Source organism: Elephas maximus, chromosome 13, assembly GCF_024166365.1.
Source record: "Elephas maximus indicus isolate mEleMax1 chromosome 13, mEleMax1 primary haplotype, whole genome shotgun sequence".
Taxonomy (NCBI): Eukaryota; Metazoa; Chordata; class Mammalia; order Proboscidea; family Elephantidae; genus Elephas; species Elephas maximus.
In genome coordinates, this window is record NC_064831.1 from 57,926,336 (window position 1) to 57,997,277 (window position 70,942).

At 50.0% G+C, this 70,942-nt stretch overlaps 1 protein-coding gene and 1 non-coding gene across 2 annotated transcripts; one reads left to right on the plus strand and one right to left on the minus strand.

Moving 5' to 3' along the window:
- Nucleotides 1–14,095: 14,095 nt before the first annotated feature.
- SKOR1 (SKI family transcriptional corepressor 1) lies at nt 14,096–22,428 on the plus strand. Its single transcript, XM_049852555.1, has 9 exons — nt 14,096–14,202; nt 14,439–16,644; nt 17,767–17,857; nt 18,767–18,874; nt 19,410–19,481; nt 20,887–20,961; nt 21,149–21,223; nt 21,772–21,837; nt 22,334–22,428. The coding sequence occupies exons 1-9, from the start codon at nt 14,096–14,098 to the stop codon at nt 22,426–22,428; spliced, it is 2,895 nt and encodes a 964-aa protein (XP_049708512.1).
- A 7,155-nt stretch (nt 22,429–29,583) lies between these two features.
- On the minus strand, nt 29,584–29,690 carry LOC126057429 (U6 spliceosomal RNA). The gene has a single exon (XR_007512518.1). It is a non-coding gene; the product is annotated as a U6 spliceosomal RNA (small nuclear RNA).
- Between the last annotated feature and the right edge of the window lie 41,252 nt (nt 29,691–70,942).

Genomic DNA, 70,942 nt, shown 5'->3' on the forward strand with positions numbered 1-70,942 from the left:
AGCTCTTGCCATTTCCCTGGGGCTGGGAGGGCCCAGAGATGGGTGAGCCCCAGGCCGTGAGGGCTGTGCACCCTTGATCAGTGCTCAGAGTGGGAGAGAGCTGAGAGGGACAGGGTTTTGGGGCTTCTGGGGGTGTGCTCGGTGAGTGGGCAAAGCTCCAGGGCTCTCCAGGTGGTCCTGACGACCCCATAACAAGAACCTTGCTACCAACCAGACTTAAAAACGTATCCTTATATTGAGACGATACGCACAGCAAGCCTGTCACCCCCAAACCCTGAGTCAGGGAGATAGGGAAAATGGAACAGGTCCCCCATGCCAGCCACTGTGCCCAGGGCTTACTTCATTAGCTTGTATAATCTTCCCAACAGTCCCATGAAGTAGTAGTAGTAGTATTCTGCCCATTTTACACACGGAGAAACTGAAGCACAGCGAGGCAGGTATCTTGCCCAAGGTCACCCAGCAAACAGTAGCAAAGCACCATTTGGAACTCAGAGCCCCAGTCCGAGCCCAGCTTCAGAAGCTGCCTGCAGAGCACCTCCCACGTGGCGCACACATGCTCGCGCAGGCACACGCACACACATACATTTGCACGCATGCACGTACGTCATCCTCAGCACCGAGGCTCCGTGCGGGTGTGCAGATGCCGTATCAGCACCTTTGGGGGTGGGGCCCAGACCTGCACCTCCACCGGCTCCCTGGGGCTGTGGATCCCGAGTGCCTGGCAGTCACGCAGAAACACTGCTGTAGAGGAAGCAGCGGAGCTGGGCCTGGGAACATACGGAGTGTGTCTCTGTGAGCCTTGGTTCCCTCATCTGCAAGAGGCAGGAGCTGACCTCTCAGCCCCGGTGTTCCCGAGCAGGGCTTCTCACTGCTGGGGCCGTGGACCCCTGTGAGCATCGCACAAAAGTGAGACCCTCACCTCAGGATAATGTGCAGCCACGTATACCCACACGCAGTTTTATCACAACTTTAGGGTTTATGGAGCCCACCCATTCAGGGACCTTTGGTCAAGAGCCCCTGCTTTGGGGCAGCCCCCAAGGTCCAAGTTTCCCCCTGGCTCTCAGTCTTTGGAAGATGGGAGCTGGTCCCTGAAAGCTCTCCTTCTAAGACCTCTTTGGCCTGTTTAGGTTCAGCCATCCCTCGGTCATCCTCACTGTCCCCGAGGCCAAGCTGCCCTTGCCCTCAGAGGTCATGGGAGGGCTGAGTCCTTGTGAACACAGTGTGGTGGGAATAAGCCCCTCCCTCTGCCCAAGCGCCACCCCCACGCACCCTCACCCTGTCCATGTGGCCAACTCCTATTCCCCACTTCAGGCCCCACTCGGCACCTCCTCCGGTACAGACCTCTGGAAGCCTAGGCAATGGCCCTGACCAGTCTGTGAGCCTCTGGCAGGCAGGGATGAGTCTGATTCATCTCTGTCCTCACTACTAGGCACAGAGCCAGCACGTGGAAGGAACTCCAAGGTGTGGGAGTGATGGAGGGGTGGTGCCTCAGGCCAAGGCTCTCTGGGCAGTCCCTTCGCCCAGGGCTCCTCACTGTCCTATTCATCTCCCTCCAACCTGCAGTGACATCCACTTTCCTTCTAACCAGAGCCTCCTGGGGACAAGACCCCCATAGGATGCATCCTCAGGCCTCTCGGACCTTCAGGGAAGTCTGGAGGGGAGAGTTGCTGGGGCAGGAGGGTCCTCACAGGCCCCCAGGTCACACTGGGAGGCAGGTGCCTCGTCTGCAGACACATAGGTGTGAGGACCCCACGTCTAGGGCCCTGGCAAGGAAGCTGCCTCAGCACTCAGCCCACCACCTGGACAGTGCGGGTTACAGAGTCCCCAGGCTTTGGCAATCCTCCCAGAAGGCAATGCAGGCAGAGGGAGGAAGGGGGAGACTCGTTCCCCTGTGTGGTTACACACAAGGCTGCTTGGTCTGAAGCAGCGCCACCCAGACCAGCTTGCAAGTGGTCAGGCCAATGCAGCGTGGGCCTGGAGCTGACAAGACCTGTATCTTTGTGGGGGAGGAGCACCTGCAGACCTCTGCACACTCGGGGCTGAAGGCCAGAACATAACCTCTAAGTGAGGCCAGAAATGGTGCTGGGCCTGCAGGCTGGCAGCTCCCCCAGCCCCCACCCCATGGGGCTGGCCAGAAGGGGGTGGGCAGCTGCCTCCACAATGGCACCAGGAAGGCTGCAGAGGGCCATGATGCTGCCTCTCCCCCATTGCTGCTTCACGTTGCTCACTAGAGCTTCATCCCTCTAGCTAAGTCTGGTCCCAGTTAGATCAGAGAGCCTGTTCCCCGCGTCACAGATGGCAGTGTGAAAGAAGGGCACCAAGTAGCTATGCAGGGAGTGATGACAGGGGGCCCTGAGCCCCAGGTGGCAGTGCCTGGGTGAGCCAGCAGAGGGCACAGGGCAACAGGAGCAGAAGGGCAAGAGGGGGCCAGCACTGACCACTCCCAGGGCCCCAGGCAACCAGCAGCATCCTGACTCCATTCTTGGGGCCAGGTGGACCCCCAGCACTGTACCTGGACCAGGTCCCAGTTTCGACGTTGAGGGGATCAGGTGTTTCATGGAAACAGCTCAATCCACGACAGGTGGGAGGCGTGGAGGAGGATGGAGGCTGAGGCTGGCACTAGCTCTGAGGCGCAGGTGCCAACCAGCGCAGAGATGTGGGACCAGGAGCCTGGAGGTGAGAAGGGGAGCCCAGGCAGGTGGAAGCAGTAAATGGTTCAGGACCGACTCCTGAGCCTGGTCCTTTGTGATGCTGTCTGCTGGCACGGTTTCATCGGTCCTCAGTGTCAGGACTTGCTGTCAGTGGCGCTTCCTGCCTTAGTCCTGATTCCTTTGTGCCTTGGTGGGCAGGCAGGACCGGGTGGGGCTGGAAGTGGGCGGGGCGCTCAGGATGAGGCCAGGTGGAGCCCAGAGACCAGCCGGGCTGCCCCAGCTGCTGAAATGGGCTAGAACCTGGGGTGGAGCAGCCAGCAGAGCCCAGGCCTCATAATGACAAATTTTCTGCTGAACAACTACAAATATTCATTGTGACTTTGGACAGAGTCTGAAAAAGACTTCTTTCCCTCCCTTGGTGGTATCATTTGTCTTGTTTTGAAGCCAAGAGATTGCAGGCAGGAACTTGCAGACTAAAGTTTGTTTTAATTGCTGTGGCATCACGACCTCTCTGGCAGACAACAGCACAATGAACTTGTCGATGGGGCTGTGCCCCCCAGGCCCTTCTTCTAAAGTAAGACAGATTTCCCTCCTTTTGAGCTCAACAGTCCATCGGCAGCCCTGTCATTTATTTATCTTCCCAACAGTTTGCGTTAACTTGCAAGGGATAAAAAGTCTCTTCTGCCCGCAGACTTAGTTAAAAGCATCCAGTCGGGGAAAGTCAGGCTGTGCTGCTGGTGCTTCCTAGGAATTTGCTTCTTCTCTTTTTCCCCTTTGGGAGGGGTTAGAGGTATAGGGAGAGGCGATGGGCGAGGTGGGCTGGAGAAAGAGTGTAGGGGGTACCCAGCACACCAGTGTATCATTTCAATTCTGAGAAATGGAAGAAATGCTATTTGTCTTGCAACAGGAGCGGGGCATGATGGCCTGCCCTCACACACACCTCAGTAGATCCTACCAGCACCCCCGCGAGGGCGAGGTATGGTGATACCCACCCGTCTCCCCCTCGATGCTCCCATCACAGGGAGCAGTGCTCCTCCCTGAGTGTGCCAGGCCCTCAGCCCCCAGGCTTCTGCAGTGTTATTGGCTAAACTGTGTCCCCCTCAAAATATGTGTTGTAAATCCTGAACCCCATACCTGTGGGTGGGAACAGGACTTTATTATGTTAATGAATCCATATCAGTGTAGAGTGTATTTTAAGCCAATCACCATTGAGATACATAAAGAGCTGATGAGGCACAGAGAAAGAAGCAGTAACAGAGGGGAAGATACAAGCCATGTGAAGAGAAGCTGAAAAGAGACAAGGACCTTCCCCCCAGAGCCATCAGAGAGAGAAAGCTTTCCCCTGGAGCCAACACACTGAATAGCCTCTTAACTGTGAGAAAATTAATTTGTTTGTGAAAGCCACCCTCTTGTGGCATTTCTGTTACAGCAGCAGCAGGTGACTAAGACATACGTTTCCCTGCCCCTTTGTCTCTTCACCAATTCCTGCTCACCCTCCAAGGCTCTATGAAACAGTTTCTCCCAGGAGGCCTTTTCTGACACCCGACCTGGCCCACCCGTGAGCTTAGGAGGCCAGTCTGGGGCTCCCGTCACCCTGGGACCCCCTCACTGCATGGCCTTGCCACATTGTCCTTGTCTGTTTCTAGTCTGTCTGCCTCGTTCCAGGGAGAGCCCAGGAAGTCAGGCTCTGGAGCAGTGCCTGGCATTAAGGAGTGGTCCAAAATATCTGTTAAGTAAGCCAACGAGAGGGAGTGGGCAGCCAGGCAGACCTTCAGTGACATGCCCTCAATGCCCCGCCGTGGGAACAAGGCACTTACAAAGGCATGCACACTCCCTGGGCTAATGGGCTGATGGGTGCTCCTTAATTCCCTCTCTCCTGCTATGCATTTTCAGATATAACACAATGAACGCATAGCATTTTCCTAATAAAAATAATTTGTTTTAGAAATATTTTCAATCCCTTGATCAGAGTCACTCAGCAAGGCAGTGGAAGAAGCAGGATTCAGTGGTGAGTCTTCTGAAACCCAAACTGAGCCCTTCCCCTCCGCCCTTTGGGGCATCCTGTGGGGGAGGCAGTGGAATGCAGTGATGAAAGCTTGGGCTTGGAGTCACACATACCCGGGTTTGAGTCCTGGCTCTTCCGTTGACTCACTGTGTGACCCTGGACAAGATGCTTAACCTCTCTGGGCCTCATTTTCCTCACTGGCAGAATAGGGTGCCAGTGCCCACCTCATGGGTTGTTGTGACGTTGTTGGTATCATTATTAGGTCATCCCCGCTGCTGGCTGTGACATGCACAAAGCACTTCTGAAGAGCCAGGCCTGTCCGCCTGCTGAGCACACCTCCCCTGCATACTCACAGACCCACATAGTCACTCCTCATTCCCTGTGACTCCCCACTTTTTCATCCACCTCCTGCCCTCCAGACTTGGGGGACAAAAGGTAAGGACATCCTATGCGTCGTAGCCAATAAAAGCCGAGCCACACTGCTCTGTGTCTGTCTTGAGGGTCCATAGGGGTGCCGTGGGCTCTCACAGCAGTGCCCATGGCCGACCATGCTGCATCCCCACAGCATGGGTCCACCCCACACCCAGGCCTGCCTCATTTCCCTGGAAGGCCTGTGCAGCTCAGTCCAATAGCTACAGGCTCTGCCAGGACCACACCCAATAGGAGCCAAGCTCTGGATTGCAGAGAGTGCCTCAGGAGGCCAGGGGTAGGAACAGGTACACACACACACACACACTCATCTGTGCACTGTTAATCGTCATGTCCTCAACATACACCCCACCTTCCAAGTTCCCCACATACCACCTTAGCCTTTTTTGAGCAATGCCTGTGGTGGACAGAATACTGCCCCCACAAAGATATCCATGTCCTAAACCCCAGAACCTGTGACTACATTATGTTACATGACGAGGGAATTCAGGTTGCTAATCAGAGAACCTTGAGATGGGGAGATGATCCTGAATTATCTGGATGGGCATAATGTGATCGCAAGGGGCCTTACTAGTAGGAGAGGGAGGCAGTGGAGAGTCAGTGTCAAAGAGAGATTCTGTGTGGCTGGCTTTGAAGATGGAAGAAGGGGCCATGAGCCAAGGAATGCATGAAGCCTCTAGAAGCTGGAAAAGGCAAGGAAACAGATTCTCCCCTGGAGTCTCCGGAAAGGAATGCAGCCTTGCTGGACCCTGATTTTAGCCCAGTGGGACCCATTTCAGATTTCTGACCTCCAGATCTGTAAGGTGATAAATTTAGGTTGTTTTAAGCCACAGAGTTTGCGGTAATCTGTTACAGCAGTAAGAAGAAGCCAAAACAATGTCTCTCCTTCATTTCCTAGCCCAGACTGTTCCAAATGCCTTTGGTAACAAACCCTGGCATGTGAACACCCTTTCACAGTTTATAAAGTCCATGTTACAAGTTCAGAGAAGTTTCATAACTCCCCCAGGGCCACAGCCAGTAAGACCCAGTTAGTATGAGAACTGGGGTCTCCTGGCTTTATTACTCTAATGTCAATATGGCACCCCGTGGGTGGGTGGGGGTGCTGCCCAGGGAGACCTGCTATGCCCTCATCCCTCATGGGGAGCTCACCATGGGCCCCTCTCCTGGCAGGTCCAGAAAGACCAAACAGTTCAACCAACCAGTAGCTGTCAAGTTGACCCTGACTCATGGCAACCCCATGTGTGTCAGAGTAGAACTGTGCTCCACTGGGTTTTCAACAGCTGATTTTTCAGAAGTAGATTGCCAGGCTTTTCTTCCGAAGAGCCTCTGGGTGGACTTGAACTACCAACCTTTTGGTCTGCAGCTGAGAGTATTAACTGTCACACCACCTAGGGAATAACACACACACACACATATATATGTGTGTGTGAGTGTGTATATATATATATATACTTTTTTTTTAAACCAGCACCTTTGGGTTCCTGGAACCAGTCCTTTGAAGTCAGGAGCCTGTGGGGAACTGAAGGCCCTAGAATCCCAGCCCTTCCACCAGTCAATATGACATTCCACAGTTTGCCCAGCACCCCAAAACCTGGCCCAGAGCTGCCTCAACTAGACCAGCCAGCCACTGACTTCAGCAGCTGTGAGCTGCTGTGAGCCTGTCAGGACAGGCCGTCTACTGAGTGCCATGTGCCAAGTGCAGGGCCATACAGCAGGACCCTGAGTGAGTGCCTCCTTACATTTTGCACCCTAGGCATCTCCCTCAGGGCACACTAGTCCCCACCCTGGCTATGTGCCTTACATGCAGCACCTTAATTAATCCTATGACATCCCTGTAAGGCCCGTGTGACAACTTTTCAGATGCAGGTTTGGAGGCTTAAAGAGGGTAAGTTACTAGCAGAGCTAGGATTTGGACCCAGGTCTTGCTGGCTCGAGTCTGTTCTCTTTTCAGCCCCTCCCTTCACCATGCTGAACGGACAAGACACGGGGGGAAGAGCCTCTCGTAGCCAAAGCTCAGCAGCCTAAGCTGCTCCCCACCTGTCTGTCAGGACCTCCTAAGAGAACAAGCCTGTTCTGTCCTACAGGGCTGCTTCAGGAGCTCTGCTGGAGCTGCCTCCCCAAGCCTGTGTGGAAGGTGGGAAGCCCAACACATTCTAGACATCATTCGGGAGCAGAGAACTTTCTACTCTCAAAGGACTAGATTGCCAACTAGGCCTCAAGGGCATCAGTCACTGTGGCCAGCAAGTCAGCAGGGACCTGGGCTAGGCTCACAGCCTCAGACCCAAATGCTGTCCATCCATTCATTCAACAAGTGTATTGAGCACCTACTATGTGCCAGGCTCTGTTCTAGGTGCTGGGAACACAGTTCCAGTGGGAGAGAGAGACACCACCCACCAACAAAAAACGGACGAAGAAATATTAACCGGTGAACAAGCCAATTATGAAAATACACAGCAACCAAACAGAGTGGGATGAGGGGCCCAGGCAAGCAGGGAGGGTTAAAGAGGCGCTGTGTAGTGTCAAGGAGAAGCCTACGGGCTGGGAGCAAGGAGTCCAGGCAGTCTCTGGGCACCACTGAAATTTCTTGGTGCATTTTCTTGGGTTTGGAGGAAATTTCTGAGGGCTCACAGGGTCTCCCTGTGCTAAGAGGATCTGAGAAAAGCGACTTGTGGTCAAGATGAGGCTGGCAAGAGAGGAGCCTCTCATCCCAGGGCCAGCTGGGATGCACACAGAGATTTGGAGGAAGAGGGTCCTCCAGAGCTGCTCCCCCATCCTCTTTCTCAGATACTCTACTCAGGCCTTGGGCCCTCTACACCTGGTTGGGCAAAGAAGGCCCATGGGAGCTTCCTCCTCAGTCTCTCCCCACCCAACCTGCATCCCCAAGTGCAGGGAGAGCCTCAGGGGGAAAAGCCAGGCCCCAAGACCCTCAAAGTATTCTCAAGGCCTCCCAGCCCTGCCCTCTAAGCATGGCCCTCTGACACCTCTCTACCCCCAGGGCTCCAGAAGAAAGAAGTTCATGGCCCTGGGCAGGGGTGGGCGCCTAGGCCTTCTCAACAATCCTTGGCTCCGGCAAAGTGCAAGTCAGTGCTCCCATCCTACAGATGCAGAAACTGAGGCCAAGTCAAGGTCCAATGGCACTCCAACTGTCAGTAGAAAAGCTGGATCTGGGCAGGACACAGCCCTGTAACTCTCTTCCTCCTTTTCATGTCCCGGGCAGCAGGGAGTCCCTCTCTGGAAAGGGTGCTGGTCCACCTCTGACCTCAAAGAGCCGGGTCTGGCCCAGGGCCTGCGACTTCCGGCAAGTCCCCCGCCCTCCCCTGGCCTCCGCACTGAGTGGGAAGGGCCGTGAGCTAGGAGTACCTTCGCAGGACTCCCAGGCGACCTCAGACCTCACTGTCTCTCTCTGGTTGCAGCCCAGCCAGCCCCACCCAGCAGTCTTCACTTGATTGGGCCCCGGCGGCTGCTCAGCGCTCTGGTCTATCTGGCCGTCGGATTAATATCTAGATATTAAGTAAACAATAAATTAGCAAAACTACAAGAAAATTTTACAGCCCTTTGCATTTGGCAATCATTGAGTGTTAATTAGAAATTCATTACAATTAAAACCCTGCCTAAACAGGGCCTGCGCGCCTTAATTACATCTGATTTTTAATTCAGAATACGTGTTTACACAGTAAGCGCTACGTACCCCGTGATTATCCCCAATCCTCTTTATACTGTACTAATTATGTAAATTAAACCTAATTAACTGACGAAAACTGCCGTTAATTCAACTGGTAAAAGATATGTGCTTGCAGGGGAGGCGCGGCCGCCCAGCCCCAGCCCCAGCCCCAGCCCCAGCCCCAGCCCCAGCCCCAACGTCGGCCTGGCTGCGTGGACCGGACGCCCAGGATGCGAGGCCGCGCAAGCCGGCCGGGGCTAGGGGGCGCGCTGGAAGCCTGTCCTGGACCGGAGATCCGGAGTCCCGCCACCAAGCAGAGAGGGAAGAGGCGTTATTGGGGGTCAGGGAGGCCGAGGGCACCGGCTCCCCGGCTCTGGGCAGGGCTACAGGACTGAGAGTTCCCACCGAGGAGAGGGTCCCTACCCTTCCGCCTCTGACCCTGGGTTCAGGTCCCAGCTCTGTCAATCGCCGGTGGCCTGAGCCTGAGCAGGTGACCTGGCTTTGCTAGGCCTGGATGTCCTCGGTGCCAAGCGCTGTGAGGGCTGGAAAGGATGCTCCTGGTGAGCTGCGCTGCGCCGCGAGCTCCTCGCCCTCCAGTCGCCGAGCCAGGCCCTCCCGGCAGACAGCGTACGTTCCGGGTCTGAAAGACCGGGCCGCTGCTTTTATTGACCAAGGACCCTGGGTGGGTTGGCTTCCGCTGCCTGACCCTCAAGTTTTCTGCCTATAAAGTGGGGATAAATGATCCCTACCTATTCCCAGGGCTGTCGTGAAAACCTACTCTGCAAACTGTAAAACGCGGTCCGTGGTGGTTGTAACCGACTGGACGCTGGTCCCGAGCAGACCCCCGACCCCTAACCCAAGACTGCTCCCCCGAGACCAACACCCCGCGAGCGAGCAGCAGCGCTCCCCGCCTCTCCCCAAGCTCCTGCAATCTTTCTCCAGCTCAGGCTCGGGACGGAGAGGGGTGGGTCTCCTGGCTCCGGGACGGGGCGCGGGGAGCTGTCCGCCACTTGGTGCTGAACGGGCTGCAGAGGCGACTCCGCACGCCCTCCTGGTGCGGTTACCCGGAGTCCCGCGGTCCGGCTGGCGGGCACACCCTAGACGTCGGCCGCCAAGGAAATGTTGGCCCCCGGAAGTTCACTAGCTGCAGGACGGCAGGCCAGGCTCAGGGGGACCCTGCCCCTTTGCTTTCCACTCCCACCCCCCACCCTGAAGGCATCCTGCCTCCGCGATCGTTGTCACCACACCGAATTCTGAGATGCCTTTGAAAATCATTAGGAGGCGAAGAATAATTACCGAACGGATTGTAATTACGGGGTGGGGGAGCCTGGGCCGAGAGAAGGGCGGGGGCTTGGGGCCGCTCTCGGACTGGGCCGGAGGGGAGGAGGAACGACAGCGGCAGAGTTAGAGCGGGACAGAGACAGAGCCTGGGAAAGGAGCGCTAATGGAGGGCCAGAGGCCGAGAGAGGAAGGGGGTCTGAGCAAGCTCCAGGACTTATCCGGGAGAGAAGAGGGAAAGGCAGGGAAGAGAGAGAGAGAAATGAGGGAAGTGAGAGCAAGAATCCATCTAGAAGAGACCCCGCCGAGGAGACAGCCTCCAAACTCCGGGGTAGTTTTCCAGGCCTCGGGGAACACACCAATCAGGGTGGGGAAAAGAGGAAAAGGAGTCCCCAGGCCGGGCCTAGCCACCCTACTCTAGAGGGCTAGGCCTGGGCGATCCTTTCGCGTCTCCGGATCCTTCCCCGGGGTCCCTGCAAGTCAGGGGCGAAGGGAAAGGAGAAGGGGGAGAAGGGGAGACAGATAAGGCGAGCCCCAGAGGAACCGGAACGCAGGAGGGGAGAGAGCCAGTAACCCCGAGCTAGAGGGGGCGGGGGCGAGGGTGACCCGGCGCCACTGCCCGCGGAAGATTTATGGCGCCGCCAGGGTCCCAAGGACGCCCTGCGCTCGCCGCTGTTGCCACCGCCGGTAGTCGCTGAAGCCGCTGCGCCCCTGCCCGGGCGGCCGCCGCGCCCCGGGCCATCCTTGCCATTATTAACTTCTGCTTGATTAGGGTAATTGTTCAAACTTGGGCTGGACAGTATGATTAATTACAGTTTAATTAACGTGTCCGTTAAGGACACTTACGGCACGGGAGGGGGGAGCGGCCAAGGGGCACCCGGGTGCGAGCAAGGAAGGGGGGCGCGACTGGTAACTGAATGAAGCAGAGACTGAGATTGAAAGACAGAAGAAGATGGGGACCCGAGGGGTGGTGGGGGGAGAGAATGGTGAAGGCAGAGAGAGAGGAGACGAGGGGAGGAGAGAGATGGAGCTTCAGGGGAAGAGAAAGTGCCAAGGGCCGTCTGCAGGGTCAAGGGACTGGACCTCCATGGAGGGGGTGGGAACTGAGTTAACAGCAGTGAGAGAGTAGGCGTTGACCCTAGGTCTCTTGCAGCGAAGACTGGGGCCCTGGAGGAGGGGATGGCGGGGGAGGTCTCCAAGGCCGGGGCCCTGGAACCCAGAACCCTCTCCCCAGACCAGAAATGTCCTGGCGCCACCCACCCAAGTCAGGAGCAGTGAGGCAGGCCGTTCTGCCCGCTTCCAGCTATCATCCCTGGTGCCCCCCATCCTGGACACTACTCTGGCTGCTGGTGATCCTACCGGCTCCCCAGGGCCACTCTCTACTCCCCCGCCCTGGCCCAAGCCTGCTGCTCGAAAACTTGGTACCTGTCTCTCCGCCTGCCCCCTCCTCTTGCCGGCCCCTCAGCCCCATCACCGGGCCCTGGCCCAGCCCTCGTTCCCAGCTCTTTACCGAGGAGCGCAGAGCCTTCTCCACTTCGTTCCTAGGGGCAAACTTTGCGGCCCTGGGCCTTTCCCCCTCCTGGCCCCTCCGGCGGGATCGGGCCGCAGGTGCGGGGCGCGGGGCGCAGGTGTGCGGCCACTTACCTGGGGCGCGCAGGCCTGGGGGCTGCGGGGATGCGGCGGGTGCAGCGCGTGGCCCGCGGGCGGGCAGACGGGGGAGGGCGCGAGTGACTGTTCCGGCGGTGGGTGTGGCGCCCCGGCTCGCAGCTGTCAGGCGCGCCCGCCCTGCTCCGGCATCGCCACTCTGGCGTTGACCGCGCGGTGCCCGCCGCCGCGCCATGCGCTCCAGGCTCCGGCCGCCGCTCCCGGCCCTTCCCGGGCCTCAGGGGCAGCGGCGCAGGACACACGTCCCGGAGACCGGGACCCCGGCACCCTGCGCCTGCTGAGAGGGGGCACCGCGCAGGAGGGGCCGGCGGGGCCGCTGTGAGTGCGCGGGGAGCCAGGGAGCGCGGCTGTGCGCGCGCGCGGGGAGGGGCCGCGCCGTCACCCGGAGAGCCCGGCGGATCCCCGACTCCCGCCCGCAGCTCCGCCCGCCGCGCTTCTCCGCTCGCCCGGCTCCAGCCGCCACCGCAAGGTGAGTACCCGCGTGCGGCCGCCCGCCACCCCCACAGCCGGGCCCTGGCCGCTGTTTTCCGTTTAGTTCCAATTTGGGTTGTTGTGGCTGTTGTGTTTATTATTCTACCTAAGGAGTCTACAGCCTCGCTTCCGCCGCTGCCGGCTGCCCGCCTTGTCGCCCACCCCCAGCTCACCCCTTAAGCCCCCGAGCAGAGCAGGGTTCTCTGAGCCGCCCCGGGCTGCTGCTCTTTATTGGGGCGTACGGCCCCTCTCCCAGGCTTTCCGCTCTAGCCCCTGAAATTCTGTTCCTTTCCCAGGGCCCCTCTTCTCCTGACATCAGGGCCCAGAGCCCCTCGTCCCAGTCAGGAAGCCCATGTGAGGACTCGGGGCCCTCAGCTTGGGGAGGACGCGGTTCGGCTTGGGGCGCCCTCTTCACTGCATGCGGGCCGGACACACTCGCCAATTTCGGGAAACCGGGAAGCCATCGTCATTTCCCAGAACCGGGAGCTCCAGGCCACCTCCTGAGCCCGCTTGAGCCCTCCAGAGCGTCGCAGGGCTTCATTCTTGCCCACCCTTCAGCCAGGGAGTTAGGCCAGTGGCTTTGCCTTCTAAACTCTTACAGGGGACTTCAGCGAGAAGACAGGGTCAACTTGTTTCAGTTCAGTCCGCAGAGATAAAAAGGAAACAGACAGATAACAAATAAATAGCTTGATACTTGAAGAAGGTATGAAGACAGATGGGAGAAAGAGGAGCGAGCTGGGAGAGACAGTTCAGGGACAGATAAGATCGACAGATGACAGACACCTAGACAAATAGGGAGGGAGGCAGACAGAAGACCCACTTTTCTCGCTGAAGGCTTTTGAAGGAGCATCCGCTGTCTGGCTGGGGCTGCCCTCTGAAAATGGCTTTGTCTTTCTGGCCGAGTTTAGGTGATGGGGCCCCCAGAGTTGGGTTGCCCGGGCTGCAGAAGCACCTGAAGCCGAAGGCCAAGTCAGAGCCTGCCGTGTTTGAGAACATGTGGCTTGGCCGCCAGACCTAGGGGGCCCCAAGCTTCAGTCTCTAGTCCCCTCCCCACCCCCTTTCGGGTGCCGCTGCCTCCCTTCCTCAGCCCAGAGCAAAGTGACTGCGGAACCGGCAGCAACTTTTGTGCCTGGAGCTTTGCAGTGGCTTCGGAGACCAGCCGGGATTCCTCAGCCCATACGAGCCAGGACAGCGGGGCATGGAGTGGAGACATCCCCAAAAGAGGAAGCCCGGAGCCCCAGGAGCCTACACTTGGCCTGAGCGGGAAAGGCATATGTGAAGGAGAAAACTCAGGACTGGATCAGTGGAAGTGATGGAGAGCGGCTCCGAGGAACTTCCTTGAGAACCTCTTTGTCCCACGCGCTGACCCCGGTGGAAATCAGCTTTGATCTGGAACGTGGCTAAAAATGTAGAAAATGTGGCTAGGAACTGCGTGACTCTGGTCCCACAGATGGTTAGGGGGGAAAACGGCTTATATTCCCAGCCGGAGTCTTTCTGCTCAACGAACGAGGGGCTCTGGCCGTGGGAAGAGAAGCTCGGGTTTGTAGAAACCGGAGCTGCTGTCCCGGAGAGTGGATTCAGCACCGGGCTGGATGCGGTGGGGTAGGCTCTGGGGCTGGGCGCGCACAGCTTGGTTTGGAAGGCTCGGGTTCAGCACCTCGAACAGCAGTCGCCTCCGACTCCCCCCTCCCCCACAGCCTCGGGTCCCTCCCCTCATCCCACTTCCCCATCTCTGTCTGGAGATGGGCAGTGACCGCCCCTCCCCCGCCTCCCAACCCCTCCCCGCGCTGCCCCAGCCCGCCCGCGTGCATGCGCGACTGAGCAGAGGGGCGGCAGGTCCCCGAAGTCCGGGCATCAGGACCCTAGCCGGTAGGGCGGGCTGCGAGGGTGACCGAAGGCGCAAGGATCTGGGCGCTGGGAAGCCTGGATTCGGCAATGGCTTTGCTGTGTGGCCTTGGGCAAGTCACTCTCCATCTCTGGGCCCCACATCCTCCCCAATCTGTAAACGAGATAGGCTTCCTAACAGCTTGGGCATTCCTGGAGTCTCCATTACGCCTGCTCCTTCCCCAAACCTCGGGGGCTTTTGTTCCGGCCCCAGCACGTCTGAATAACAAAAGGCGCCGGTTCAGGGGGGCGAATGAGCGTGGACTCCCCACTGCCAAGTTTCCCTGCGCGCCTGACTCTGCGCGCCCCGCTGGGCGGGCCGGAGCGGCAACGGCGACAGCGGCGGCGGCGCTGAAAATGGCTCATCTGCTCTCTACTTTCTCTGTTTCCGCAGGAGCGGCGGCATGGAGGGTCTCACCACTCAGCTGGGGCCGGGGCGCGAGGGCACCTCCTCGCCCAACTCCAAGCAGGAGCTGCAGCCCTACTCAGGTTCCAGCGCTCTCAAACCCAACCAAGTGGGCGAGACGTCGCTGTACGGGGTGCCTATCGTGTCGCTAGTCATCGACGGCCAGGAGCGCCTGTGCCTGGCGCAGATCTCCAACACCCTCCTCAAGAACTACAGCTACAATGAAATCCACAACCGCCGCGTGGCCCTGGGCATCACATGCGTGCAGTGCACGCCAGTGCAGCTGGAGATTCTGCGCCGGGCCGGGGCCATGCCCATCTCGTCCCGCCGCTGCGGCATGATCACCAAGCGAGAGGCCGAACGCCTATGCAAGTCGTTCCTGGGCGAGCACAAGCCACCCAAGCTGCCCGAGAACTTCGCCTTCGATGTGGTGCACGAGTGCGCGTGGGGCTCGCGTGGCAGCTTTATCCCCGCGCGTTACAACAGCTCTCGTGCCAAGTGCATCAAGTGCGGCTACTGCAGCATGTACTTCTCACCCAACAAGTTCATCTTCCACTCGCATCGCACACCCGACGCCAAGTATACGCAGCCCGACGCTGCCAACTTCAACTCTTGGCGCCGTCACCTCAAACTCAGTGACAAGTCGGCCACGGACGAGCTGAGCCACGCGTGGGAGGACGTCAAGGCCATGTTCAATGGCGGCACGCGCAAGCGGACCTTCTCGTTGCAAGGAGGCGGCGGGGCCGGCGGTGCTAACGGCGGGTCGAGTGGGCAGGCGAAGGGTGGTGCTGGCAGTGGCGGCGCGGGTGGCCCTGGGTGCGGCGCCGAGATGGCCCCAGGCCCGCCACCCCATAAAAGCCTGCGCTGTGGCGAAGATGAGGCGGCTGGGCCTGCGGGGCCGCCTCCTCCCCATCCTCAGCGCGGCCTTGGCCTAGCGGCTGGAGCCGGCGGCCCCGGGGGCCCTGGAGGGCCTGGTGCTGGCGCCGGCGTTCGTAGCTACCCGGTGATCCCAGTACCGAGCAAAGGCTTTGGCCTCCTGCAGAAACTGCCCCCGCCGCTTTTTCCTCATCCCTACGGCTTCCCCACGGCCTTCGGCCTCTGCCCCAAGAAGGACGACCCGGTGCTGGGCGCGGGCGAGCCTAAGGGTGGCCCAGGCACCGGGAGCGGGGGGGGCGCTGGCACTGGCGGGGGCGCGGGCGGCCCGGGAGCTGGCCATTTGCCCCCGGGGGCCGGGGCAGGCCCGGGTGGCGGCGCCATGTTCTGGGGGCACCAGCCCCCTGGGGCAGCCAAGGACGCAGCGGCCGTGGCCGCCGCAGCGGCCGCCGCCACTGTGTACCCGACGTTTCCCATGTTCTGGCCGGCGGCAGGCAGCCTCCCGGTGCCGCCCTACCCTGCAGCGCAGAGCCAGGCTAAGGCGGTGGCGGCCGCCGTAGCGGCTGCAGCGGCGGCGGCTGCCGCGGCTGCGGGCGGCGGTGGCCCGGAACCCCTGGACGGTACTGAGCCAGCCAAGGAGGGCGGCCTGGGCGCGGAGGAGCGCTGCCCTAGCGCACTGTCCCGCGGGCCGCTGGACGAGGACGGCGCGGACGAGGCGCTGCCACCTCCACTGGCCCCGCTGGCCCCGCCGCCGCCGCCACCCGCGCGCAAAGGCTCCTACGTGTCCGCCTTCCGGCCGGTGGTCAAGGACGCCGAGAGCATCGCCAAGCTCTATGGCAGCGCCCGCGACGCGTACGGTGCGGGGCCGGCCCGCGGGCCGGGGCCGGGAGCTGGGGCCAGCGGCGGCTACGTGAGCCCGGACTTTCTGAGCGAGGGCAGCTCCAGCTACCACTCAGCCTCGCCCGACGTGGACACGGCCGATGAACCGGAGGTGGACGTGGAGTCCAACCGCTTCCCGGACGATGAGGGCGCCCAAGACGAGGCTGAGCCCGGCGCGCCCAGCGCGGGAGGCGGCACCGAGGGCGACTCGCCCACTGGGCCCCCGTCAGCCACCTCCTCTGGCGCCGACGGCTCCGCAGACTCTCCCGATGGCGGCAGCCCCAGGCCCCGGCGCCTCCCGGGGCCACCACCCGCCGGCCGGTCCGCATTCGGGGACCCGGCGGCAGACGACGTGGTGCGGAGACCTGAGAGGAGCCCGCCAAGCGGCGGCTACGAGCTTCGAGAGCCGTGCGTGCAGCTGGGGGGCCCCGCGCCGGCCAAGGTGAGCCCCCCGCCCGCCCCGCCGGGGGCGCCTCCCTGCTCCGCCTCTGCATCGCGGGGATGCGGGCCAGGCCCGGGCCGGGTGGGGAGTTTTGTTCTGCTCGGGAGTTCAAGCCGCAGGCCTTGGCTGCTCCCGGCAGGCCCGGCCTTGGGCGCACTGTGGAGCTGGGCTCGCTGGGACCCCCAGCTGAGGGTTTCGGATGACCCGGGGGAGCTGCCTGAGGAACGCATGTGGGACCCTCATGCTGATGGGATGCAGAGGAGACAGGCGGAGGCCCCCAGACATACAGAGACGGAAAGAGAGAAGTCAGAGGGTCTGGAAGAAGAAAGACCGAGAGAGAAAGGGGCCCACAGCGAGAGAAAGGCGCTGTGAGCCCGGGCCAGAGAGCACGCGCCCAGAGGATGTCAGAGGCGGGGGGCGGGGGGGAACCAGTGGGTAAGGAGAGGAGAGGGCGGCCTTTCCCCAAGCCGGGCCCCAGCAGTACCGGGTCCCCAGAGTTCCCCTCACCGCCAACTCGCAGCTCTCCCAGGGTCATCCGACTCCTGTCTTGGGAACAGCAGGGCTCGTTTCTGGGAAGCTGTGGAGACCGCGTGCGGGGCGGGTGGGCTGACAGGCATGATGGTGGGGAGGCGTGGCGGAAGGGTGTCTCAGGTCGGCAGGACCGGGTCTTGGGGAGGGGGGTGCAGCTAGGCCGGAATCGTTGGCCATCTTGAAAGTGGATGCGCACACCTGTATATTTCCATTCGGTCCATTAAAAGGCGAATCATTAACCGGATGTGAAAGGCGTCATTTATGCCGGGGACGGGAGCCGGCGCAAGCAGGGAAGAAAATGAGGAAAGGGAGGCGGGCGCAGAGGGTGCGGGCGCCTTGGAACGGCTCTTAGGAGCTGCTCTGTGTTGCGGATTATTTTCTAGAGAGCTCTAGTAATTACCCCGAATCTACAACGCCGAGGCCGGTCCGAGCGCGCAATGCTGCGGCGCGTGGGGCACCGCCGCCTCGGACGCTCGGGTCTCCAGGCGCGCCACCCTCTCGGCGTCCCTCCAGGCCGTGGCGCTGGGCTGGGCGTCCTCGGGCCGCAGCCATGCGCCCCCCTAACCGCCTGTCATTTCTCGGCCGCTGCAGGTGTACGCGCCCGAGCGGGAAGAGCACGTGAAGAGCACGGCGGCGGCACTGGGGCCCGTGGCCTCCTACCTCTGCACCCCTGAGGCCCACGGTAACGCCTCCAGCCCCCTACCCAGGCCGCCAGCCAGTGTCTGGGGGGACCGCAGCCAGAGGGCTGGAGCCGGGGGAGGCCTCCGAGGGAAGATAAGGGGAGGGAGAGAGATGCAGAGATAGGGAAAAGGAAAGAAAAAGAAAGCTAAGCGAAAACTCCCAACTACTTCCATCATTTGGTTACTTAAAAAAAAAAAAAATCACCCTTTCTCCACACAGGCGCACACATACACACCCGTACACTGGGTTACAGCCGTTTTAAAAGCACGCCTGGTAACCCCTTTCAAGTCCTGCCATTTGTTCAGCAAGTGGTTTCGGCCGCAGAGTCCTCAGTGGCCAGGCCAGGAGGGGCGGAGGGTGGGGGGCGCTTGGCCGCTCTCCTGGTTGTGGTCTCCAGAACCACCGGAGTAGCTGCGGCCCAACGCCAGTGGAGCCCCGCCGGTGCGCGCGGGACCCGGCGACGCGCAGAGGAGGGTCTGGAGGCTTCGGAAATCCCAGCGGGCCGAGGCAGCCCAGGCCAGGAGGGTGCCCCCCACCCCCCACACCCCTCAGGGAGCTGTCTGGCCGTGTCCTCGGCAGGAGCCGCCAGGCAGAGCCACCGCGAGCTTGCGGTGCCCCAGTATCTGCGCACGATGTAGGTCGCTCTTCCCTGGTGAGCTCGGCTTCTCATCTTGCTCTTTTCGGAGGAGCTGGGGGAGGGGGCGCGGAGCCCCGACTCGAGCAGATCGCGGGATGGGGGCATGGCTGCCCGGCCCAAAGCCTGACGGTGCCCGCCCGGGCACACAGCCTGGGACAAGCGGCGGCCACAATGCTTTTAATTAGGGCTTGGGCGCCGGGACCGCGACAGCTCTGGCCGTATTGGGGTCACGGTTCTTTGCCTCTCCTTGAAACTCGGTTTATTGCCTTTAAGAGCCGGATAAGGAAGACAATCACTCGACCGCCGACGATTTGGAGACGAGGAAATCCTATCCAGACCAAAGGAGTATCTCCCAGCCAAGTCCCGCAAATACCGAGCGAGGTGAGCCCCAGGATCCCTCGCACCCTATGCCCACCCGGGAGCTGGGGCCCTGGCCGCCCAGGTTTCCAACTGCTTGCGTGGAAGGCTTTCAATCCAGCTGAAGCGGCTGCCTGTCCCCTTCTGTAGCTGGCAGACAAATACTTAAAATTGCCGTCGAGGTGGAGGTGCAGACCAGGTTTCTGGAGTTGCTACCCTCTTGGTGGGTTCGGGGCTCTTCCCGGTAGGGGAAGGCGGGTATTACAAGGAAATGAGGCATACCCTCACCTTTATAAAACAGGTCCGAGGGCACTTCCTGCCCTAAGGTAGCCCAGAGTCATCTTCCCTGGGCCCGGAACACTAGGCGAAAAGGTTGCTTACCTATGCCACCAAAATGATGGTTTGGCAGGTGGGTGGTGCTGGATGGGATAATTGTCTCCCCTAAGGACAGCGGGGTCTGGAGTGGGTCCCTGATTTAGCACAGTTCTGGGAAGCTCACTCTCCTCCTCCCAAGGCCTCTCCCAGGAGGGATGCCCTCTTACCTACCCTTGTGTCCCAGGCGAAGAGAGCCTCACGCTGGATGTCACAGGAACTCAGCTAGTGGAGAAGGATATTGAGAACCTGGCCAGAGGTGAGGTGAAGTCTGTGAGAGGCGGCTTACACTGGGCTTGAGGCGGGGAGACAGGCCTCCCTGCAGAGGGGGTGTTATTCCTGTAGGGGGTGAGTGTGGGAAAGATCTGCATTTGGGGGAACCAGCTCTCACTGAGTGGAAAGGATACTCCTCTGACCACATTATCCTGGGGCAGAGGTGTGAGTGTCTGGCTAGGGGGTGGGGGGAAGGGGGAGAGCCGAACCCCTGAGCTTGATTGAAAATTGGGGTTCCCCAAGACCCCAGCCTATCTGAATGGCCCAGTGAGAAAGAAATGAGCAATGATTCTCAGAACTGATGCACGTGGACAGGAGAATCTGGGTCCCCCAAATTCCCTGGAAAACATGACTTTTCCTTAACAGCAAGTTCGCAGGAGGTGTTTATTTAAGGAATGAGTGAGATTGTATTTTTTTTCCTAGAGTTAATGCATAATCCTCTCCTCCCCCCACCCTCACCCTAAATAGGGCGGGGATGGAGGCTTGTTTGCTTAATGGGATCACGGGGTTGCTGCGCATCCTGCAATGGTGAGAGTGTGGCTTAAGGTACAGGGGACGGCAGCCAGTAACCCCACAGTGCCCCATTATCTTCCATTCCTGTATTTTTCTCAGAGGAGCCTCCCCACGGGGAGGTTCCAGGTACCAGTGATCTCATGGTCAAGGCAGCCCCCTCCCAGCCCTCCAGCACTGGTTTCTGAGGGCACAAAGGGGCCTTTCCCACCCAGCAGCTCTCCCCACCCTCAGCCCAGGGTTGGATTTGGGAATTGGTGGCAGAAGGAGAGGAGCATTGGCCATCTCATCTCCCACTCTCTCCTGTTATAAAATTTGTCCATATGCCGTTACCTCCAAAATCATTGGTGCTTTATTTGGGGGTTCTTAACATGAATTTAGGGTCCTGGGACTTCCTGAAATTGTAGGCAAGCTCTTGTAAGTATGTGTATTTTTCCAGAGAGGGAGTCTGAAGCTTTGACCAGATTCTCAAAGACAGGGGGTACTCCCCTCTTTGTGTTATTGAAGGCAGGGGTTAGGTCTGTCTTTTGAAGGGGGAAATAGAGTCGTGAGGCACGAGCCTCTAAGGTTAGGGAGTTAGGAAGAACTTAAAGTGGATGCCACATGGGGAAGAAACAGGGCCTGGAAACAGGGCCTAGAAGTTCAGTGTGTGCTCCCTGAGCCTGGATTTGATTCTCCTGAGCAACCTACTCCCCCGCCCCTTTCCTTCACAAATCCTTTGGATGTATGCCAGAAAGCCAGAGCGCCGAGGGTCTCTGCCCAGGGCTTCCAACTCTTGGCGGCTGGAGATGGCTCAGGCTGGGCCTGGGCACCTCCTAAGTCCCCCGAGGCCCTCGGCCCCATCTCCCCTCCCCGCTAACTCCCACTCTCACCCTTCACAGAAGAATTGCAGAAACTCCTCCTGGAGCAAATGGAGCTCCGTAAGAAGCTGGAGCGGGACTTTCAGAGTCTCAAAGGTACCTTCGGTCCAGCCGCGCCCCGCCGCGCCCCGCCCCGCCCCGCCCCATCTCTGCGCGCTGGCCTTCCTGCCTCCCCGCGACGCGGAGTTTCCAGGGAGGCCAACCGGGAGGGGCAGGGTAGCTGGGAAGTGGGGCCGGGGGAGGGGGCTGTGCATAACAGCTCCCACTTAATCAATTTGCACAGATAATTTTCAGGATCAAATGAAGAGGGAATTGGCTTATCGAGAAGAAATGGTGCAACAGCTGCAAATTGTCAGAGGTAAGACGGCAGTCAGGTGAGCGCGTGCACGGGCCGTAACTGCCTCTCGTCTGGCAGGAGCCGCAATGTTGGCTCAGTCATTTGGATTTAAATTGAAGGTAATTTAACAATTATTTTTTTTTTTATTTAATATCCTTTGTATACTCTGATTAGCCTCAGAATGGCAAGTGAGCCCAGCAAACGGCTTGCAGGCATCATTACATGGAGTGATTGAACTTCCTATCGCGGCAATTTCCATGGTTTCTAAATTAAAAATCGAGGCGTAAAATTACCTGGGAAGTAATGCCTAAGTTTGCTTTAATTTTGGTTAGATCCGTCTGCCTTTAAGCGCCATCTCAGGCCATTTGCTCCCTTCGCCAGGCTGCAGTTTGGAGCGTCGGTGTCTCCCCACCCCCCACCTCCCTGCACACCCGCCCATTCCCTCCCCCCGCCCCACCTCCAGTTGTTTCTGTGCGCGGCTGAGCACTGGGAAAGGGTGAGCCCCGGGCTGTGACTCTGAACGGAGGGCGGCCTGTGTTTCGTCACCGGCCTCTCCTCCGGTCTTCCAGACACCCTGTGTAACGAACTTGATCAGGAGCGGAAGGCGCGCTACGCCATTCAGCAGAAATTAAAAGGTGCGGAGTCCTGGAAACAAAGATAGGAGGGGTGATAAGTGTTGACTGTAGGTGAATGAATGAATGAATAAGTGAATGAATAGGGGGACTAGTGAGGAAGAGCAGGGTCTACAGGGATCACAAGCTGAGAAGAGGTAAGTGGGGCTTGATTTGAATGGGGAAATAATTCTAGAACGGTGGGGTGAGGAGAAGGAGCCCCTTGAGCTCCGGGCATTGGGAAATCTGCATTTTGGTCCCATCCCTGGCCTTGGGCAGGTCGAGCCCTCTCACTGTGCCTCAGTTTCCTCTTCTGTAAATTGGGGCTATTGAAAGAGAGCGGTGGTTCTATACAAGGGGAGAAGCAGAATCTCCAGGGTGTCTCCCCCCTACCCTGCTACCTCGGTTAAGAACGCTGAGCCCCAGGGTAGTGTGCGAGGAGGCAGGGGAAGAGGGCGGGTGGACACGGCGGGCGAGGCGGGCGATGAGCCCAACGTGGTCCGTGCGGCTGTCTTCCCAGAAGCCCACGACGCCCTGCACCACTTCTCCTGCAAGATGCTGACGCCCCGCCACTGCACCGGCAACTGCTCCTTCAAGCCCCCGCTGTTGCCCTAGGGCCGGCCCGGCCGCGCCCACGCGCCCTCGAACCATGCTGCTCCTTTCCTGTAAATACCCGTGGCCGCGGAGGCCCAGAGCGAGGAACAAGCCATTTGGATCGGACCGCTGTAAATACGGCCTCTCGCCGGCCCCTTTCCCGAGCGCCCTAGCCTAGGGCCCCGGCTTCATTTCCGAGTGTAAATACCGCCTTACCCCAAGGTTGAACTCCAGGACGTCGGACCTCAAGGGTTAACTGGACCGAGGAGGGGAGGAAAGGGGAGAGGGAGTCTCTCCGCTTGGCTGTACAGCCTTGGACCCCTGGATTGTGAATACAATGTAGCAATTTTACTGGCGCCTGCCCCTCGCTCCCCGTCCTGTCCACTTCTGCAACTTGTTCCTAATGACAAAGTGGCTATGTGCAATGGATATAAACGTACTGTGAGTCCCTCGGTTCAGTACTGGATTCCCTTTCATTTATTTATGCTGTAAATTATTTTGCTTCCCCGTCCGGACCTACTTCCAGTCCCGTTTGGCATTCCCGTTTGGGTTTTGCTTTGTCAATTTTTTGTTGTAACTTCTTGATGTAACAGCACTTTAAAAGGGCGACAACCGACTCACGAGATGGCGACCACCTTGAGCCTATTTGGGGAGACCATCCTGTTTCCTTGACTTTGGTTTTTAATAAAAAACGAAAATAAAAAAAAACTGTCAGTTCCTTGAGTGTAGAGGTGGAAGTGCGCGGAGGCCGGGCCCTCCCCGAAGCGGGCTGAGGGCTGCGCAACAGGTGGGCGTGGGGACCGCAGCGTGGGTTCTGGGGCGCCCTGGGTGAGGCCCCGGCCAGGGCAGGGAATTGCGCCGGGTCTTTTGGGGCCACAGAGGAGTCCGGGTGCAGGCCGGGGATCAGGACTGGGGTCTACCCCCAACTCCAGCGGCTGGCCCCACTCGCTCTTCTCCCAACCTCTCCACCAGCCCCTCCAGACACTCCCAGTTTGCCCCCACAGGCAGCCCCCTTCCGCCTTCAGCATAAGCACCCTCCCTTGGACCTTTTCCTTGGGGCCTATTCCCTTAGTCTTCAATAAAGCCCTTATTAGGGCCAAGAGTTCATTTGTGCCGGTTTCCACGCCTGACCCACCGGGAAGTCACCACCAGAGCGCTCAAATATGGGGCGCTGTTTTCTGATAGCCCGGAATCCTGGCGGTTCAACTCCAAGTTGCCCCTCAAAGAAGCGCGGGCACCGCAAGCTCGCAGGATGAGAGGTGGCCTGTACCCGAGGGAGAACCCCGAGCTCATGCGCAGCTGTCCGAAGGGAGGGAGCCCTGGTGGATTTTAATGTTTCGCCGATTTTAGTCGGAGAGGGTTCAAGGACACGAAGGAATCCAGGGAGGAGCTGAAGCTCGCCTGCTGGCCCCAGGTGACCGGCAGCCGCGCGGGACCAGGCCTGGGGCAGGGTGCGGGCCCCGGGCTAGCTAGCCTCAGCGGGAAGCGTCCCGCACCCAGTCCGCGGGGTGTGAGGCCTCACGGTTCCACAGGCCTCCCATCGGCCTCAGTTTCCACAGCGAACCTGCTGGCTACAGAAAACCGACGTAAACCGCAAAGCACTTTGCGGGGTGGGCAGGCTAGTGTGGGTGGATTGGGGAAACGCACAGTACTGGGATCATTCAGCCTTGGCTTCCAATTTCGCCCCCTCCGCAGACTGGCAGAGGAGCTGTGTCACCCCCTTTAATCTCGGGGCCTCCCTTTCAGCCTCTGGGTTGCGCTGGGCCGCTCTCTGGAAGGCGAGCAGAGCGCGGGGCCGCAGTCCGCGTCCAGGACCCGCGCGCCCCGACGGCCTGCCCTTCGCACAGCCCGGGTGTCCTTGCGCTTAGCTCTGGGCGGCGGCGGGGCGTCCGGCGGAGACCTGGAGGCGGCTGTCGCAGAGCTGGAGCCTGGGGCAGCGCCGGGCGGGAAGTTTCCTGGAGGGTGGTCTGGAGGGCCGGGGAGGTGCCGTCCGCTCCGAGCAAGGGACGCACAGCAAAGGCAGGGAGCCAAGCCAGCGCCTCCGATGCTGGGCCTCTGAGCCCTCAAGTCCCAGGATATTCTGAGGGCTTGACTAAAAGAGACAAGAAGGGACAGGATGGCGGTGCGGGCGCCACGTAAACCGTGAGGACTCACGCGACAGATGGAGTCGCCACAGGATGCGCGATCACCCGTGAGGGCCCTTCCAAGGATCGGGGACGTTTCATCTGGTTGAGACTAAGCAGACAGTTCTCCACTGTGCCAACAGGGAAACTGAGGCCCAGCGAGGAAGTGACTTTAGTCCTAAGGGCGTGCCAGGGGCCGGCGGGGCTGGAAGCAGGCTGGCAGCGTGGGTTCTGGAGATGGCACGCGCCTTTTCCCCACCGCGTCACCTCACTTTGGGGAGCGGCACTCTCCTTCTCAGTAAAATGGGATAACAGTTACCACCCAGGCAGGAGGTTCGCGGCTGCGGCCTACACAGAGGAGCCTAGCAAATGTTCCCTTCCACCCTTACTTCCTGAATTCCCCAAAGTGCAGAAAAACGCCGCAGGCAGTCGGGGCCTGCCCCGAGGGGCGCCCCATCTGGGCCGGGTTCTCTGCAGGTTGGGGAGTGGGTGGGCAGATCCGACCCAGAAAGCAAAAACCCTCTTGTGCTCCGCGTCCCTTCAGAAGTGGTTTGTTCTCCCCCAAATGTTAATAACCAAACGATTGGTATGGATGTAATTATCAATAATTATACGAATTATGGCTGATTGCGGGGCTCGTAGCTACTTTAATTAGTTTACCAGATTCTAATTAAGTTAAATGAAACATTAATAGGGAAAATATGCTTTGGAAAAAAACCCAGGATTTTTAAAGTTTATTTCTCGCCACAACGTTGCCACCTTGCGACGGCTTTTAGGCATTGCAGCCAGTGTCCGAAGGCCCCAGACTAGGGGGTCCTGGCTCTCAGAGAGAAGTAGGATTTGGGGAATTGGGAGGGGTCTACGGGGCACAGAATGTCCCCTGGGCTATTCTCTCAGGGTCTCTTGGTGGGCACCCCTGGCCTGTGGCGATACTGACAGGAGGTCTGGCCCTGATCCAGAGCCCAACCCGAGGTCCTGGGGTAGGAAACCAAGTCAACACGCCACTTCGACTTCCGACTGCTTTTTCACAGAGTAACCCCGGGCCCCACAAAGCGAGATGCGGAGGACGAAATGGACTGGTCGCTATCCTCCCCTCTTCCAGCAAATCCAGGGTGAGGGAGTGAGCGAAGTTAGAGATGCTGGTGGAGCCAGCATCAGGTTGCTTTATTTTTCACTCTCCTGGTAGAAACCAGTAAGCTGTTCCCTGCCTCCATTCCCTCTGCAAATCGAGGTGACCTGTCAGCAAAAGACGTCTTAAAGCACCCACCCCACTCCGGCTCCCTGGACAGAGGTAACCTTCCCTCCTCCTGCGTTCGCAGGGTACTCAGTTCATGAGGCTAGCAGGGCGCTCACCTCCCTGAGTTATCCTTGGTTGTGTGTCTGTTTCCCCCAGAAGCATAAGTACCTCCACGACAGGACACATCTTGCTCTTCCTGTGGCCTCCCACACAGGGCCCAGCACATTACAGGCGCTCAACAAACGTCTAGATGAATGGGTTTCAGTGTTGCGGTGCACCGGGTGCTGGAAATGTCTGAGGGAAGTAATTCCTAGGTGCTTCTGGATAACAGCCACTAAGAAACAAGTAATCTCATTTGCATAAGGGTGATTAAGCACAGGCTTGCTGTTCAGAAGATCCTTCCCCAGTAGGATTAGTTTTAGGGGGCAACCCACCCAAACCCCAGTTAGGTGGCAGGTGGCAGGTAAATTATCTTCATCCTGGAACAAGAAAACTTTTTGTTTCTTCATGTTCCACCTTCCTCCCAAAGAGGGCGCTCTCTCACTCTCTCACATTTTGCAAGGTCACCCTGCACATACCTGTGTACCTATTCCCTGGTATGCTGCTCTGAAATATAAGGACTGTCTTAGTTATCTAGTGCTGCTACAACAGAAATATCACAAGTGGATGGCTTTAACAAAGGGAAATTTATTCTCTCACAGTCTAGGAGGCTAGAAGTCTGAATTCAGGGTGCAGGCTCCAGGGGAAGGCTTTCTGTCTGTGTCAGCTGTGGGGGAAGGTCCTTGTCATCAATCTTCCCCCATCAAGGAGCTTCTCAGCACAGGGACCCTGGGTCGAAAGGACATGCTTTTCTCCTGGCTGATGTTTCTTGGTGATATGAGGTCCCCAACTTTCTGCTCGCTTCCCTTTATCTTTTGTAAGATAAAAGGTGATACAGGCCACACCCCAGCGAAACTCCCTTTACATTGGATCAGGGATATGACCTGAGTAAGAGTGTTATATCCCACCCTAATCCTCTTTGGAAACCCTGGTGGCATAGTGGTTAAGTGCTATGGCTGCTAACCAAAATGTCAGCAGTTTTAATCCACAAGGTGCTCCTTGGAAACTCTATGGGGCAGTTCTACTCTGTCCTATAGGGTCATTACGAGTCGGAATCGACTCGACGGCAGTGGGTTTTGGGTTTTGGGTTTTGGTAATCCTCTTTAACATAACCTAATCTTGCCTCATTAACCAGAGGCAGAGATTAGGGTTTACAACACACAGGAAAATTACATCAATCACAAAATGGAGGACAACTACACAATACTGGGAATCATGGCCTAACCAAGCTGACACGTATTTTTGGAGGACACAATTCAATCTGTGACAAGGACCTTTGCAAAAATGCTATTCTTGCCTTTGAATTCAGAACACCCTCAAAAGCAGAACTGGACTCGCATACTCTTTTCAGAAATCCCAAACAGCCTCATCTTCCTCTCCGTACCCCTAGCCAAGTTTGGTTAGGAGCATAAATTCTACAGGCAGTTCGCCTGGGTCTTAATCACTGCTCTGCCATTGACTAGCTGTGTGACACTAGGCAAGATGCTGAATCTCTGTGCCTCAGTGTCCGTATCTATGATACGAGGAAGACAACAGCACCCTCTTCACAGGACTGTTTTGTGTATGTAATGACTTAATATATGTAAAGTACTTAGGGTTTCTGGCTATAAAAACTGCTAACATATTGATGTTTGCTAAGATTACAACTCTCTTTGGGTTCATTTTTCCACCCCTGAGATTCCAGACTCGAATGCTTTAAAAAAGTCCCTTCATGGGCTCCAGTCTGTGGCCCTCTGCTGCTCCAGGGGCCCAGGAAAGGGGGCAAACCGGTGCTTTTCAAGGCTTGGACATTTGAACTCCAAAGAATTTTCCAAAGTCTGGGGTGGAAAGCCATCTTGCAGTACCAACAGTCCCCATGACTGTGTGCCCAAGGGGCAAGGGGACCTGTCCAAGTTCTCTCTCTCTCAGCAAGCTAATGCAGAGCCAGGGAAGTCAGCCAGGTCTCTGGATTTTTCCAGGACTAGAAATTGCCTGTTTCTTTCCTAATTTCTGCTCTGAGACAATGGTCATGCCAAGGAGAACAAAATGCTTCTTAAGAACATTCTGAGCAGTTCTCCTAGCACCCCTCCCACTCCCCTCCACACACAGGCTAATAACATTCCTGCTTTATGGGTTGTCCTTGGCTGAAGGAGCTAGAGCCACTCGGACATTGGTCTTTCCCTGCATGGCACCCTAGGAGACATTTAAAACTACCCACCCAGTTGCCCAAGTGGCCTCCAAAGAACCAGGAACCTCTGGGAGAAGAAGGGAAACCAACCACCAAAGATTATTCCTCTAACTCCATGCATCGGAGGCCAGGAGCTGACAAACAGGCACAATGAGAAGGGCCACAGACGCCTATTCTTGGCTGTTACCTGGAAAGGATCACTTCACCTTCAGCGAGGAGAACCAAAATGGGTCCCCGTTGGAACGTTTCTCGCCAGTTCTGAGTCTGTGCCGCTGCCCTAGGGCGGGTCAGGGGCTCTGCATCTCACCTCCTGCTCTGACTTCATGAACACCGAGCCTGGGAGTCTTGTGGCTGCTGAAGTCAGGCAGACTGGGGTCCAAGCAGCTCCAAAACCTGCCAGTAAAGCAGAGGCATCAAGATTTTTCTTTTGGAAATAAATTCAGTATTCCGAAAAGCATTGACAAAGTCATCACAGGAAATCTGAACTTTGTTGTGCTTCTTTTTGCTCATTTTACTAATTAAAACAAACAAAAAACCAAACCCACTGCTATGGAGTAGACTCGGACACATAGTGACCCTACAGGACAGAGCAGAACTGCCTTATGGGTTTCCCAGGAAAACTGCCGACCTTTTGGTTAGCGGCCGCGGCTCTTAACGGCTGTACCGCCAGGGCTCCATTTTTGCCATCCAGTCGATTCTGACTCACAGTGACCCTATAGGACAGGATAGAACTGCCCCATAGGGTTTCGAAGGAGTGCCTGGCAGATTCCAGCTGCCAACCTTTTTGGTTAGCAGCTGTAGCTCTTAACCACTACACGACCAGGGTTTCCTTTTACTAATTAGGACTGTGCCTTTTGTAACCAAATTACAATCAGAGGCCCAATCTTTTCTGGTTGGTGCCTCTAAAGGCCTTATCGGGCCCTGCCTCGGCCATTTATTAGTTATTATTGGTCTCGCCCAAGTTGTTTTACCTCTCAGTGTCTCCTGTAAAGTGGTGACAGGAATACTGACAGGGCAGGGCTGTCAGGAATATTCAAATGGGCTGATATTGGTGAAGCCCTGGCATATGGTAGATGATCCATACGTGGTGGGCAGGTTGGAGAGCCCAGTCCACCCAGAGACCCCTCGGAAGAAAAGCCTGGTGATCTGCTTCTGAAAAATCAGCCATTGAATACCCTGCCGCAGATTCAGAGACAGCATGTTCTTGTTGCAAGTCTCTGTTTACCGCCATGTTTATATATGTGTCATAATAGCACTAAGGTCCTGTTATGTTTTGGGCCTGAAATGGATCGACTTTGACAAGACTATTTCCTTAAGTGGAAGGTAACAGAGTACTCAGGATATTGCAAAGGGAAACTGAGGAAAGACGGCAAAGGTCACAATCTGGGGACCTGAGGACCAAATGTAAAAAGCACAGCGAAGAGCTTAATCTGACCTTTCATTCCGTCTCCCAAGACTACTTAACAGTTTCCTTTGTGTCAAAAGGTAAAACCTGTAGGTTAAATGCTTGCATGTGGGCACAACCTTTACACCATCATAATACCAAGGGCAAAAATATGGAACGCTTCACGAATTTGCGTGTCATCCTTGCGCAGGGGCCATGCTAATCTTCTCTGTATCGTTCCAATTTTAGTATATGTGCTGCCGAAGCAAGCACGATAGTACGGTTTGCCCACAACGTATATAAGGTAGAGAAATACTTACTCTTTCCAGTTATGGTGGCAATACTGTAGCCTTTTGTAGGATCGTAAAATACTTTAAAACTTCTTACTATTTTTTTTCTCACCATACGTTACTTGTAGCTCTGTGATCACGGCCAAATTAAATCTAATTGTCTCTGTATCCCTCTGATAGCGTATATGCAAATTTGACGGGACCATGGGAAATCGGGCTCGTTCCCGCCCGGCCTGGGCGCGCGCCTTCCGGACGCCGCCGGGAGACACGCTCTGTCACGTGGTGCGCGCTGTTTGCACGTCTCTTCCGCGCCGGCCCGGGAGGGCGCGGAGGGATCAGGGTCGGGAACTTCCCCTTGCTGTGCTGCAGCATTGTGGTTCCGCGTGTGCAGTTTTTGGGGCGAGGGGCATGGTGTCCACGGGGTCGCCCCAGGGGTCCGATCTGGGCCCCCGAAAAGATTGCGAGTCTTTGAACCCGTGCCACGCCAGAACCCGGGACCCGGCGAGGGCACAGGCCACCGACCGTGGACCGGAAGAGGGTGGGCGGGGCCCAAGGGTTCCGACTGGGGCCTCGGGGAGGGTGGGCCCTACCTCGGGTTGGGACGGGGCGCGCAGTCGGCTTCCTTTGGGGTTTTCAGGGCCAGAGCCCCGCACTTGGGGAACAAGCGGAATAGGGAGGGTGTCCAATTTGTGGTCAGGCTTTCAAGAGTGTGACCCAGGGGTGGTGGCGGTCAGGGAAAGGTCACCACCCTTATGATCCAGCACTTAATAAAGACCAGGCGCTTACCTAGTCGGTGTCGTTTCCCCTTATCTGCAGGTTAGAAAGAAAACAGGCTCTGGGAGGTTAAACAGCTCAGAATTATCCTGCCGGTGGTGAAAGTAGTTGGGATTTGGATGCAAGAGTGATTTAAAAGACTGTGATCGTTGCCTCTTCACAGGTGAACTCAGAAAAGAGTCATCTTCCCTCTTAGAAAATACTTCCAGAGCCCTTATAACCAGCTCAGGCTTTTTTCCTTCTTGCCTTCATTCCTTCACTCATTCTATAGTTGTTACTGAGCATCTATGATATCTGCAGCGCAGTGGTTAAGAGCTAAGGCTGCTAACCAAAAAGGTCGGCAGTTCCAACCTACCAGTCTGTCCTTGGAAACCCTATGAGGCAGTCCACCCTGTCTTACAGGGTCTCTGAGTCGGAATCGACTCCACGGTAATGGGTTGTTGGTTTTGTTGTATGATATCAGCACTGGGGCTGCAGGGGTGAACAAGTGCCTTGATAATGGAGCTTCCATTCCAGCAAGGGAGCCAGGCAAACATGGAAGAGCACCCTTAAGTGCTGAGGGAAAGCACAGGGGATAGAGAGTGCCCTGGGGAAGTGGGTCAATTAAATAGGTGGGCCTGGAAGGCTTGTTCTAGGAGGGGAGGCGACATTGATTGGGAGATTGAGCTGTCAGTTGATACAGAGACAGCCCTGAGAGGATGGGGACAGTGAGTTCCAGCCAGAAAAAGACCTTGGAGCCTCCTGAGGTCAGTTTTACCCATGGGGCCTGTCCTTCAGGGGAGACTGCCCTAGAGGTAGTCGGTGCTGCAAGCAGTTCTCTGGCTCAGCACTGTGAGAGGGGAGGGACCAGCCACCCCCAGGGAGGGGCTGTGGCGTTCTCCTCCCGCCCCCCACCCCACCCCCGCCCCCACCTGTCTTCCATGAAATGGAAATCTGGTGCAGGCTCCCCAACTTCCCGTCTGACCTCTCTCTAAATAAGCAGTAAGCAAACACAAACCTCACAGTGCTAATGTGGCCTTTATTGAGCGAAAAGACCTAATTTGGGCAATGATGTCTCTTCAGGTTTGCAAAAGGGAGTTGCAAATAACCAAAAAGCGTATTAACATTGATGGGAGATGGTCCTCTTCAATTAGCCTCCACGTTTTTATTTGTTTGTTCAGAAGCAGAGTCTTTTCGACACAGTTGATGCGCACACGTGTCGCGGTGACTGGCACATTCCCTGGGTTCGTAACCGCCTGGTTGTGGAAACCGCAGGAGACACACCTGGTTATGGTCCACCATTTCTGGCTATCCAGTGCATGCATTATTTTGAGCCAGCGGTGGGTTTTTTGTTTGTCTGTTTTTTCTTTGTCAGTAATTGTGGTGCAGAGGAGAAAGACCCACGTTCTGGTTTCCATTCCTCTCCTCACGGTCTTTGTGACCTGGGCCAAGTCCCTGGATGCCTATGGTTCTGATTCATCCTCTGCAGATGAGGAAACTGCCCTAGAGATAAACTTTAACATCTATTTGAGCTTTGACACATTGTGATTATTCTAGGTGGGTAATTTAAGGGCTTTTTTGTTTTGGGTTTTGAGACAATAATTAGCAAGATGTGAAAATTCAACAATATTTTTGTTTCTTATTTTAGAAGAGTGAAGCATGCTGGTGTTTCTCGGGGTGTGGAATACCCCAGGAACAGACCACAGGGGCTCTGGTGGACCTAAAGTTTGGGAACACTTGGTCCTGAGCCCTGAAAGCCCAGTGTGGGAGAAGGAGAGGAGGGAAGGAGACAGGTGGGATGTGGAATGAAGCTTGAGGTACTCAGGTCAGGGAAGGATCAAGGGGGTTGTGACTTCCTGCGGAATCCTAAGCTCCAACAGACCCCAAGGGGACAGGTGCTAAAGGGGTGGAGGAGTGCACGATGCCAGAGGACGGGCTGGTTGGAAGTCTTGGAGCTACAGTGGAAGCCCAGTTCCCCTCTGGCCCTCAGAGCTGTTGGCCTCTCTTCACTCCATAGGCTCAGGATAGCCTGAGTCCAGACAGTGTTCCCCACATGTCCGGGGCTGCAGAACCCCGAGAGATGAGTGGTTCCAGGATCCTGTCTGAGGTGGCACTTCCTACCATCCTGGGTGGGAGAGGGCAGTGCCACCTTTAATTTGGTTTAGAACAATGAAGAAATGGGCTGTAGTATGTCCCCTACAGCCAGAAAGCACCATGCATTCTTACAAGTCACTGTATGTGAACCAGGAAGGGCCGGGACTCCTATGAGCCTCACTAGAGGGAGGAAGGAGCAGGAATGTGGACAGAGCAGTGTGGCTTTCTCCGGAGTGTGGAACGCCGGGAGCAGTGGCATTGTGGGTGGCGGGAAGTGTAGGACAGGAGGTGCTGAACTTACAGGCTGGACCCAGAAACTCCAAAGTCCCCAGACACAGGGGCCAGCCTTGGAGGGGGCGAGTGCTGTGGCCAGAGGAGGCGTGGATACAGGAAGCACTCACTACCCCACACTGCCAGAAATGCCTTTGAGCAGCTTATGCTGTGAGTTAAGCCTTGTTCTTTTGACGGGCACTCTCCCTCCTGATTCACCACTGTAAATGAGTTTTTCTCAAGTTTCCCTCTTGTCTCCCAGGAAAGGAGGCTGGGAGGGAAGTGGGGCAGGCAAAAGAGGATCTGTGGTGTGGGACAGCTCAGTTGTAGACAGTCAACAGCTCAGAGGGTGGCTTGAGGGAAGAAGGCTCTGAAATCAGAAGGCTCAATCAGAAGGCCAGCTGACCTCTTGGAGGGGATTTCTCCTCCCAAGCCGCCTTGCCCCATGTCTGGGGTTCTTGCTCTTCTGGCTTGACCCCTAGCATGGTTAGAGCAGCTCTTCTAATCCATGCCAAGGAGTCCTGGTGGCACAACGATTAAGTGCTTGGCTGCCAACTGAAAGGTTGGTGGTTCAAACCCACCCAGACAATCCTAGGGAGAAAGACCTGATGATCTGCTCCCCAAAAGATTGCAGCCTAGAAAACCCTATGGGATAGTTCTGCTCTGTCACATGGGGTCACTATTAGTCAAAATAGACTCAAGGGCACCCAACAACAACAGCAATCTGTGTCAGATGCAGGTGTTAGGAATTGAATTGTGTCCCTCGCCAAAAAAAAAAAAAAAAGTGTTGGAATCCTAACCTCTATACTTGTGGGTGTAATCTTGCTTGGGAATAGGACTTTCTTTGTTGTGAGGCCAGATCAGTGTAGGGTGTGTCCTAAACCTAATCACTTCTGAGTTATAAAAAGATACAAGCACTAACAGGCGTGGCAGTGGGTACAGATGCCATGTGATGATTGCCAAGGAACTGAGGAACCCTGGAGTTACAGAAACTGAAAGAGACAAGGCTCCTCCCCAGAGACAGAGCCTTCACCTATAGCTGGTGCCCTGAATTTGGACTTATAGCCTCCTAAACTGTGAGAAAATGAATTTCTGTTCTTTAAAGCCACACATTTGTGGTATTTCTGTTATAGCAGCAGTAGGTAACTAAGACACTAGGCCTCAATAACGTCCTCTAATCCTGCTCCTTCCACAGCTTGGACCGTGCTCACTTTCAACCTACTCTCCCCCGATCTCATATTTATGCCTGGATTTTCCTAAGTGTCTGGCTGTTCCCCACCTGTAGAATGGTGATTTTGCTGCCTGCTTTGCAGGATTGTTTGAAGATTAGATGCAGGATTGGATGTGAAAGACCCTAGCACATTAAATGAGCTAATTCATGCAGTGTCTAGAACAGTGCCTGGGCATATGAGTTGGAATCGACTTGACAGTGGGTTTTTTTGGTTGGTTCTGGGCATATGGGAAGCACACATGGTAGGTATACAATATCCCTTTCACTTCCTTACTCTCCTTTCTTTTCCCTTCCTTAAGTTTGCAACTATGTAGAGGAAACAAACTTAAACAAAAAAAAGAAAATCTGGGGGGGTGTCCCCAATTTTTGTTCCTTTTCTTAGCTACTATTGGGACTGTTTTTCCCCAGCTATTTTTAAATCTTTGGGCTGCATTACTGAGGGCCCTAGTTAAAATGCAGTTATGTTTCTGGGAAGGAACACCCCATAGACACACTAATACCAAACCAAACCCTTTGCCATCGAGTCAGTTCCAACTCAGCGACCTCATGTGTTATGCAGTAGAGCTGCTCCATAGGGTTTTCTTGGCTGCAGTCTTAAAGGATGCAGATCACCAGGACTTTCTTCCACAGTCCCTCTGAGAGGGTTTGAACTGTCAACCTTTAGGTCAGCAGTCAACCTAAAGGTTATGCCACCCAGGGACCTCATAGACATACTAACACCTGTTAGCTCAGTATGAACCCTTGCCCTCTAAGATCAGCACCTGGTCTTTTGATGTTCTATTTCCTTTGAATGTGTACAAGAGCTAAGCACCACGGGGAGAGGTGTGGATTGGGGGGAGCACCTAGGCTTAGAGAGGTTAGGAGACCTGCCTAAGGACACAGCTAGTCACTGGTGATGCCAGAATTGGCTCTCTCTAACAATTCTGTCTTGGAAGAAGTATAGCCAGAATGCTCCTTAGAAGTGAGGATGGCAAGATTTTGTCACACTTACTTTGGGCATGTCATCAGGAGGGACCAGTCCTTAGAGAAGGACATCATGCTTGGTAGAGGGTCTGCAAAAAAAGAGGAAGACCCTCAATGCGATGGACTGACACAGTGGCTGCAACAATGGGCTCAAATATAGCAATGATTGTGAAGATGGTGAAGCACGGGGCAGTGTTTCATTCTGTTATACTTAGGATTGTATTGAGTTAGAACCCACTCGACAGCACCTAACAACAATACAACAACTCCAAGGACTAAATTGGAGGGGTTCGGGAAAGTTTTCTCCAAAATCTCTCTTCTGTTGTCTTAAATCTCACCATTGATGCTCCATTATCATGAGTTGCTGCTCTATGAAGGGTTCAACATGATTAAGTTCATCATGACCTGTTTCTCTGGCAACCCCAAGGTGGCCTAAGAGCACCAGTTGTATAGGTTTGGGTATGGAGAGGATGCTCTGAAAGAGAGTGTAGAAAGAGGAATTGCTGAGTTCGAGCACAAAGTCAGCCAGCTTCTCTGTGGCTCTGTCAGTTTCTCTCTGTGGGGCTGTGGTTGTGAGGGAAAGGGTGACACCTCCAAGTCCTCACTACCCTGGAGTCCACACATGGCTCACCGCTGAGGTTACATGACAGCTGTGGGACGGACAAACTGCAGTGGCTTTGTGCCAGGAAGGTCTGTACTCCCGCCCCAGCACCTCCACTGACTGGCTGGGTCATCCGAGGCAAGTCTCCACCAGTTGCTGTGCCTCAGCTTCCTCATCTCTAAAGGAAAGTGATGATTTCCCTACTTGCTTCCCAGGCCCAGTGAGAAATCCCACTGTAAAGCGCTGGGCAACAAAAGGTAGGAATGCTGGCGCTGTCAGACACCCATTGGCGTCTCAGGCAGTGTTGCCCTCCCCTACCTGGTAAGCGAGGCTTCATGAACAGATCTACAAAATATGAGCACCAAGATGAGCCATCTTATTGTATTAATATTTTCACACCACTTAACTCTCATTAAAATGTACTTTGCTGAATTTAATATGTGATTTCAAATGACACAACATATTAAGTGCTTAATATACTAGAAATTATGAAACTATTATAGTCAATGCCATATGAAATAATTAGACTGAATTAAACTTTAGCAGCCAAGTGAAGGAAAGACTTCAACTTATATCGTCTTAAAGTAGCTTAAGCCACTTCTGTAATCCCCCAAATAAACATCTAGAAATTAGGATCATTAAATAAAAATTGGAACTTCCCTCTGTATTTACATCTGGAAGCTCTTCTGGGCATTGGTGATGTGGAGCACTGTTGCCTTGGGGAGGCGAGGGGCCCTGGTACCCACCTTGGGGCAGGGTGTCAGGGTTAAGTCCCCAGGGCCCGGCTGGGGAATAATCAAATGGCTTTATGATTTATCTCATTATGTTGGAATAAGGCCTTCTGCTGAAGTGACAGGTTAGTCTTCTTTGCCTCAAATTAGCCAACTGACAAGTTAAAAACAATATGAAAAATTATGAGCCCAAGAGACAGATAGGGCCACATAAACCAGAGACTACATAAGTCTGAGACCAGAAGAACTATATGGTGCCTGGCTACAACCGATGACTGCCCTGACAGGGAACACAGCAGAGAACCCCTGAAGGAGCAGGAGAGCAGTGGGATGCAGACCTCAAATTCTCGTAAAAAGACCAGACTTAATGGTCTGACTGACACTAGAGGGACCCCAGAGGTCATGGTCCCCAGACCTTCTGTTAGCCTAAGACTGGAACCATTCCCAAAGCCAACTCTTCAGACAGGGATTGGACTGGACTATGGGATAGAAAATGAAACTGGTGAAGAGTGAGCTTCTTGGATCAAGTAGACACATGAGACTATGTGGGCAGCTCCTGTCTGGAGGAGAGATGAGAGGGCAGAGGGGGTCAGAAGCTGGCCAAATGGACACGAAAACAGAGAGAGGAGAGAAGGAGCGTGCTGTCTCATTAGGTGGAGAGCAACTAGGAGTATATAGCAAGGTGTATATAAATTTTTATATGAGAGACTGACTTGATTCGTAAATTTTCACTTGAAGCACACAAAAAAAATTAAAAAAACAATATGAAATATCTAGAATAGACGAGTGTATAGAGATCAAAGTTTATTAGCGGTTACCAGAGGCAGGCAGGAGGCAGAGGAAAGGGAGATACAACACGTAGGGGACACTAAGCCTCTGTTAAGGGTGATGGGAAAATTCGGAAACAGTTAATGTTGATGACTGAACAACATGATGCGTGTATTTAATGTCACTGAACTGTACATGTGAAGATTTTTAAGATGGCAAATATTTGGTTACCTATGTATTTACCACACACATACAAAAGGTAAAAAAACAAAGTCACTGTATTTAACATTTATTGAGTGCTTCCTTTATGCCAGGCATTTTACATGCATTTTCTCATGGGATAGGTGTTATCAGCCAGCATTTGCAGATGAGGAAACCGAGACTCAGAAAAATGTAGCGAACCATCCAAGGCCACTACCAACAGATGGTGGAGTCAGGACCGGGACCCCTGACTCCAGAATACAGAGTGTTCACCCCTTGTGTTAGTTACCTGGTGCTGCTGTGGGTGGCTTTAACAAGCAGAAGTTTATTTTCTCACAGTGTGGAAGTCTAGAAGTCCGAATTCAGGGCACTGGCTCTAGGGGAAGGCTTTCTCTTCTGTCGGCTCTGGGGGAAGGTCCTTATCACTTTTCAGCCTCTGTGCCTTGGTTCCCTGGCAATCGTCATGTAGTGTGACGTCTGTCTTCCACCATCTGTGCTTGCTTGCTTCTGCACCTAATCTGCTCTTTTTATATCTCAAAGGTGACTGGTTTAAGACACACCCTACACTGATATGGTCTCATTAACATAACAAAGAAAGCCCTATTCCCAAGTGGGATTATATCCATATATATAAAAAACAAAAATAAAACAAAACCCATTGCCATCAAGTCAATTCTGACTCACAGCGACCCTATAGGACAGAGTAGAACCGCCGCATAGGATTTTCAAGGCTGTAATCTGTTGTTTTTTTTTTAATCTTTATGGAAGCAGACTGCCACATCTTTCTCCTGGGGAACAGCTGCTGAGTTCAAACCACTGGCCTTTCAGTTAGCAGCTGAGAGCTTAACTACTGTGCCACTAGGGCTCCTATCCACACGTATAGGGGTTAGGATTTACAACACATATTTTTGGGGACACAGTTCAATCTATAACACCCGTGTATCATGCTGCCTCCCTTCCAACCCTTCAGCCTGGCTGTTTCTCTCTCTCTCTCTCTCTGTGTAGGCACCACTTCCTGTTTTAATAATGGCTCGGTGACCAGACACATTTACCTGCTATCTGACAGTGACTTATGATCTTTACCACATTCTTGTCATCGAAGGTAGGGGCCATGTCCTTGAGAGTTTCGCTTTGAACAGGACGCAGCCTGGCTAACTGACACAGGAAATGTTCCTTGACTCTTTGCTGCTAATTCAGTCAGAATGAATGAATTGATCACCTTCTCAGTATCCTATGTATGCCTGTGTGAAGGAGCCCTGGTGGCACAGGGTTTAAAGAGCTCAAGTGCTAAGCAAAAGGTTAGCAGTTAGACCTCACCAGCTGCACTATGGGAGAAAGATGTGGTAGTCTGCTTCTGGAAAGATTACAGCCTTGAAAACCCTATGGGGCAGTTCTACTCTGTCCTAAAGAGTTGCTATGAGTTGGAATTAGGTTTGGCTTTTTTGGACAGCTGTCATAAACAGGACATCCCTTTATAAAGAGAAAGGAATATTTCTCTTGTAGGGAATACAACTTCTTAGCTGTTTAAGACCCCACCCCCAATTACAACAGGAAAATACTGATACAACATGGGCTGTTTGAAAAACAGAGCTTTTGTGTGGAGATTTAAATATTTTATCCTTTACTGACTAGCAAAAATGACTTCAATGGAAGCAGGAAAACTGAGCTCAAGCAGGCATATGTTTACAATTAACTGAAAACATATGTTTTTCCTAAATATCAGGATTAGGTTCTGCCTCACATACTAGAAAATCAAATAACAGTGGCCTTAAGATGATAGAAAGTCCCTGGGAGGTACAAGTGGTTTGCTCTCATGGAAGGAAGAACTGGCAATCTACTTCCGCAAGATTACAGCTGTTGAAAACCCTATGGAGCAATTCTACCCTTTGGGGTCACCATGAGGCTAGCGGTTTATTTCTCTCTTGCATGAAAGATGTCTGGAAGTTATCCTTCCAGGGCTGGTCTGATGGCTCCGCCATGCTAGCGAGTCAGGCTCTTTTATCCTTAGGGGCAACAACTCATGGTCCAAGATGGCTGCTGGAGCTCCAAGGTACAGGTATCAGGAAGGAAGAAGGCAGGGAAGACAAAGGAGGCACGTTACTGCCCTGAATAAAGTCTGTAACTAAGATGGTAGAAGAGAATGGCTATTGGGTAGACAACTGGCAGTCCTTGGCATACCACCTACCCCTCAGGTAAAAAGCCAGTTGCCAATGAGTCAGTTCCAACTCATGGCAACCTCATGTGTGTCAGAGTAGCACTGTGCCCTATAGAGTTTCTGAGGTGCCTCTAGGTGGACTCAAAGTTCCAACCTTTCAGTTAGCGCATTAGCCATTTGCTCCACCCAGTCCTCAGGTAGCATTTAATAAGTGTTACTATTAGTTGTTGCTCTTTTTCCTTTCTGCAGAGCAGGGGGAAGGGAAATAATATTTATTAATAGCATACAAGGCTCCAAGGACCATGCTGGGCATTTTCCATTATTTCATTTAATTATTATAATCCTGTGAGGGGTGTAGCAGTGGGTCAGCTGAGAGGGGATGCTGGAATTATGGGGTGAGGCTCTATCCACATGTGGAGCTAGAAGGTTGGGGAGGGAAAGTTAGAATGTTTGCTTAAGAAGCCCAGGGGCTTCTGGGAAGGAAGGGGAACCTCCAACCCCTGTTCTCTCAGATTCAAGTTATTACGATTGCTACAATTTTTATAGATGCAAGAGTTAAAATGGCTTCCCTGGGCCAAGAGCCAAACAAAAATTATTCATAAGGCCATTTACAAAAAACAACTTTTTGCAAAATTGAAACTTAGACAGTTTTTCCTTATCATAAGTTAGCAATACTTACCATCATGAGTGAGCAACACTCATGCAATCAAGATAAGCCAGCTTAGCATTCAGTGACCAACTTTCCTAAAACAAAAGGAAAAATAAATGTGATTAACCAATTAAAGCAAAGGACAAGATACTTACTCATCTAAGCTTTAAAAGGGCATTGTGAACTGTGTAAGAAGAGCCCTGGCGGTGCAGTGGTTAAAGCCCTCGGGTACTAACCAAAATGTTGGTGCTTTGAACCTACCAGCCGCTCCGTTCCTTGGAAACCTTATGGGGCAGCTCCACTCTGTCTCTAGGGTATCCATGAATTGGAATTGACCCCAGTGGGTGGAAACTGTAAACTCATCATTTTCTCCCTGTTTGCAAACAGTTTCTTCCTCAATAAATCCTGTTGATGTGAATCAACTCAATGACCAAGTTTTTCTTTTCGACAAAAATTTTCCAGGTGGATAAGATGGTTCTGACCATGGTCTAATGGCAGGAGAGTGTAAACTATGCCCTTAAAATAAAACCGCCATAAGCATAGAAAGTGAAGAGACATTCAAAAAGGAAAAAAAAGCAACTTTATAGACAAATTGGCAAAAGACTCGAACAGGCACTTCATGAAACCTGCGTTACACGGCAAATGTGAGAAGGTACTGAACCTCATTAGCCACCAGGAAAATACAAAGTCAACTGCTTCACAATTGACGCTGAGAAGTCTGATGATACCAAGTGCTGTGAGGAAGGAAGTGAAGCAAAGGGATATGAGAATAAATGCCTTGAGGAAGGGGAAATTGGTGTAACCACTTTAGAAAACTGTGGAATAGCCTCTAAAAGGAAAGATAAGCATACCCTATGACTCAGCTTTTCCATTTTTAGTATATATATATACCCTGGAGAAACTCACGCACCAAGTTACAGGTAAAGGAATGTTCATAGCAGCATGGCTTGTAATGCCCCCAAACTGGAAACAACTCAAGTGCTCATCAACAGAAGAATGGATAAATAAATCGTGGTAGATTCACACAATAGATTACTATGCAGTAGTGAATATGAGCGAACTACAGCTCCTTTTCATTACTGCATAGTATTGAATTTATATGGATTTATAATTTATAAGCATGATGCCTAGTGAAAGAAGCAAGACACAAAGGATGTATGGAAAATCCGATCATTTATATAAAGTTCAAAATTAGGCAAAACTAAGTTATATTGTTTAGGGACTCATATGCAGGTAGTAAAATGATAAAAGCAAGGAAGGGATTACCATAAATGTCAAGAAAATGGATGGGACACACGAAGGCCTCTGGGGTGGTGGCAGTATTCTATTTCTTCACCTGGGTCCTGATTACTCAGGGATCACCCTATGACGATTGATCAAACTGAACCTTTATGTATTATGCGCTTTTCAGTCTTTATTTATGACAAAATGTGACAAAAGAAAGAGAAGGGGGAGGAAGGCAGAGAAGGAGGAGGGGGAGGAAAGAGGGAGGAAAGGGAGGAGGGAAGGAGGAGAGGAAAGAGTAGAAGGGAAGTGGGGAGAGAGGGGGAAAGGATAGAAGAGGAGGGAAGAGGAGGAGTAGGGAGAAGGATGGCGAGGTCTTCCACTGAATTGGGTGGTCTAAGGATCTGTGAAACCACACCTCTGCAAATAGAGGGTCTGAGGGTCTGGTACGGCTTCTGAGTACAAGACCTGAGCCCAGATTTGCTGTAAGAACAAGCTTGCCTGCGTTAGTCTTAGAAGCTTTGTAAGCTGGAGAAAGCCACTTCACTGCTCTGGATTTCAGCTTCTTCATCTTTAGATTGCAGTCCCTGGGTGGTGCAAATGGCTAACATACTTAGCTGCTAATCAAAAGGTTGGAGGTTGGAGTCCACCCAGGTGTATCTTGGAAGAAAGACCTGGTGGTCTCCTTCTGAAAAATCAGCTGTTGGAAACCGTGTGGAGCACAGTTCTACTCTGACACACAACAGCAGCTGGAAAAAAAAAAATCTTTACACTGGGGAAGAAACACTTTACTAAATGTCGTAAGGCTCTTTCCTTTGCTAATTCAGTTCTCTGCTCAGATATTATCTCCTCAGGGAGGCCTTCCCTGACCACCTCTCAAAAAGAGTGCCTTCTTTCATGCTTTTTCCCTTTAATTTTCCTCATAGTACTTAATATTAGTGATAAGTCTTTGTCACTGAAATTATGTAAAATATTTATTTGTGCAGCGTTACGAAGATTAGGTTGTTGTTGTTGTCAGGTGCCGCTGAGTTGGGTTACAGCTCATAGCGACACTACCTACAACAGAATGAAATGCTGCTTGGTCCTGTGCCATCCCTGCAATCGTTGCCAGGTTTGAGCCCACTGTTGCAGCCACTGTGTCAATCCATCTTGTTGAGGGTCTTCTTTTTCGCTGACCCTCTACTTCACCAAGCATGATGTCCTCCTCCAAGGACTGGTCCCTCCTGATCACGTGTCCAAAGTAAGTGAGATGAACTCTTACCAACCTCGCTACTGAGGAACATTCTGGGTGTACTTCTTCCAAGACAGTTTTGTTCATTCTTCTGCAGTCCAGGGTATATTCGATATTCTTTGCAATACCGTAATTTAAAGTCATCATTTCTTCGGTCTTCCTTTTTCATTGTCCAGCTTTCACACACATATGACGCAACTGAAAATACCATGGCTTGAGTCAGGCGCACCTTTGTCCTCAAAGTGACATTTTAGCTTTTTAATACTTCTTTTGCAGCAGATTTGCCGAATGTAATATGTTCTTTGATTTATTTTATTTTTATTTTTATTTTTATTGTGCGTTAAATGAAAGTTTACAAATCAAGTCAGCCTCTCATACAAAAATTTATATACACCTTGCTATATACTCCTAGTTGCTCTCCCCCTAATAAGACAGCACACTCCTTCTCTCCACCCTCTATTTCCGTGTCCATTTGGCCAGCTTCTGTCCCCCTCTGCCTTCTCGTCTCCGCTCCAGACAGGAGCTGCCCATACAGCCTCATGTGTCTACTTGAGTCAAAAAGCTCACTCCTCACCAGTATCATTTTCTGTCTTATAGTCTGGTCCAATCCTTGTCTGAAGAGTTGGCTTTGGGAATGGTTCCTGCCTTGGGCTAACAGAAGGTCTGGGGACCATGACCTCTGGGGTCCTTCTAGTCTCAGTCAGACCATTAAAAGTCTGGATCTTTTTTTCGAGAATTTGAGGTCTCCATCCCACTGCTCTCCTGCTCCATCAGGGATTCTCTCTTGTGTTCTCTGTCAGGGCAGTCATGGGTTGTAGCTGGGCACCATCCAGTTCTTCTGGTCTCAGGCTGATGTAGTCTCTGGTTTATGTGACCCTTTCTGTCTCTTGGGCTCATAATTACCTTATGTCTTTGGTGTTCTTCATTCTCCTTTGCTCCGGGTAGGTTGAGACCAATTGATGCATCTTAGATGGCCACTTGCTAGCGTTTAAGACCCCAGATGCCACTCTCCCAAGTGAGACACAGAATGTTTTCTTATAGATTTTATTATGCCAATTGACCTAGATGTCCCCTGAAACCATGGTTCCCAAACCCCCGCCCCTGCTACTCTGGCCTTTGAAGCATTCGGTTTATTTAGGAAACTTCCTTGCTTTTGGTTTAGGCCAGTTGTGCTGACCTCTCCTGTGTTGTGTGTTGTCTTTCCCTTCACCTAAAATAGTTTTTGTCTACTATCTAATTAGTGAAAACCCCTCTTTCTCCCTCCCTCCCCACTCTCATAACCATCAAAGAATATTTTCTTCTCTGTTTAAACTGTTTCTTGAGCTCTTGTAATAGTGGCCTCATACACGATTTGTCCTTTTGCAACTGACTAATTTCACTCAGTATAATGCCTTCCAGATTCCTCCATATTATGAAATGTTTCATGGATTCACCATTGTTCTTTATCGATGCATAGTATTCCATTGTGTGAATATACCATAATTTATCCATTCATCCATTGATGGGCACCTTGGTTGCTTCCATCTTTATGCTATTGTAAACAGTGCTGCAGTGAACATGGGTGTGCATATATCTGTTCGTGTAAAGGCTCTTATTTCTCTAGGATATATTCCAAGGAGTGGGATTGCTGGATCATACGGTAGTTCTATTTCCATTTTACATCCCTACCAGCAGAGTATAAGTGTTCCAGTCTCTCCGCAACCTCTCCAACATTTATTATTTTGTGTTTTTTGGATTAATGCCAGCCTTGTTGGAGTGAGATGGAATCTCATTGTAGTTTGGATTTGCATTTCTCTAATGGCTAATGATTATGAGCATTTCCTCATGTATCTGTTAGCTGCCTGAATGTCTTCTTTGGTGAAGTGCCTGTTCATGTCCTTTGCCCATTTTTCAATTGGGTTTTTGTATTTTTGTTGTTGAGTTCTTGCAGTATCATGTAGATTTAAGAGATCAGATGCTGATTGGGAATGTCATAGCTAAAATCTTTTTCCCAGTCTGTAGGTAATCTTTTTACTCTTTTGGTGAAGTCTTTGGATGAACATAGGTGTTTGATTTTTAGGAGCTCCCAGTTATCTAGTTTTTCTTCTGGTGTTTATGCATTGTTAGTATGTTGTTTGATTTATTAACTGCTGCTTCTATGGGCATTGATTGTTGATCCAAGTAAAATGAAATCTTTGACAACTTCACTATTTTTCTCCACTTATCATGATGTTGCTTATTGGTAACAGTCATGAGGATTTTTGTTTTCTTTATGTTGAAGTATAATCCACACTGAAGGCTATGGTCTTTGATCTTCATCATTCATCAGTAAGTGCTTCAAGATCTCTTCACTTTCAGCAAGCAAGGTTGTGTCATCTGCATATTGCAGGTTGTTAATGAGTCTTCCTCCAATCCTGATGCCACTTTCTTCCTCATATAGTCCAGATTCTTGGATTATTTGCTCAGCATACAGATTGAATATGTATGGTGAAAGGATACAACCCTGATACACACCTTTTATGATTTTAAACCATGCAGTACCCCTTTGTTCTGTTCAAAGGACTCCCTCCTGGGTCTATGTACAGGTTCCTCATGAACACAATTAAGTTTTCTGGAATTCCCATCCTTCGAAGTATTATCCGTGATTTGTTGTGTTTCACATAGTTGAATGCTTTTGTGTAGTCCATAAAACACAGGTAAACATCTTTCAGGTAAGAAAAGGCCTATGTAGTGCCTGGCACCTAGAAGCCTCTCGATAAACGCTAGTTTTCCTCTCCTCTTTTATCTGAGACCTCCTCACTGACATTTCCTGGGATGGACTCAACCAGTTCCCGATCTCCTCCCTGGCCCCTCCCCACCTGGGCCTGAGAAAATGCCCCCAACTCAGGCATCTGATCAGTGTCATCATTTCACCTTCAATGACGTCAGAAGCCTTGGAGTCCTCAGGGTTGGGGTCTCTTGCATGATGACACCCCATCCTGGGCCACTGCTTTCCCCTGAGCCCAGTGTGACCCATTTTATCTGGTCCCTCCCCATGACCCTGTCAAGGTCACAGCCCTTTTGCCCCAGGGAAAAGGAGGCTTCTCCTCAGAGTGGCTCAGCTGACCCTGAACAACCCAGGCTCTGCATTAGGACAGCTCTTTGGGTCCTCTGGGTCATTCCTTCTATTTATAGTTCACTATCGTAGGCTCACTGGTGGTGCAATGGCTAAGTGCTAGGCTGCTAACTGAAAGGCTGGCGGTTCAAACCCACCCAGGGCCTTTGATCCCATAAAGATTACAGTCAAGAAAACCCTATGGTTCAACAATGTAATTCATCATATAAATAAAATGAAAGAGAAGAACCACAAGATTTTATCAATCTTATCTTATCAATCGATGCAGAAAAGGCATTTGACAAAGTTCAACACTCATTCATGATAAAAACTTTCAGCAAAATAGGAATAGAAGGAAAATTCTTCAACATAATAAAAGGCATTTATACAAAGCCAACAGCCAACATCCAACATCATCCTAAATGGAGAGTCTAAAAGCATTCCCCTTGAGATTGGGAACCAGACAAGGATGCCCTTTATCTCCACTCTTATTCAACATTGTGCTGGAGGTCCTAGCCAGAGAAATTAGGCTGAATAAAGAAATAAAGGGCATCCAGATTGGTAAGGAAGAAGTAAAAGTCTCTCTATTTGCAGCTGACATGATGTTATACACAGAAAACCCTAAAGAACCCTCAAGAAAACTACTGAAATGAATAGAAGAGTTCAGTAGAGTATCAGGATACAAAATGGACCCGCAAAAATCACTTGGATTCCTCTATACCAACAAAAAGAACATTGAAGAGGAAATCGCCAAATCAATACCATTCACAGTAGCCCCCAAGAAGATAAAATACTTAGGAATAAATCTTACCAGAGACGTAAAAGACCTATACAAAGAAAACTACAAGACACTACTGCAAGAAACCAAAAGAGACCTACAGAAGTGGAAAAACATACCTTGCTCATGGATAGGAAGACTTAATATTGTAAAAATATCTATTCTACCAAAAGACATCTATACATGCAACACAATTCTGATCCTTCCAACGACATTTTTTAATGAGATGGAGAAACAAATCACCAACTTCATACGGAAAGGAAAGACACCCCAGACAAGTAAAGCATTACTGAAAAAGAAGAACAAAGTGGGAGGCCTCACTCTACCTGATTTTAGAACCTATTATACTGCCAAAAAAAAAAATATTATACTGCCACAGTAGTCAAAACAACCTGGTACTGGTACAACAACAGATACATAGACCAATGGAAGAGAATTGAGAATCCAGACATAAATCCATCCACATATGAGCAGCTGATATTTGAGAAAGGCCCAAAGTCAGTTAAATGGGGAAAAGACAATCTATTTAACAAATGGTGTTGGCTTAACTGGATGTCCATCTGCAAAAAAAATGAAATAAGACCCATACCTCACACCATGCACAAAAACTAACTCAGATGGATCGAAGACTTAAATATAAAATCTAAAACAATAAAGATCATGGAAGAAAAAATAGGAGCCCTAATACAAGGCATAAACAGTATACAAAACATTACTAAGAATGCAGAAGAAAAACTAGGTAACTGGGAACTCCTAAAAGTCAACACCTATGCTCATCCAAAGACTTCACCAAAAGAGTAAAAAGATTACCTACAGACTGGGAAAAAGATTTTAGCTATGACATTCCCAATCAGCTTCTGATCTCTAAAATCTACATGATACTGCAAAAACTCAACAACAAAAATACAAAAACCCAATTAAAAAATGGGCAAAGGATATGAACAGGCACTTCACTAAAGATGACATTCAAGTAGCTAACAGATACACGAAGAAATGCTCACGATCATTAGCCATTAAAGAAATGCAAATCAAAACTACAATGAGATTCCATCTCACTCCAACAAGGCTGGCATTAATCCAAAAAACACAAAATAATAAATGTTGGAGAGGTTGAGGAGAGACTGGAACACTTATACTCTGCTGGTGGGGGTGTAAAATGGTATAACCACTTTGGAAATCGATTTGGTGCTTCCTTAAAAAGCTGGAAATAGAACTACCGTATGATCCAGCAATCCCACTCCTTGGAATATATCCTAGAGAAATAAGAGCCTTTACACGAACAGATATACGCACACCCATGTTCACTGCAGCACTGTTTACAATAGCATAAAGATGGAAGCAACCAAGGTGCCCATCAACGGATGAATGGATAAATAAATTATGGTACATTCAAACAATGGAATACTACACATCGATAAAGTACAATGATGAATCTGTGAAACATTTCATAACATGGAGGAACCCGGAAGGCATTATGCTGAGTGAAATTAGTCAGTTGCAAAGGGACAAATATTGTATGAGGCCGCTATTATAAGAACTCAAAAAATAGTTTAAACAGAGAAGAAAATATTCTTTGATGGTTATGAGAGTGGGGAGGGAGGGAGAGAGAGGGGTTTTCACTAATTAGATAGTAGATAAGAACTATTTTAGTGAAGGGAAAGACAACACACAACACAGGAGAGGTCAGCACAACTGGACTAAACCAAAAGCAAAGAAGTTTACTGAATAAACTGAACGCTTCAAAGGCCAGAGTAGCAGGGGTGGGGGTTTGGGGACTATGGTTTCAGGGGACATCTAAGTCAATCAGCATAATAAAATCTATTTAGAAACATTCTGCATCTCACTTTGGAGAGTGGCGTCTGGGGTCCTAAACAGCTAGTAAGTGGCCATCTAAGATGCATCAATTGGTCTCAACCCACCTGGAGCAAAGGATAATGAAGAACACCAAAGACACAAGGTAATTATGAGCCCAAGAGACAGAAAGGGCCACATAAACTAGAGACTACACCAGCCTGAGACCAGAAGAACTAGATGGTGCCCGGCTACAATAGATGACTGCCCTGACAGGGAACACAACAGAGAACCCCTGAGGGAGCAGGAGAGTAGTGGAATGCAGACCTCAAATTCTTAAAATGACCAGACTTAATGGTCTGAGGCTAGAAGGACCCCTGAAGTCATGGTCCCCAGACCTTCTGTTAGCCCAAGACAGGAACCACTCCCAAAGCCAACTCTTCAGACAGGGATTGGACTGGACTATGGGATAGAAAATGATGCTGGTGAAGAGTGAGCTTCTTGGATCAAGTAGACACATGAGACTTTGTGGGCAGCTCCTGTCTGGAGAAGAGATGAGATGGCAGAGGGAGTCAGAAGCTGGCCAAACGGACACGAAAATAGAGTGGGGAAGGGAAGAAGTATGCTGTCTCATTAGGGGTGAAGCAACTAGGAGTATATAAAAAAAAAAAGGTGTATATAAATTTTTGTATGAGAGACTGACTTGGTTTGTAAACTTTCACCTAAAGCATAATAAAAATTAAAAAAAAAAAGAAAACCCTATAGGGCAGTTCTGCTCTGTCAGGTGGGCTTGTCCTGGCACCTAACAACAACAGGCGTTTGCTCAGGGTAAGACCTGCAGACTCTCCATAAAACCTTCTCTCGTTCCTCCATCAGCATTAATTGCTCTCTTCTCCCTGTTCCTGCCATCTGGTACCTATATTTAGTGCTTATTTTTTTCCGCCTTGTATTAAAGTTAGTCGTTTACCTGCTGCTTCCCCTCCTGCATGAGCAGTTCCCCAGGACATGGGGCCAGACATTATCCATCGTTGTATTCCCAGCACCTAATACAGTTTCTGATGCTTAATGGATTCATTTTTTAGAAAACTTTTCCTATTAAAAATGACGGGTAATAGGATTTCGGAGTTAAGATGACATCAGACCAAACTCTTGAAATACCATCTTCCGACTTCTCAATTTAAAAGCTAATTAAGACAAAGAAAAAGACAAAAACTCAGAATCATTCAGAAAACTTAATGGTAAATTGTTGGCAAGAGTCTGGAAGGAATTTTCCCTAATGACAGTGCCTGTGGGGCTTGACTAAGTCGTATGTCAGTGGGCCTTGTGTGCTTTGTCCTCTAAAATGGCCCAAAGTCTCCAGCCAGGAAGCATGCAGGGAGAAGGTCTGACCCTTGCTCACTGTACAAGGTTGCACTAGCCAGAAAATTGGGCAGCATCTTCCTACCCCTACGATAAGCTAGTCTCTGTCTCTGTCCATCTGGAGACTATAACCCCTTCCATAAGGAGCCCTTGTGGCATAAATTGTTAAGCCCTTGGCTGCTAACCAAAGGTTGGTGGTTTGAATTCACCCAGTGGAACCACAGGTGAAAGACCTGGCTATCTTCTCTGCTTCCATAGAGATTACAGTCAAGAAAACCCTGGGGGAAATTCTACTCTGTCACATGGGGTTGCTATGAGTCGGAATTGACTTGATGGCATGGAACAACAAGTGACAGGGAGCAGGGGGAGCAGGGTGGTACTGGAAGGTGCATTTGTGCTATAGATGATGTCTTAGGCTGGGTTCTCTAGAGAAGCAAAAAGCGTCTATCTATCTGCCTGTCTATAGAGAGATTTATCTCAAGGAAATAGCTCATGCGTTGTAGAAGCTGGCAAGTCCCAAGTCTGTGGGTCAGATGTCGGGCTGGAGGCTTCTCTCTGATTCACATAGCTGCAGGGGCTCACAAACTCAAGATTGCCAGGTCAGATGGCAGGCTACAGACCCACAGGCTGCAGAGGCTGAGGAATCCCAAGATCAGCAGGCAATATGGCAGGCTGCTGGCTCAAGTCCCGAGAACCAGAAGTCAGATGATGATGAGCTGGATGCAGGATCCAGAGCAACCAGGCGAGGTTTGCCAGAACATCCATATACATATTTGATGCAGGCCACACCCCCAAGGGAACTCTCCTTACAACTGTTTGGCTGATCACATCAGATCATATCATGGAAGATGATTACATCATTACATAATTGCCAAACCACATCATTACATAACCGCCGAACTACATCATTATATAACTGCCAAACCACTTAGAGTCATGACCCAGCCAAGTTGACACATAACCTTGACCATCACAGAGTGTAGTTTTATTTAGCTGTCTTGTATACAGTATATACAAAAAAAAAAGGGATGTGATTAAACAGTATAGGGATATAATTAAATTGTATGAACCCAGCTGGAGGTCTTTATTGTTAGTTACCTTTGACCCCATGCACAATTAGATCGGACTTTTGTGATCCATAGGGTCTCATTGACTGATTTGGGGTAGTAGATCCACAGGCGGATGGGTGATGGCTGTACATGAGGTACATGGGCCAGGAATCAAACCCTGTTCTCCTCTATTGAAGGTGAGAATTCTACCACAGAACCATCCTTTGACTTTTAGGAATATAATGCATTTACATTTATTCTGGAATGTTTGGCCTTATTTCTTTTATCTTGGTCTATGCTTTCTCTTTCTTACGTTTCTTTTGTTTTTTGCCTTCTGTGATGCCACAGTGATTTAATTGTTTTTATCTTTACATGATAAGCCAAGTATACAGCTTATTGTTTTAATTCTGCTGATACCCTTGAAGTTTTAAGGAATTTTCTTGAACCTATGTTTCTTCAACTATCAGATTCAAGATAAATCTATAATTTTTGCCTTCCTTACCCTGTATGGACAGATGTTTGCTGGCCCCCTATTTCCACGCCTTTTGTTAGAATCCCACGGTATTGTATCTCTCTTCTTAAAAACTGTATGGATCTTCTTTTTTCCAAAATTGGTTTTGACTCTGGCATTTAGATTTTAACCATGTTGAATAATTATTTATATTGAATTCTCTGTGTTTAAATGGTTTCTACCTATGCTGTAAGTTCCAGTTATGATGACTGCCTAACAAAATACTCCCAAACTTAACAGCTGAAAGACGATAATCATTTAATATCTCTTGCAGTTTCTGCAGGTCAGGAATTTAGACAGGGCACAGCTAGGGGTGGCTTGTCTTTCCTCTGTGATGTCTGAGGCCTCGGCACAAAGATTCAAAAGCTGGGGCCTAGAATCGTCTGAAGGCTTGTTCACCTATGGTCGGTGCTGGCTGTTGGCTAGGGACCAGGCTGGGGCCATTGACCAGAACACCCACACATGGCCTCTTCTGTGGTCTGGGCTTCTTCACAATATAGTGGCTGGGCTCCAAGGGAAAGCATCCAGAGAGAGGGAGAAAGCCAGGTGGAAGCCACATTGTCTTTTATGGCCTAACCTCAGAAATCAGTCAGTGTCACTTCTGCCTCATTCTTTTGGTTCAGGCAGTTACACAGGTTCACCCAGGTTCATTGGAAGTGTGTCACCATCGCGTTGTAAAATGTGTGAGCATTTGGACTGCCTCCAAACCCTTGTCCCCACCGCACAAGGCCACCCCCTCCCCAGGCTTAGGGTGGTTCTCTGACCGGTATACAGCCAGCTGCGTATGCTGGGAGTAAGGGGAGGTGAGAATGGAGGAGAGAAAGACGCAATGAATTAATGATTTCCCTACTCTCTTCCTGACTTCTGTTCCGCTCTCCTTTAGAGGGTTGAGTACTTTAATGCTAAAATTAGAGTTTTCTCCAGGCTGTTGCATATGGTCTTCTTAGACCCTTTCCAAGGACACTGTCAGTTTTTGTCTCTCTGCATATTTTTATGAGTTTTGTAGAGAGGCAGGTGTGCTTCAGTGGAAAACTATGCATTATCTAGGGAATACCCTCCCAGGTATCTCATCAATTGAGCTCTTTTACAATTTGGTAAACTATAGATGACTGATGAAACCAAAAACCAAATCCACTGCCATCCAGTCGATTCCAACTCACAGCGACTCTATAGGACAGAGTAGAACTGCCCCATATGGTTTCCGAGGCTGTAAGTCTTTACCGAAGCAGACTGCCACATCTTTCTCCCACGAAAAGACTGCTGGGTTCAAACTGCCAACCTTGGGGTTAGTAGCTGATTACTTTTAACCACTTTGCCACCAGGGCTCCTTAGATGACTGATTAAAAAACAAAACAAAAACCAAACCTGTCGCCTTTGAGTGGATTCCAACTCATAGCGACCCTATCTATAAAGTCAGGCAAAATAGTTCTTGTCTATAGACGTGCAAAAATTAAATCCAGTGGAGATTTAATCGACTCCCTCCCACTTTCCCAGGTAGAAAAAGCCAGGTTTGCCTCCATTTGCACTTATTTCAACATTCCTGGCATGTAAATGTATCTTTTCTTCGGATTCTCCTTTGAACTGGTTGTAACATCTTTCTGATTCCCTCGTTGTTGCTGGGTGCTGTGGAGTCGATTTTGACTCATAGTGACCCCATGTGAGGAAACCTTGGTGGCGTAGTGGTTAAGTGCTACAGCTGCAAACCAAAGGGTCAGCAGTTCGAATATGCCAGACGCTCCTTGGAAACTCTATGGGGCAGTTCTACTCTGTCCTATAGGGTCGCTATGAGTTGGAATCAACTGAACGGCACTGGGTTTGGTTTTTTAGGTTTGAACCCATGTGATAGAGTAGAATTGCCCCATAGGGTTTTCTTGGCTGTAATGTTTACAGAAGCAGACAGCCAAGTCTTTCTTCATGGCTTCCATGGAGCAGCTAGTGGGCTCGAACTGCTGACCTTTTGGTTAATGGCCGCGAGCTTAACAGTTGTTCCACCAGGACTCCTGGTTCCTTCATTAATAAAGAGTTGAATAAAATATTTAACACGCTGATTTTTTATCTGTATGAGAGTTATCATTTTACCTTTTTTTCTTTTTTGAAAATTTTCTCTCAACAGTCTTTTCCTGAAAAGTAGAGAAATTGTGTATTCACTCTATCTGTGACAACCTAGCAGACTCAAGTTAATGCTACTTATGGGCACTAGAGCAAGGATGTGTGTATGTTCTCTATGTTTCTGTAATGATCTCAATTCCCATAAGGTATAAGGCACTGTTATGCTTTCAAAATATATATGTATAAGCACTCATGATATGAACTTAGAAATATGTCTACCTTTGTGAGGCTCTCTAACAGTCATTAGAAAACTGTTAAGTCACTAGAAAGTTATGTAGAAATTTTTGAATATAGACTGAGAAGCATGTGAAGTATGTAAAGAACGTAAACAACCTTTCAGTTCACTTTGACCTGGCATGGTGTGACACAAGAAAATACAACATTGGCTGTCTCTAAACAACCTCTCTAGTCTCTAACCTTGAAGAAAAGATGCCTCAATTGGCTGTTTTCCACCCCTGGAGAAAAGACACAACGTACTTGTCTTTGTTTGACGCCACGCTGGCCCTTGGCACGTGGAGCCAAGGTGACAATTTCACATATAAACCTGAAATTTCTGTTCACTCACTGAGAGAAGGCAGAGATGGAACTGAGATTCTGTCTGCAGCCACTGACCTTGGACCCTGGCTATGAGGGACCTCTGCTGAGTTCTCAGCGTAGTTAAGCTTTCCTTCTGAGACCTCTCATTAAAGGCAAAAGCCTGAAGTCTAGAGATTTGGACTCTAACACTTGAACTGATATTATCATTATAATTTTTAATTCTGATTTTCTGGTTCTAAATGAATGTCACGAGGTCTTCCTTGCATGCCTTGCCATGACTACCGTGCAATTATCTAAACAAGTTCACACATGTCAAACCTGAGTATCTCTCTGTTCTTTTTCTAAGATAAATCCTCCAGAACAGTACACAATGTGATTAGAGCTACATTTAACACTCATTTTAAAAGTTGGCAAATGTTACATATATTTTTACAATTAAAAAAAAAACTGGAAAAGATATATCAAACTCTGTTAGACTGGGTTTGATATTTTTCTTTAGTATATTTTCCAAAATTTTAATAGTATGGACTGATGCTACCTTTGTTACAGAAATCCCTTGAGGCTAAACTCTAAGCCCTTATTTTATTTATGGAGTAATGATTGTTTTATGGATACCAAGGTGCTGGGGAAGAGTCAGCAGCAAGTCCTGCTGGGAGCTGAGAGGGCAGATGATGGTGGTAATAAAAACAAAATAATAAGCTCATATAATGTCCCCGGAATTGTGCTAACACTTCCCATGCAGGGTCTGACTTAACCTTCACAACATCCCTTTGAAGTAGGTACTATCAGTATTCCCATTTTACAGATGAGGAGACTGAAATTTTGGGGGATTAGGTAATTTGCCCAACTAGTAGTGGTGGGCAGGGATGGATTACCCAATAAGCAAGGAACGCGTGGGCTTACTTGTGTTTACTTGCTACCTTGTAGTGCACAATTTCACATGGGTTTCACCACGTTATTATAAGCCTGTGCATACCTGGTTTACTGGTTAAGCCACTCTTGGTGGTGGGGTAGGGATTTAAACTTGGGGTCTTAACTCCCTTGCTATCCTGCTTCGTTTGAGAAACATTGGAAAGGAAGTCCTGGGATGCCCTTCTGAAAATTCACCCTGCAAATTCTGAATCCAAGCCCTCAGAATTAATTCACCCACGAAACACTTACTTAATTTCCTCTATGTCCCAAGTCCTGAGAATAACAGATGGCCAGGTCTTCAAGTAACTCAGGAGCTAAGATGACCTGACAGGATGGAATATGTATGGGAGGACTGCTCTGGGAGCACAAAGGAAGGGTCTGCAAGGATGAAGGTTAGGAAGTGCTTCTGGGAGGAGGTGACAGCAGCTTGAGACTTAAAGAACAGGCTTGATGAAGGGGTTGAGGAATTGGTAAGGGCATTCAGGACAGAAGAATGGCTTGAACAGAAGAGTATAAAAGAAATACCAGAGAAGCACAGCAAGGACACTCATCTAGCACTACAGTTCCCAAACTGCAGTGTCCCACCTCTTCTCCTGTCCCAGTTACCAGAAGCTACCATTTTGTTCAGTGGGAAGATGGACACAGCTGACTGTGGGGAATGTGTGCTTGAAACAAGGTATGGCAATCACAGCCCACCTTTCTCCGGATGTTTGGACTTGGGTCAGAACGTCTCCTCCCAAGACCTAATGGTGTAAGATGCAGCAGAAAAACTCAAGGCGGTGGGCGTGCAGAGGGCACCAGGAGTGTGAGCAGACACAGAGGAGTGGACCAGGCTGTGAGAGGTCTGAATGATGGGACTGTCCTTGGATCTACACATCCCTGAGGTCCAGCAGTATGTCCCACATGGAGTTCCAGGACACATGCCAGGGTCTTCTTAATAAATTACTCATTTTCTTTAGATTGTCCAAATTGGGTTTCTGTCACCTGCTTGACACAGTCTCCAAATTGGTCAGAGTCAGAACAGGAGTACCGAACTCAAAGAGGTTGACTATAGGCCAGGAAGCCAACTGATTCATTCACTGTGAGAAATGCAGCTGTTCATTGGTCGGCCTGTCATATTGTTATTGATGATGTCTCCTTTCCTTGTAGAAAAGACACTTGGATTGGCAAGTGGATCCTCGGAGCCTGCTTGGTGAACAGGCCCTAGTGCCAGTAGTAATCTTTATGTAGTGGTTAGGAAAACTAGGGTCACCCAGGGATTGGAAACTGTTTCTGAAACGGGTCAGAGTACAAATATTTTAGGCTGTGCAGTCTTTCTGTAGCAATTGTCCAACTCTGTATTGTAGCATGAAAACAGCCAAAGATGACAAATAAATTGATGAGCGTAGCCATATTCTAGTAAAACCTTATTTATGGATGCTAAAATTCAAATCTCATACAATTTCCATGTGTCTCGACATATTTTTCTTCTTTTGATCATTTTCAGCCATTTAAAAATATAAAAACGATTCTTAGATTGCAGGCCCAATAAAAACAGGCGGTGGTGGGGCAGATTGGCCCGTGGACAGTAGTCTGCCAACCCCTGGCCTAGAGCACAAGCCCTCATGTGAGGAAAGAAGATGGCTATCAAGGAGGCTGGACCATTGGGTCTACTGGGCAGGGCCACTGCTGGAGCCACTGCCCAGTCTTGTCACATTGGATTTCTCCTCTCTGTGGCCAGTCAGGCCACCCTCTTCAGTTAACACCCTCCCACAGACAAAGTTCAAGACCCTTAGGGTTATGTAATTAGAGGTAATGGTATTTTGTCTTTCCCAGAACTTAGACTTGACCACCTTGACACAGCCCGCTCCCGACACTTCCAATGGCAGCTGTCCTGCCGTCAGCCCCTGGGAGAAGCAGATTATTTCACCCCACCCACCCTGGCCTGCACTACTGAGGGACTAAGGGGGATGCCTGCCCAGAGCCCAGCCTGGGACAGGCTAGCTGCAGTCCCTGACTCATGGCCTGGCTAGAAAATACGGGCTGACCAATCTCTGCTATCTTTCGAGAGGTGTCTTAAGTGACCCAGAGGGAAGATGCAGTTGGTGGTAGGCTCTGTGGCTGGAAGGTTGAGTAGACCCAGGGTTGGCGTTGCCACAGGGCCAGCTGCTAGTTGAAGTTATAGGGGAGCAGAGAAAATGTGTGAGAAAGGAAGGTGGGTGGGAAGAGATAACAGAGTGGGTGCCCTAAAGACAGAGAAAGAGAGAGGAAAGAGACATTGTCTTAGGCTGGGTTCTCTATAGAAGCAAAACCAGTGAAGTATATATATATATATATATATATATAAATCACACACACACACACATAAAGAGAGGGAGATTTATCTCAAGGAGATGGCTCACACAGGTGTAGAGGCTGACAAGTCCCAACTTTGTGGGTCAGGTGTCAGGCTGGAGGGTTCTCCTGACTCATGCTAGCTGCAGAGGCTGAGGAACCCAAGGTCGGCAGATAAGATGTCAGGCTGCTGGCTCATAGGCCACAGAGCCTGATGAATCTTGAGATCAGCAGGCAACATGGCAGGCCGCTGGCTCAAGTCCCAGGAACTGGAGATCAGATGATGTCATGGGTTGAATTGTGTCCACTAAAAACGTGTGTCAACTTGGCCAGGCTGTGATTCCCAGTATTGTGTGATTGTCTACCATTTTGTCATCTGATGTGATTTTCCTGTGTGTTGTGAATCCTACGGCTATGACGTTAATGAGCCAGGACTCAATCTATGAGATTAGGTTGTATCCTAAGTCAATCTCTTTTGTTATATAAAAGAGAGAAATGAGCAGAGAGAAACAACAGCCAGGAGAATAGCATGTCCTTTGGACCCGGGGCGCCTGTGCTGAGAAGCTCCTCAGCTGGGGAAGATTGATGACAAGGACCTTCCCTCAGAGCTGACAGAGAAAGAAAGCCTTCCCCTTGAGCTGGCACCCTGAATTTGGACTTCGAGCCTCCTAAACTGTGAGAGAATAAATTTCTCTTTGTTAAAGCCACCCACTTGTGGCATTTTTGCTATAGCAGCACTAGGTGACTAAGACAGATGATGACGAGCTGGGTGCAGGATCCAGAACAACAAAAGCCAGTGAGCTTTGTCGGAAGGTCCCTATATACTGGATGCAGGCCAACCCCTGATGAAGCTCCCCTTACAACTGATTGGCTGATCACATCCTGGAGGTAACTACATTATATCACAAAATGGAGAATAACTACATCATCACATAACTGCCAAATACAGAATCAGGGCCCAGGCAAGCTGACACAACCTTGACCATCACAGACACATACTGAGAGACAGATATAGTAGCTGGATCTCCAAACTGCCCTGTTTCAGGCCCTTTTTGGGGCTTGACAAGGGATCTTCCCTGAATCTTCTTAGCTTGCCCCTCCCCCTTTTCCTGGGGTAACCTGAACACTTCTCTGATAGGCTCTATCAGACAAAAAGCCCTGACTAGAGCAGGTCCTTTCTGCTGCTGGCTGAAGTCATCCTTTGCATTGCAACTCTTTCTGATTTCACTCTCAGAGGGAAACGTGACCTTCGGGTTGGGTACTCCTTGCTGTCTGCAGGTTGGAATCTTGCCTCACCCACTTAAACTTACACTTGGGTGACTTGGGTCTCACTTTCTTCATCTCTTAAATGATCATCCTGAAGCATGGTCTACTGACTATTACAATGTTGAACTTTATCTGAGCCCTGTGCTCCGGAAAGGTAGTGATGGTTAGGGGCCCAATCCCCCACCCTTTTATGTTCCCAGAAACCACTAACGACAAAGGACCACCTTGCTCTCTGCATATTCCAAGACTGGCCTCCATCCTTTCTATGACTTCCTTAAGACTGGCTGATGACTTCTTTATTTATCTGCCTCTATAAAACCACAAGCCTCTTTTCTTTTCTTTGAGAGGTTCCTCATTAATGAACGTTCTCTCAACTGCAATATCCTGATAAAATAATCTCTTTACTTGTCCTGTGCATTTTGGTTTCACAGTTACCAGGGGTTTTTGGAAGCATCAGTTGGATGGGCGTCCGTAGTCCCAGATTCCAGTCCCAGCCTTCCCCTTCAGGCAGGATTCAGGTCTGGAGTGTGAGCTCGCTAAAGGCGCCCCCACTAGAGGACGTGTGAGGTTTCGCGATGTAGCAGCAACCTGGACCCCCAGCCCCTGGGCGGGGAGGCGGCGAAGCCGGTAGCTGTAACTTTGCACGCTGCCACCAGAGGGCGGCGTCTCCGCGAAGGAGGGCCATAGCTGCTGCCGGCGGACTCGCTCGCTCCTGCAGAGCCTTTAGAAAAGCGCATTGAAAGTGAACGCCACGCAGCATTCTTTTCAGGCCTCCGGCGCTTTCCCCTGCTCCCACAGCTGAACTCAAGGCGCCTCCTTCTACTCCTGCACCCAGCCCGTGCCCAGCACAGGCTCTTGGATGGGCGGGAGGGGGGTTTAAAAATCAATCTCCACCCCCTGGGCCTCTGGCGCTTGATGGGTGACACAGTCATCCCCTCGCTCGGCCCTCTGGCCTCTCTGCTTGAGGCCGGTTGAAGGATTTCTGGGGCAGCCGGGAAACTGGGAGGAGGGGCAGGAGGGAGGAGAGGGAGGAGGACAGATTTGGGCGCGGCACTTTACCGGTCACGTGCATCAGCGCCTTGGAGCACCAAGTGTCCCCTTAAAGTGGGGAAGGCAGGAACCGTCACGCCGTTTGAGAGATGGGGAAACAGGCTCTGTCCGAGAAAGAAAAAGTGGCTAGCCTATGGCCGCACAGCTAGAAAATGGCAGAATTAGGAATTCCGTTCTCCGGCCCTAAACCCGAAGCCCTTGAGATGGGGCCGCACGGTTAGATGGCTTTCCATAAACCTGGGCCACTGCGGCGGAAAAGAGCGCTGGGCATTCTGTCCCCCCGGGGCAGCGACCCGGTGGACACCAAAATGCAGCCGCTGTAAAGGACTCAAATTGTACGACTTTAAACATTGACTGGAACAGATGATCCCGTTTGCTTTTTAAAGTGTATATGTCTAAAAAAAAAAAAAATTTTTTTTTTTTTACGTACACATTTTTAAAGCAAATATAAAAACCAAACTTTGCAGCGTCTGGCTGCCGTGTTTAGAACTGCAGTGCCGGGAGGAGGGTTTTCATGTTTTCTGTATTGTTCCAGTTATTCATTACTAGCGTATATAAAAAGAGCCCCGGTGGCGCAGTAGTTAAGCACTCAGCTGCTGACCGAAAGGTTGTCGGTTGGAACCCAGAGGCTCCCTGCGGGAGAAAGCTGCTTGGAGGAGGGGCATTACTGCTTCGGTAAAGATTAAAGAAGATTACAGCCTTGGAAACCCTATGGGGCAGCTCTACTCACCTATAGGGTCGCTATAAGTCAGAATCAGCTGGAGGGCCAAGGGTTTGGGGTTTAGCATATATAAGCCAGGAAAAGGAATAACGAGTCGTATTTCTGTTTGACAAAAAGCAATACACCCTTGGTGAAGAACTGGAAAATACAGAAGAGAATGAAGACAAAAATCATCAGTAATGCCCCTCCTCCAAGAGATATTGTTTTTTTCTTTCTGGTTGGTTGGTTTCTCTATAAAATGTGAGTAATAACAGCATTAACTGTACCCAATGTTGTGAGGACTGAGAGAATGTACGTGATAATTAACATTCCAGGAGAGTTAGCTATTTTTGTATGTAACAAAATTAGCATCAAGCTGTATATATATCACTTAAAAGCTGCTGTTTTTCACTTATAGCGTTACTTCATAAAGTTTTCCTTGAAAACTGTGTTTTTACTGATGACCCAATATTTCATTACATTTAACTACAATTTCTTTAACCTATCCCCCACTGCTCAACCTTTAAATTGTTTCCAATTTTTGCTGTTAAAATAACAGTGAGATTAACATCTGTAAACATCTATCCTTGTCAGCATTTCTGACTCCTTCCTTAGATGGATTTCCAGACATAGGATTACCGGGACAAAGGGTGCGAATATTTTTCAGGCTTTTGATTCAGGTTACCAAATCGTTTCCCAGAAAGCTCTTGCCAATTTACGCTCCCACCTGTGGTGCATGAGAATGCCTGTCCCACAGCGCACAAGGGAGAGATTTTTTAGGATGGGTGAGATTTGAGTATGTTGCTGGAGCAAGGAGAAGGAGCCTGTAGTGAGGGAGAGTTTAAATGTCAAGAGAAAGAGAGAGGGTACTAAGGGAGTCAGGTCCCTTAGAGAAAGGGAGGGGGTGTCTGGAGCACATTTATAGGGTTTGCCTAGGATTTAAGAAAACCCCTTGCTGTCGAGTCGATTCCGACTCGTAGTGACCCTGTAGGACAGAGTACAACTTCCCCATAGGATTTCCAAGGACCACCTGGTGGATTTGAATTGCTGACCTTGTGATTAGCAACCTGAGCTCTTAGCCACTGTGCCACCATGGCTCTCGGAAACTGTCCAAGTGGGCATAAAATAGGACTGAGGAAGATAGAGAATTTTTCTGCCCCCCAAAATTATCTCTTCCACCAAGTCCTGCCATGATTTCATGCTTCATGGTTATGACAATAGTTCTTGGCCTGGTGACCTGGAAGCCCACCAATCTAGTCTCCTATTCCCACCACACACACACGCGCGCGCACACACACACGTACACATACACACACACTTGGATTCCTGGGCATATAAGGAGGAGGAGAGCAATCCTGGATACTAGCCACTAGCTGAGGTGAAGATAAGATATGTCGTGGGTCGTGTGCAGTTCCGGGTAGCTCACTGTACCAGCTATGTCTCTCCTTCTCAAAAAAACATACTGTAATTCAAGGGAGTAAAAGTGTCTTATTATAGTTGAATGGACTTTGCTTTTTCACAGTTAATTCATTAATTACATTAATATTAAATCAGGAACTATTTCAGGCAATCAAAGAAATTTGCTGTTCTTAGGTGCTGTTGAGTCAATTTTCAACTCATAGTGACCCTATGTGACAGAGTAGAACTACCCCATAGGGTTTTGTAGGAGTAATCTTTATGGGAGCAGGTTGTCAGGTCTTTCTCCTCTGGAGCAGCTGGTTGGGTTCAAACCACCAACCTTTCAGTTAGCCACTGAGTGCTTAACCATTGTGCTACCAGGGCTCTTTCAAAGAAATATGTATGTATGTATATAATAAACAATAACATGCCCACTACCTAGCTTAAGGATGGAAACATTAGAGATGTAATTAAAGGCTCCTATGCATGCCTCTGATTAAAACAAAATAAAGCAAATTTATTGAAGTATAGTCCACATTCATTCATTTATTTTTAACAAATAAATAGCAAAAATCAAAAGACACTGTTTAACTCAAACAGTGTCTTTTGACTTTTCCTATTATAATATGATATTTTAACACTTTATTGTTGAGTGTGTTGATGCCAACAATCCAACATTCAAAAACATAGAAGAGTACACAAGTGAAATTAAGTCTCTTGCCCATCTCTGTCCTCAACCAAAACCAAAACCCACTGCCATTGAGTTGCTTCTGACTCATAGCAACCCTGTTGGACAGAGTAGGGTTTCTAAGGAGCAACTGGTATATTCAAACTGCTGACATTTTGATTAGCAAATGAACTCTTAACCACTGTGCCACTAGGGCTCCATGTATATACATGTATATGTATATGCGTTTTTAGGTGCATCAAGTCGATTTTAACTCATAGTAACCCCATATGAAGCGGTAGAACTGCCACACAGCGTTTTCTTAATAGGAGCAGATTGCCAGGCTTTTCTCCCATGGAACTGCTGGGTGGGTTCAAACCGCCAACCTTTCTGTTAATAGCTGAGTGCTTAACTGTTACACCACCAGGGCGGTCTCTCTCTCTCTCTCTTTCTGCCTTGGTAACCTTGTGCTGCTCTAACAAAAGATACCACAAGTGGGCAGCTTTAAAGAAGAGAAATTTATTTTCTCAGGGTTCAGGATACTAGATGTCTGAATTCACGATGTAGTTCTAGGAGGCAGCCCTTCCTTGTCTATTTCAGCTTCTAGTAGCTGCTGGCAATCCTTGGAATTGCTGCACGTACGTGTCTGTCTTCATATGGCACCTTCCCCTCTGTGTGTCTGTGTTAATTCTGCTCTTTTTATAACTGAGAAATGATTACGTTTAGGATTCACCATATACTGATATGGCCTCATTAACATACAAAAGAAGTCCCCTATTTTCAACAGGGTCAGGGTCATATTTAAAGGCACAGGAGTTAGGATTTCAACATGTATTTTGGGGGGAGGGCACAATTCAATCTGTAAATGCTGTATATATATAAAATCAGTGAGGCGGCATAAAACAAACCCAACTCTACTGACAACCAAATAGGGGTTTCTGTTTCTCACATAGTGAGAGGGCTGCAGCAGGCCGTCAAGGTTGATACAGCAGCTCCATGATGAACTCCAGCCTTCTGTCCACCTCTCTGCGCTGTCACACTTCATGTATGGCTTTTGCCCTCTTGCTTATCGTCTTGTGGTTGCAAGTTGGCTGCTCCACCTTCAACCCTACGTCTGCATTTCAGAAATCAAGAAGTAGGAAGAAAGAGAGAAGCAGGATGCCTATATTAAAGCAAAAATGTTCTTAGTCTTCACTGTCTCCCGTTTGTATCTCATTGGCTACGATGGAGTCCTATGTCCATTTCAGTGGAGACCGGGAAGTTGAATATTTTCTTTGGGCCCATTACCACTCTCAATGACATTTCCCTTAGTAACGAAGGACAACAGATAATTGCATAGTATATCTATGGATCCTACTTTGCTTTTTCATTTATATATGAGTCAATATGTTTTTCCTTCTCAGAAGGTAGACTTTCAATGCCACTTATATCCATTGCCATTGAGTCGATTCTGACTTATAGGAACCCTATAGGGCAGAGTAGGCCTGCCCCATAGGATTTCCAAGGCCATAATCCTTACGGAAGAAGACTACCACATCTTTCTCCCACAGAGTGAGCCACTGACCTTTCGGTCAGCAGTCAAGTGCTTAACCGTTGCATCACCTAGACTCATTCATTAATTTATTTATTCTTTTAACAACTAAGAATGTGTTCCTTCTTTAGGTAGTGGAGACTGCTTATTGCCAATAACAGTTTCTATTGTTTTTAGAACCACTAATTTTTAGATGAACCCAAGACTATCCAGAGTAAAAGGTTACACTTCCAAGTACCCTTTCAGCTAGGTGTGGCCGTGTGACTAAGTCCTGGCCTATGAGATGAGAGCAGAAACAATGTGTGCAACATCCAGGTCCTGCTTTTGATAAGGATGTATGCCTTCCCCTTCCTCTTCCTGGCTCTATTGTGGACTTGGTGGTGCTCCATCTCGATTCATGTGGATGAGAGGTTGCATAAAACAGCAGCCAAAGCTACACGCTACCACCACCGTCAATGTGCCAAGTGTTTCACTACCCGCTGCAATTCAGTCAGCTCCAACTTACGGAGACCCCATGTGTTGCAGAGCAGAAGTGCTCCGTAGGATTTTCTTGGCTGTAATCTTTTTTTTTTTTAATTGTGCTTTAAGTGAAAGTTTACAAATCAAGTCAGTCTCTCATACAAAAAGTTATACACCTTGCTTGGTACTCCTACTTGCTCTTCCCCTAATAAGACAGCACACTCCTTCTCTCCACCCTGTATTCCCCGTGTCCATCCAGCCAGCTTCTGTCCCCCTCCACCTTCTCATCTCCCCTCCAGACAGGAGCTGCCCACATAGTCTCAGGTGTCTGCTTGAGCCAAGAAGCTCACTCCTCACCAGTATCATTTTCTGTCTTATAGTCCAGTCCAATCCCTGTCTAAAGAGTTGGTTTTGGGAATGATTCCAGTTTTGGGTCTGGGGACCATGACCTCCAGAGTACTTCTAGTCTCAGTCGGACCATTAAAAAAATTGTCTGGTCTTTTTACGAAAATTTGAGGTCTGCATCCCACTGCTTTCCTGCTCCCTCAGGGGTTCTGTGTTGTGTTCTCTGTCAGGGCAGTGTTGGTTGTAGCAGGGCACCATATAGTTCTTCTGGTCTCAGGCTGATGTAGCCTCTGATTTATGTGGCCCTTTCTGTCTCTTGGGTTCATAATTACCTTGTGTCTTTGGTGTTTTTCATTCTCCTTTGTTCCAGGTGGGTTGAGACCAATTGATGCACCTTAGATGGCCACTTGCTAGTGTTTAAGACCCAGATGCTACTCTCCAAAGTGGGATGCAGAAAGTTTTCTTAACAGACTTTATTATGCCAATTGACCTAGATGTCCCCTGATACCATGGCCCCCTGGCCCCGCTCCTGCTACTCTGGCCTTTGAAGCATTTGGTTTATTCAGGAAACTTCCTTGCTTTTGGTTTAGTCCAGTTGTGCTGACCTCTCCTGTATTGTGTGTTGTCTTTCCCTTCACCTAGAATAGTTCTTGCCTACTATCTAATTAGTAAAAACCCTCTCCCTCCCTCCCTCTCCACCCTCATAACCATCAAAGAATATTTTTTTCTCTGTTTAAACTATTTCTTGAGTTCATATAATAGTGGTCTCATACAATATTTGTCCTTTTGCAACTGACTAATTTCACTTAGCATGCCTTCCAGATTCCTCCATGTTATGAAATGTTTCACAGATTCATCGTTCTTTATTGATGAGTAATATTCCATTGTATGAATATACTATAATTTATTTATCCATTCATCCGTTGATGGGCACCTTGGTTGCTTCCATCGTTTTGCTATTATAAACAATGCTGCAATGAACATGGGTGTGCATATATTTATTCGTGTAAAGGCTCTTATTTCTCTAGGATATATTCCAAGGAGTGGGATTGCTGGATCATATAGTAGTTCTATTTCTAGCTTTTTAAGGAAGCACCAAATCTATTTCCAAAGTGGTTGTACCGTTTTACATTCCCACCAGCAAAGTGTCCCAGTCTCTCCACAACCTCTCCAGCATTAATTATTTTGTGTTTTTTGGATTAATGCCAGCCTTGTTGGAGTGAGATGGAATTTCATTGTAGTTTTGATTTGCATTTCTCTAGTGGCTAATGAGTGTGAGCATTTCCTCATGTATCTGTTAGCTGCCTGAATGTCTTCTTTGGTGAAGTGTCTGTTCATATCCTTTGCCCATTTTTCAGTTGGGTTGTCTTTTTGTTGTTGAGTTTTTGCAGTATCATGTAGATTTTAGAGATCAGACGCTGATTGGAAATGTCATAGCTAAAATCTTTTTCCCAGTCTGTAGGTAATCTTTTTACTCGTTTGGTGAAGTCTTAGATGAGCATAGGTGTTTGGCTGTAATCTTAACGAAAGCAGAACGCCAGGTCTTTTTTCTGCAGCACTGGTGCATGGGTTTGAACTGCCAATCTTTAGGTTAGTAGTCAAATGCAAACCATTTATGCCACCCAGGGACCTGTGTATATACACGTCTGTGAATATGCTCTTCTCATTTAAACTTCTGACTTAATGAGAAAACATAACTGTTGTGTGAAGAAATTAAATGGTTCCCATACTGGCCCTCATTAACACATTTATCTGCATGTCATTTATCAAAAACGCCGTGAATTTATTTAGTTTAAAAAATTAAATATCAATCCCATTTATATGAAAATATCTAGAACAAACAAATGCATAGAGACAGAAAGTAGATTGGTGGTTGCCAGGGGCTGAGGGAGGGAGGGAATGGAGAATTATTGTTTAATGAGTATAGGATTTCTGTTTGGGATGATGAAAAAGTTTGGAAACCAATAGTGGTCATGGTTGCCCAACATTGTGTGATTGATGCCACCAGGTTGGTCACCTGAAAAGGGTTAAAATGATAAATTTTACTACAATAAAAACATTAAATATCAAACTTAAGCAGCTAAGTCTAGTGTTAATGGAGAAGGACTGTAGGGAAGGAGGAGAGAGAGCAAGGTTGGGGAAGGAGGGGAGGAAGAAGGAAAATTTTTCTTTTTGCAGTCTGAAGCACCCTGGAATCTGTAGGAATTCTGTCCTGTTCTTGGTTCTGGGCAGATAGAAAGAATTGAGCCCCTTCTACCTCTGTCCCTGAGGCAAGAAACTTACTGTCCGCTCAGAAAGATGAGACACACGATTGCAAAATCAAATAGCACAATGGGCTATACTATAAGAGATGTCAGGAGGGGGCTATGATATGCCAAGCATGTAGCAAATAGTATGAAAAAGAAACATGCATTTCTCTACTGGGGTGGTAGTCACAATGGCTTGGATTCAGGGGCAGATTAGCCAGTAAGCAAGGTACACAGGGGCTTAATTGTGTTTACTTACTAATCTGTAGTGCATAATTTCACGAGGTTCTCACTACATCTTTGATGCGGTGAAAAACAGGTGAAATTGTGCACTACAGATTAGTAAGTAAGCACAGGTAAACCCATGCGTACCTTGCTTATGGGGTAATCCGTCCCTGCTTGGAACTATGGGAATCTACTGTTCCTTCCCCCTCCTTCCCTTCCTCCCAGTTGTAGGCACTGGGGGATCTGTAGGTGAAGAAAACAGAGAAATCCCTAACCTCACAGAGCTTGCATTCTAGTGGGGTGAGACAGACAATAAACAAAATAAATAAAAATAACACAGCATCTAGGACAGCGATATGTGCTAAACAAAGGATCAAGCAGGGAAAAGGAATCAGGAAAAGCAATCACGAGACGCTATTTAAATAGGACGATCAGGGAAGGCCCCACAAAGAAGGCGACTTGAGTAAAGACTGAAGGTGAGGGGAAGCAATATAGGTATCCAGGGAAAGAGCTTTCCAGGAAGAGGGAACACATGTGCAAAACATTTATTTGGTGCCTTCTGTGTGCCCACATGATAGCAAGAGCGATACGTGGCTATTTGCCAAATTCTCATCAGTCCTCGGTCATTTAAAGCCTACTACAAAGAATGAGAATGCCTCTTCCTTTTCCGCAAGGTGGTGGGTTGGAGGCAGGTGGGGGTGGGTTGCAACAGAAGAAGCAATAGAAACAACAGCGACGTTTGCATTTTTAAATTCGGTAGCGCCTGAACCCAAGAGGAAGACTGGAGTGGGGAGCTCAGTAATGACTCTGCAGTTAGTGTGGTGGGGGAACTGTAAGGGGGAGCGAATATAATGACGATGGGATGGCGCTTTTATCACAGAGCATTCCTTCGTCCTCAGTTTAGGGCAGCTGACCTGCCCTCTGCGGAGTTTCTGGGTGGAGGAAATGCTTCCACCAGCACCAGGCAGCTGGGCTCCCGGAAGCAGCGGACTTGGGAGAAGACAGCAGCACCTCAGCTGGTGTTAGATATCATCTGAGACTCATTACACCCCCGCAGCTTGAAAGCTTCTCAGATTACCAGGCAACGCTGGCTCAGGCAGTGAGAAGGAAGGACTGTCCTTCCAGAAGAGCCCCCATAATCAGACTCTGGGGGGGGCCCCAGTCCACCTCCGTATAAAATACTGTGAGAGGAGGTCATAGCTAAGCTGCTGTTGGGTTCTGGCTTCAGAATGAGGGGGTTCCGCTCCCTAGACCTGTAATGTCTTCCCAGAGCCTGAATTCTTTGATCCCTAAAATTGGAATTACAGTGACACCTCTGAGAGCTGCAACTCCGTGGGACTGCCTTGTTTTTCTGGGTCTCACAAGTCTTCTGCCTGTGACAGGATGCAGTTTTCCCACTTTTCTATCGTCTCTATTAGTGGAAAATATTTGAGTTTTCCTTCCCTGACAGGTTTCTACTTACACAGGTTCTGGTTTTTGCTAGTTTTATGGTATAATAGCACTTACCTCATAGGATGTTGTGAGAAGTACAGCTGAGACCTGGTAAGCCCTCAGTTGGTGATAACTATCATTACTTAGTATTAAAATAATTATCATAAGTAATATTTCTCTCAAAATTATTACATGGCTTGCAACATGTCTGAATAAATATTTTAAGGATTCTCAGAGACTGGGAATAGTCAGAACTGACTTGATGGCAATGGTTTTGGTTTGGTTTTTGGTATCTGCAGAGGTTAGGAGTGGGGGCTTTGGGACCAGACTGCTTGGGATGGAGTCCTGGATGGCCACTTAGGAGCTGTGTGACCTTGGGCAAGTTACTTAACCTCCCTGAGCTTCTCCTTCTTCATCTTTAAGGTGAAAATCCTATTAGTGCGTTTTACTACCTGAAACCAGGCAGGAATAGGCCCTCAGGGGCTAAAGCCTCTGTGCTGTCCAGGGGCCCGGGCAGTGAAGGGATGTTATCCTATTAATAGTGTAATTATGTTGTTGTATCAATAGCACCTACCTCAAAAGGTGGCTGTGAAGAATGAGCACTTTACAACAGTGCTTGGCACAGATTAAGTCTCAATAAGGATATGTCATTATTATTATTATTATTATTAGTTTGCAGATGAAAAAAACCGAAGCCCAGCAAGGTGAGGCATCCAGGGGCATCCAGCTCATTAGTGGCTAGGCTGACACTGGAATCCAGGGGTTCCGTCTGGCACCCCACAGCTGCCCAGCCTGGGAACTAGACTACCCCCGCTCTCGGCCCCAAGGAGTCCTGGGAACGGAAAGTTGGCTGCCCTCCAAGTCTCAGGGCGCCCTCCAGCCCTGCCCCCGCTCCGCTCTCCCCGGTCCTCGAACAAAGTACACTTCTGCCCCGGGAACATTCCAGCAAACTGAAGGCATCGCTGACGCTGCGGCCGCGCCCCCCAGGGCTGCGCGGGGCGTCTGTGGCTCTGGGCTCAGGGCCCAGCTGGCGGTGCCCACTCCCCGCCAACGACCCTACGTCAGTCGGGTGCGCAGAGGCAATTGCACGGGAGGAATTCTCTCTTCCATTCCCTAACGTCCTGGACGCAAAATTGAAAAGGCCAGGGTGAAGCCGAGCAGAGGACTGCGATTGCCGAGCGGCCACTAAGCAAACTTTGCGTTCTCGTCCACGCCAAGGCTTGGAGGCGCTGGGCCCTGGGCGCGCTGACCTTGGGCCGGAACAGCCCCTACTGCCTCGCGTGGCTTTTTTTACTCCTTTCTATGAAATTAATGCATGCTGTTGTTAAAAAAAAAAAAACAAGGAGAAGTAGAAGTAGGAGAAAGACCTCCGTTAATCTCCCCCCCCCCCACCAACAACTGCTATTCATTTCGGTTATGTCCTTCCAGATTTTTTTTTTTTTAATTCGCAAAAGCACACAAAGATGTTTATTAGCATGGAAAGAATCATACTATTATACTGTTTTCTAGACAGCTTTTTTCAATTATGTCGTGTCCATATTACAAATACAGATCTCTATCATCGTTTTAAATGACTGCACAGGATTCTATCAGTTTATTTAACCAACCTGCATCGTTGAACATGTAGATCATTGGCTCTTTGATTCTGATCTCATAAACCTGCCCCAACCTGTGGTTCACACTTGACAGTATCTTTCAGTTGTTTAGGCTTGGCTGCACAAATCCCAGCCACCTCACTTACTTACTAAGTGACGCTGGGGAAATTACTTTACTTCCCTATGCTTCAGATTCCTCATCTGTAAAATCGGAATAATAATTCAGGATTAAATGAGCTAATATATGTCAAGTGGTTAGAGTAGTGTCTGGCATATACTAAACGCTCAATAAAAGTTTAGCTGTTATTTATTATCTTCTATCTACTGAGCTACACTTTGTGGAAGTTATGAAAAACTAAATCTTATGGGTACTCTTACCCTCAAGGAACTTTGCTTTAATTCTGGCTCGAGTGGATAAGCCTGCACCATAGTACTAATTCTTTTAGGTTGTTTTCTTTGTGCTAGGCAGTTCTGAAGCCTGGGAGTAGCAGAGCTGGAGTTTGAACTCAGCGGTCTGGTACTAACCACTACACTGTTCTGTCTCTCTGTAAAAAGTACACGCCGTCCTCAGTTATCAACATGGTTAGGTTCCAAAGACTGGGTTATTATGTAAAAATGAAGGATGACCACATCATAACGCAAAAATGGGTGTGACTACATCATTACATAACTGCCAAAACACTGAGGATCATGGCCCAGCCAAGTTGACACATAACCTTAATTATCACAGCCAGCATCACTTTTGCCTCACACCTCAGTGTTTGTTACTGCCAGACTTACGTCATTAATGTGCAAAACAGTTGGATAGTAGATTTTTTACTATTGCTGTAAACACGAAATGTCAGATAACAAGATAGTAGATAAGTGAGGAGAAAGTGTACTTCCAATACAAAATACGAAGCAAGATGGGTCCTAATAAAGTGGAGATAAAGAGCTGTTGAGAATTCAGGAGACCCAGTGATGGCTTCAAGCTGGGCGTACCAGGGAAGATTTTATGTTAAAATTCATTCAGTGAACAC

What these genes read in the sequence shown, in the direction of transcription:
- SKOR1 (XM_049852555.1), top strand. Translation starts at nt 14,096, where the DNA reads ATGGCTTTGCTGTGTGGCCTTGGGCAAGTCACTCTCCATCTCTGGGCC. An exon ending in TCCCGCAAATACCGAGCGAG is followed by an intron (nt 18,875 to 19,409) that starts GTGAGCCCCAGG and finishes CTTGTGTCCCAG; the next exon opens with GCGAAGAGAGCCTCACGCTG. An exon ending in GGACTTTCAGAGTCTCAAAG is followed by an intron (nt 20,962 to 21,148) that starts GTACCTTCGGTC and finishes CAATTTGCACAG; the next exon opens with ATAATTTTCAGGATCAAATG.